At 36.5% G+C, this 72089-nt stretch overlaps 3 protein-coding genes across 10 annotated transcripts in view; all 3 read left to right on the top strand.

The window, feature by feature from the left end:
- LOC149814042 (putative ADP-ribosylation factor GTPase-activating protein AGD14) overlaps positions 1–1919 on the top strand; it is an 11377-nt gene extending 9458 nt beyond the window's left edge. For 6 of the 7 annotated variants that reach the window (XM_089989032.1, XM_089989035.1, XM_089989033.1 and 3 more), the window contains 4 exons: positions 172–258; positions 1032–1158; positions 1238–1280; positions 1573–1919. In XM_089989032.1, the coding sequence (XP_089845158.1) occupies positions 172–258; positions 1032–1158; positions 1238–1280; positions 1573–1627 (312 nt within the window). In that variant the 3' untranslated portion in view covers positions 1628–1919. Of the gene's footprint in view, positions 1–171; positions 507–1031; positions 1159–1237; positions 1281–1572 lie in introns of those variants that run through there. The other variant, XM_089989038.1, reaches the window with a different exon arrangement.
- Positions 1920–14766: 12847 nt separating this feature from the next.
- Positions 14767–25087, top strand: LOC149814041 (uncharacterized). Its single transcript, XM_089989854.1, has 11 exons — positions 14767–15028; positions 17797–17911; positions 18016–18073; positions 18215–18913; positions 19055–19315; positions 19521–19642; positions 19755–19816; positions 22742–22814; positions 23891–23984; positions 24061–24126; positions 24440–25087. Exons 1-11 carry the CDS (start codon positions 14767–14769, stop codon positions 25010–25012), a joined length of 2385 nt encoding a protein of 794 aa, XP_089845980.1. The 3' UTR covers positions 25013–25087.
- Positions 25088–41565: 16478 nt separating this feature from the next.
- Positions 41566–71306, top strand: LOC149814040 (mitochondrial import receptor subunit TOM40-1-like). 2 transcript variants are annotated; one of them, XM_089990386.1, is made up of 12 exons: positions 41566–41968; positions 42404–42485; positions 42606–42705; positions 42786–42881; positions 43057–43107; positions 63420–63485; positions 67739–67840; positions 69333–69401; positions 69487–69570; positions 70669–70764; positions 70869–70960; positions 71177–71306. In XM_089990386.1, the coding sequence occupies exons 1-11, from the start codon at positions 41794–41796 to the stop codon at positions 70926–70928; spliced, it is 981 nt and encodes a 326-aa protein (XP_089846512.1). In that variant the 5' UTR covers positions 41566–41793; the 3' UTR covers positions 70929–70960; positions 71177–71306. The 2 variants fall into 2 exon arrangements, with proteins under 2 accessions (XP_089846512.1, XP_089846511.1); XM_089990385.1 differs by having other exon boundaries at positions 70869–71306.
- The last annotated feature ends 783 nt before the right edge of the window (positions 71307–72089 follow it).

Here is a 72089-nt window from a genome sequence, read left to right as displayed (position 1 = left end):
AAAGATAGAGGTCCTATAAATAGTTTTGCATATAATGTTGTTGCATCGGGGTCATCATTTTCTTCTTCTGTGACTCCCTTTATGGTCTATTCCTTTTTTTTCCCTCAAGAGCTGATCTTTCAGTGTCCTGCCCAGATCATGCATTACCTGAAGCTGTCTTTTCTTGAACAGGGAGCGAAGCTTTCTGATTTTCAAAGCCGGAAATCTACAAATCCTTTTGATTTTCCTGATGATTCTGACGGCAAAAGCAACAACACGGTAGGGCTAACAACTTGTTCTGTTGTAGGAAACAGACTTTTTGGTTAAAAGTTTAAAGTCGGTAATTGGAGGAATTAGAAAAATTAACTCCTGGGTAATTTGACAAGCACACAGGTTCGAGTGTGTTTAATGCTTTTTGTTTCTTTCGTTAATAGCTTATTTTGAGTTGCAAAAGTGAATGCATGCAAAGAAGTCATAAGGGGCACCTGCACTGTTTTTTTCTCTAGTGCCTTCTTAACATGGAAAAATATGTAAATTGTTTGAGCTGAAAATTCTGGCAGTCGCCATTGAAATGGATTGGAACATGAGGGGCTCGAATCAACTCTTGAAACTCTTGTCTACCTATCTGCAATATTAGGTATCAGTCCATGTAGTATGAGTTGATCAGGTTAGAGGTTTGACATGAGGTGGTCTGAAATCTGAATTGAGGTGCTGACTAGGACTTTCTTTTGTATACCTAATCTTGGACTAAGTGGAGATTTGGATATGAATTATATCTGGTTGAACTCAACCAGTTTGGATGGTCCCTAAATCCTAAATTGGGCACCATTCATTTGATCGGTAAGCATTGGTTTCATGCATCCAGGTGGAAGTTAAATTACTTTCCGTAGAAAGTTGTGACAAGAGCTTGTTGTAATCTCCCTTTTGAACTAGTCTTGTCAGATCTTGAACTTGAAGACGTGCTTGTGGTTTGTCAGATGTAACTTGTAAGCTTTTGCTGAAATGTTATAGAGTTATTGCAAGAGATGTACCTCTTTTTCTTTGAATTACAGTTCTTGGATATGGGATCTCTGCAGTCAGCATTGCCAAATCCACAATTGACTAATTTTATGGGTGAGTTGAATCGTTCATGGTTTCCTCCAGGCTCAGTTACTCCTTATATGCCTCCTGCACCCCAAGGTAATTTTCATATTTGAACGAAAATTAGGATTTCCTATGATGCTCGTCACCAATTTAAACTTTTAGCGAAATTCTGCAGGAAGCACAACATACATGGGCGGCCAGGCACCAACCACACTTCTGTAAGTTCTTCACAATAATATTTCAGGGCAGTGTTTGCTGAAACAGGACTGCAATCATTTGTTTATTGTGCCAAAGGGACATGGACCTAATATAATCCATCGGCACTTTGCAGCTAATGACAAGAACTTGGAATGTTTAATTAACCTTGTAAATTTAGAATAGTCCCTTCTGTCTTCTCATGGATGTTAGACCCTGTTTGTGTTTGGTTCTTGTGGATATCCCCTTTATTTTCCTACCTGCTTTTGTGGACTCAACTGCTTCTGATATCCTGATTTGTGGTTGAATTGACAGGAACATGCCTACACAAGGTCCTGTTGCTTCCCTCAGTGGCAATCCATTTGCTTAGGCTGATGAAACAGTCTTGCTTCCATACCGGTGGTCGTAGCCCAACTATGTTGATTCTCAATGTTCTATTTCTTGTTTGATATCAGGCTCGTTGGGTGCATCTATATTTGTACTGTTTTGTGAAAAGACCTTGTTGTACATTAATTTTGCTCCGTCCCAGTTGCCTAGAATTCATTTTTGTAATGTATGATATTCTTTCAGGGAAGCATAGATGAAAACTGGGAACTTAGGCTTATAAATCCGTATGCCTATGTAAAAATGGAAGTGCTCTGGCCATAGGATCATCTATTAAATTCACTAGTTATTGGAATGATTATGTAGACCAGGAGCTTTTTAGGATTGCAGTTTTCTTGTTTTCTTCTGCACCAGACCAATTAATTCATGCCGAGGGCAATATGATGATCCATCTTTCATTAACGTACTGATGCTTGTGGCATTTCTTAATCACTCTCTAGTGCTCCTATTGGAAGCTGGTACTTTCTCAGGAGTTCTGGACTTTGTGAGGCAGTGTTGGGTCAAACTCCTTAGAAAGTGGTTGTTTAGAAAAAGGGTGTTTGTGTAGGCAGTTGATGCGTCGAGGAATTTGTGCATTAGAATGGATTCGGCAAATATAATTCTGACTTTGCAAATATTTAGAATTTAACTCCTTTTATTTCTCCATTGGATAGCCTTCTCCAGCATGTAGGTGTCAAGACGGTTATCCCTGGTGCTCTCGTTCGATTGCCCAGAGCAAGCATGCAAAGATAACTTGGTTTTTGATATCCCAAGTCTAAACGTGGAAGAAACTTTGAAAATACGTAACACCTTATGGTTTGGATAAGTGGACGACGATGGTGGTGGTGGCGATGATCATGGAGTCATTGCAACTGATGAGGCTGTTCCTGTGGGTTAAGATTATCAGATGGTAGGCTGATTTTAGATGATTGAAGCTCGTGTTCCCTCTCCATAAGAGAAACAGCTCCCCCCGTCGCGCTGATTTGAAGAAGCTTATCCTGACAATATGGGCAACTCTGGTTTGGTATATGTTACGAGCTCATATGAGCTTGGGCAATAAAAATTTACCAGGCCCTTCAAGTTTGTTGCCAACGTGTATGAGCGCACGTCCTCCTGGCCTACGGTGATGGAACCTACGAAATGAAATAAGCAAATGAAAAAAAACAAAATGGATTTTATAGTTTTTTTTTTAGTTTTAAATTGTGACCATGCAAATGTGAACTAGGTGCTTTGATTTCTTAGAGATTGGTGTTGGCGCCATTCACAAAAATGAAACCGGAATGCAAAAAATACATACATACTGGTAGACGTTATGCTTGATGTGATGTGTAGGTGCTCAGCGTTGTCCTCAGCCTATCGGTGCCCACGATGAGCTTAGATGAGCAGGACCTTGAACCCAAACAGGAATTTCAAGAACGTGGGCAATAGGCTATCTTTCAAGTTGTTGGCTGCTCTCATCATACAACCTAGCCTTCTCTTTTATAATGAAAGATAGGAGCTGGTTACTGAATGTGAACTTTCACATTCACATAACCTTCAACCCACTAACTCCCATTAAGAGCCAACTAGCTCTATCTATAGTGTCAAACCGGGTCGCCCTATGGGTCGAATCTAAACTTAAAATGTTCAACATTCTCCTACTTGATCCATTAACACTAAAATGGTACTAAATTAAGGTTTATACCGTTATCTTGATTTAATTTTTCATGTGGGTTCATATGTTATCCTGTATCACAAGAATGAATCATATGAGTTATGGAGATAAACATCTCTTTATGAAATGTTAAATTTCCATGTACTACAATACAATTCATTTTTAGTGCTTTAGCATGTTAAGATTACCTTTATGAATAGGTTCATCTCTAATCCATTCTATCGGTCCTTTTAATATTGTTATTTTGTTATTCTCTCTAATCATATGAAAGATTCTTTATACAAAATCAACAATACACAAAGTCATAGAGAATTATTTTATTTTCACAAATGTGATCATAAAATATATTGTAATACATCAGAAAGAATAAAAAAGACTCATCCCATTTACATGTTGAGAATATAATCCCGATGCTAGCTCTTTAGTAAGGGGATCCACAATCATTTTCTTTATACCATATGTATCAATACATATTAGATGATTCTCAGTCATTTCTTTAATAACAAAATCTTTTAACTCCATGTGTCGACATGAGGTTGAGCTCTTGTTGTTACTTGAGAATGACACAACTTCCTCATTATCACAAAAGATCTTTAGTGGTCTCTCAATGGAGTCTGCAATCTCAAGACCCATAATAAAGTTTCTTATCCAAATGGCCTGAGACGAAGTCTCATATAGAGTAATAAATTATGCCTCTATGGTATGAGCAACAGTTGTAGACTACTTTTCATTTCTCCATAAGACGACAACACCTGCTAGTAGGAAGATGTATCTAGTAGTGGACTTTCTACTGTCGAGACATCCAACTAAGTCCGCATTAGAGTATCCAATGACCTCCAGGTGGTCAAATTTTTTATAGGTCAATATGTAGTCCTTCGTTCCTCGTAAATAGTGCATGACCTTCTTAGCTACCTTCCAATGCGCAATGCCTAGATTTGACTTATATCTACAAAGCATTCACACAACAAATGTTATATCAAGTCGTGTGTAGGTATGCGCATATTGCAAACTCTCAACCATTGAAGCATATGCAACAGTTTCCATCTAAGCCTTTTCATTATTGTAACGTTCTGAAATTTTAACCCAAATTTTAAGGATTTTTTTATAAGAGGCAGCGAAAATATTTAATTTAATCAGGCTAAACATTTCAGGCGCATCATAGGAATAATCAAAGCAATTTTCAATAAATGTTTGAACATTAAATCAGAGTTTAAACCAACTAAATAACAACAATAACTATTGACATCCCCGGAACACAATAGATCATACATCATGATCCGCACACCATCCCACAACCGCTCTTGATATTCTACTCTTCACCTGAAAAATGGTAAATTAATTGAAATTAGACTACAACTGTCTAAGTAGGTAATTACTATGATTTTGCAGAAGTACTATGTAACAAGTATGCAATGTGTATGATTAAATATAGGCAATAAAGCATGATATTAAGCATGGCATAAGAAATAAGTAACACAAATTTAACTTATTACATATCACAAATCTAACTCGTAAAAACATAACATGAATTAATATCTAATTAGATAAGTAAACACTGGTTTAAATACTTAATCACATGTTCAATTTTCTAATCACAAGTAAACAAGTTCGAGTATAAAGCTCACAATATTTTGCCTGATCTCACAATTATAAGTCTCTAACTAGCATATGTAAATCATACCAGGATCAAATCAAACTAACAGATATACTGAGATTATTTTATGCTAATTTAAACAATCATATACTAAAAGTAACTATTAACATGTAAAAGTGCAAACCTGCCAACTTCCTGTTCAACTGATGTACACAAGATGTTTTAAGTTAATATTTTTCTTTAATTATCTCGTGGGTAAACGCAGGCCAAGGCAACCATTTCAGAAGAGAACATTCAGGGGTTTATTATGCATTGATGTTTTATTAACTCGAATATTTTAACTAAAACTGTAAATCCTAAGGGAGCGGTCAATGACCAAGAAAACCTCCTAAATGCCCAAAATCAAAACAGGATGCACCCCTAACTTCTGCAGAAGAACATTGAGCTATCACGTAGGACACATTTGGTAGTTCGGGTCCCCCAACTTCGAGGACTGGGGACCAACAAGTCATTTTCGCTCGAAACAATTAAACACATGTGCCCAGAGTTTTGTACCACCTACCCTCTCCAAGGTAAGCCCGAATCTGAGTGAGTCGATCTTTTATTTGTTTAATTTTCTCAAAATTCTAGGGTGTTCTCCTAAAATTAATTTACTACTACCTTAGTAGTAGATCCCCAACCTTCATTATCTTACAAAGGTATACAAGCTAATTTTTGTCTATTTGATTGCACAAACCCACTCAGAGTGCTCCGGTACCTTTAAACCAGTCAAGCACGGATGCCGCGGTACCTTTAAACCAGTCAGATACACAAAATTTAAATTTAAGTTTATCACCGGTGTTATTGTCATTGAGTGCAAGTTCATCAACTCAAGTACATGTATCAGGTACCCAACCCATATTGCCCATTAGGCAAGATTTCCCAAATAGCCACTCAGAGTACTTCAGTACCTTTAAACCGTTAAGCACAAAAGCCCCGGTACCTTTAAACCAGTCATGTTAAATTCTTTATATATATACGTTTCAAATTTTCACATGTATTCCTCTTATGATTTCAAGGCTAGTGTGTGACCCACACATGGTGGATACATCAACAACTTACATGACATGCTTTTCAGATATGGGCAAATTACACATACGTCTATTTTTGTATCAGGTTGCTGATCATTTTATCAATAAAGTTTAAAACACAATGTTTCCCAAATGTGTAGCATCACATATTTCTCACTACAAGTAGAATGCCCATACAAAATTTCATAGTGAATCACCGTTCTTAATGGCAATAAATATTAAAAACACAGTTTTTCATAAATGTGTAACATCACCCATTTTCAGCTATAAGCATAATGCCCATACATAGACAACAAAGGACTGACTTGTGTTGTGCCAGGGTCCACTCTCTGGTCTTCCCAATATGTCGTTAAATGAGCAATTGAGCATCGTCTTAATATGCAACTAACTATGCATTTGAACATAGAGTGAATATGTAGTTAAATACTAAATTGAATCTCAACCTAATATGCAACTAAATAGGCATTGAGCATCAGTTTAATATGCAACTTCAAATGAAAGTTAACATCAACTTAGAATCCAGCTAACTAGTCATTGTTGATCATTCCTCAAACATTTCCATATAACTAGAAAGGAATTACAACAGTGTGACATCGCAATATCTCAAGGTTACCAGGACAGATAATATGCAGCCTATTGAGGAAGAAAACAAGGTCCTACATTCAAGTATATGTAACAAAGAAGAATGAAAGTACAAGGTTAGGTTACTATGTTGATGGTCTTTTGCAATTAGAGGCTTGCATAAATTCAATCCATAGGTGACCCATTCTTTTTTCTTGCATTGATTAGTCTATCTAACTACAAGAGGATTAATCACATGATATTGAGTCTTCACAGACAAAAGCTATACAGTAAAACCATAGAAAACTCGATTGAAGATTAAAAGACCACTATGACACTATGAAGTGATTAGTGTAGAAATATAGGGGATCAAGATGATCAGCCAATTTCGGACTCCAAGACAGATTTTGCAGCACCATTTTTATATTGATAATCAAAAGGACCAACAATATTTACAAATCTAGTATAGCATGGGAAAACAAAGGACCAGTGAATTGATCAACATTTTCATAAAAGGGAATGTTGAACATTATCAACTAGAAGTCGAAGACATGAAACCAAGACCAGGTTGCGAATCAACTCAACAAGAAATTAAATAAGGCAACATAGGTTAGTTAACACATGCACTTGATGCCAAACATAATATGCATACAGGTCATAACTTAGACTATGTAATTTCAGAGATTTCCAGAGACAACCAAACAACAAGAATTCATATGAAAATAAATTTGTTGTTATTATTATTTTATACAGTATGCATCTGTTGTACATAGCTCATTGAGTTGTGTATTGAAACACATAAACGCAAGGACCTATTTGGGTCATGCAGAGGACTCAAGTGTCATTCTGAAATGAAAAGTTTCCATAAACCATGGTAATACAACTGCTCACAGCAACATGTTGGTTTTAATATTGAATATAAGATCTGAATCTTTATACAAAAGGTAAATTTATGAGAGTAAGTCAAATACAAAGACTAATACAGAAATATAACACCACATATCTCTCTCTCTCTCTCTCTCTCTCTCTCTCTCTCTCTCTCTCTCTCTCTCTCTCTCTCTATATATATATATATATATATATATATATATATATATATATGGTGCTTATTTCATCGATCTCAAATCAATTTAACAAACTTATTAGGCATTTTGACTCTTAGTCATAACAGGTATTGTCAAGAACACGCAAATCATGATCGACAAAGAACAATGAACAATTTCCATTTGATCTTCAATGTGAACTTGACAGGACTGATTGAAACAAGATGTTTGAACTCTCATAACAGAAAAGTGTCAACCGCAATCCATCTTTTGATGCTCACTAACACTGTGGCTAAATGAAATGGGTGAAGAATTTAGCAATACGGAGCATCGACATTTTCCAGAGTTAAAATGACACAAAGAATGCCTACAACATGTGTCTATACAAAACAACCAAACCCTTTTATTGTATTTTTTTTCTTTCTTCTGTTTCTTTTACTAATCAGTCATACTAAAACAAAACATTTTTAGTATTGATCGATTATTAAACCGAAATTCTATGTTATTGTTTCTACCTAAATCCCCATTTTTATTTTTGATTTGGGATTACGACAACCCTAAATCCCCAAATGTGTTTCGATTTGGGACTTAGGGCAGACCTAAATCCCCATTGTTTTTTATTTGAGGTATGCATTCCATGCTTGAAAACAATACAATCACAAAACAAAGTAAACTCCTACCTCAAAAATGCAAAATTCCCAATCCTTTTTTTTTTTATTTCCCTAACATGATGTCGACTCCAAGCGATCCCCTTACTACAGTTGATTCGGTGCCATCGTGCGCAACTTCTACCCTTGACGTGCAATATAGAGAGAGAATGAAAGAACACTGAAGGGAGAGGGAGAGAAGAAGATGAGGGAGAAGACAGAGGGCGTGAGAGGGAGGAAGTCAAGGGGAGAGATCGTGGAGGCTTACCTGTGAGGGAGTCGGTGTCGATAGGTAGCCAGCGGCGTCAACTCATTCGTACACAGGGAGGCAAATCTGAGAGAGAAGGAGTGCAGGGGTGAGGGTTTCCCCCTCACCCTTGCGTGCTTTTAAATGCAAGGGAGGGGGTGCACGATTCAGGAAGCCCCAAAGGGATTTCCTATTTTCGCAAGGGGATGGGGGAGCGCAGTTGCGGTGCAGGGAGGAAAAGAAAGGGTTTTAAAAACCTACCCCCTGCGCTGCGGGTATTAACCCAGCGGGTCCAGGTCAGATTTGAATCCGACCCGGGTCTGAATCTGTTTTTTTTTTCATGATTTCCTATTTTAATGCACATACATGTGTGAGTTTGGATAGACCGACCCCTAGATCCACGACCCATATGTCATTTTGGGTCCACGCTTTTGGGTGTATCCGGGTCCATCCGCGGATCCGGATCTTCCTCTTATTTTTAATTTTGAACACACTTACTAACTTTTAAAATTCCAAAGAAGGATCCAACTTGATTTACAATGGATCTACTGACGTTATTCTGAATTTCACGTAACTATTTTGGATCCAGGATCCGCTTTATTCATAATTTCATATAAGAGATCTGAATCTTTGGATCCCAAGTTTTCATCATACTCGGATTTGGAACCATGGGTCCAATTTAATATTCATGAATCCAAGCCAAATATTATTGATTACATGCATTGTATCTCTTATCCAATTAGAGTTTTAATTGGACCCTTACCATATTTAAATCCTCGATGTTCAGGATCCAAATATAATATTGGGGATCCGAACATCACTGTGGCTATACCAATCCCACTAAAGTGTTGAAGGCCCTGTATAAAATTTTCTCCTTAAAAATTCAATTTAAACTTAGTGGATCCGCTCCATTCATCTTGGGTCCAATATCAAATCTGATCATGATATCGAGGATCCAAAACCAGAGGTCTGATCCATTTGACCAAAAACAATAATTAAATATCAAATTTAATGTTCGTGATCCGCTATCTAAAATCCAACTACGAATAAACCAATAAAATGATAGACTTATCTTTGTACTATCTTAGAGACATGAATTTCAAGTTTATTTAAATCGATAAAATTCATGGTTATTACAATTATCATCCTAAGGACATTCCTTTACACTTAATTTATCCCCTTTCACTCTGAGTGACGAACCAGGAGAACAATTATTTATCCCATATCTTTTAAGAACCTTAAGGATATATGACTTCTGAGAGAGGCCAAGGATACCATTAGTTCTATCACGACGGATCTCGATTCTAAGGACATATGTGGCCTCACGAATGTCTTTCATATCAAAATGAGAGAGAAGAAAATCTTTTATCTCATATAGTAGACTCAAATCATTAGTTGCAAGAAGAATATCATCAACATATAAAACCAAAATTATGAACTTACTCCCATTAGTCTTAGTGTAAATACACTAATAAAAAATGTTTTCAGTGAATCCAAAGTTCATAATTACCTAATTGAACTTTTTATACCACTTTCAGGAAGATTATTTAAGTTCATAAATTGACTTCTTCAATTTGCAACCTAAATGATTTGAGTCATCTACACTGAAACTAGGAGGTTGTTATATCTCCTCTTCTAGATCTCCGTTCAGGAAGATAATTTTCACATCCATTTGATGTAGCTATAAATCAAAATGAGCTACGAGGGCCATGATTATCCTCAATGATTCTTTAGTTGAGACAGGAGAAAAAGTTTCATTATAATCAATGCTTTCTATCTGTGTGAAACCTTTTGCAACAAGCCTAACCTTGTACCTCTTCACTTGACCTTTAGAGTCTATCTTAGTCTTAAAGATCCACTTACAACCAACTGGTCTAACTCCATCAAGTCGATATACAAGTTTTCATACTTAGTTCTTTGTCATAGAGACAAGCTCTTCGTTCATGGCATTGATCCAATGTGTTGATCTTTCACTTTCAATAGCTTCTGCAAAGGTAAATGAATCATCATTAATATCTATGAAATTCTTACTCTTATAAATACACCACATAGTCCGGATGAATAACAAATTTTCTGGTCCTTTTAGAGCTCCATACAGGTGCTACAGGTGGTTCAAAATAAACTTTTGTATCATATTGTTGTTGTTTATCCTCAGCAACAACTGGCTATTTGAGATTGATGCTCATTGACTGAACTTTCTGTGACATTATCCAAAGGGATAATGACAATAAAAACTAGGTCTATATCCTTAGCAGGTATAGAACCTAAATTATGTATTTCTTCAAATTCAATAATTTGAGATTAATATATCCCAGTAGAATCATTTTAAAAAAATCTTGCTTTATCTGTTTTCACTATTTGTGGTGTATAAGATGAACAATAAAACCTAAAACCCTTTGACATTTCTAGATAACCAATAAAAAATCCACTAGTCATCCTAAGATCAAAGGCTTTTATATGTAGGTTATACAATTTAGCTTATGCTAGACATCCCCATATGCATATATATGATAAAAGAAGGTTTCCTACGAGTTCATAACTTGTAAGAAGTCTTTTGAATAGCCTTCATAGGAATCTTATTCAAAATATGCATTATTGTCCTAAGATCTTTACCCCACAAGGTCAAGGGAAATTTTTAGTGGTTCAACATCGTTTGAACCATTTCTTTAAGTATACAGTTTCTTCTTTCAGCTACATCATTTTCGTAAGCACTATCATGCATGGTATACTGAGGTACAAAGCTTTTCTCTTTTAGAAATTGCGCTAATGGCCATCCTTTTATCCCATCTCAATGAAGGGACCATAATATTTGTCACCTCTATCAGACCTGATAACCTTAATAACTTTATTGATTTGTTTCTCTATTTCTTTCTTGAAATTCTTAAAAACTTGAAATCTTTCTGCTTTTTTAAATAATAAGTAAAGATCAATATATCATGAGTAATCATTTATAAATGTGACAAAATACTTTTCACTCGTATGACATGGTGAAAAAGGGTCACAAACATCCATATGCACTATCTCTAACTTTCTATTGCTGCGTTTGACATCCTTCTTATACGTGTTAGACTACTTAGCCTTTATGCAGTCAACACATGACTCTATATCCGTGAAATCAAAGGATCGAAGGATTCCTTCTTACACAAGTCTTTGGAGTCTTTCTTTCAAGATGTGTCCTAACCTTCGATGCCAAAGCAATGTGTTTGATCTTCTTTTATACCATGTTTATTGTCAATTATTACGTTCTCAATAAAATGAGATTTCTGAATTTGGAATTCAGTTTTTTAACTTATACAAACTATCACACACATATGTATAACCTACATTAATAAAATTTTTGATAATAACAAGCTTGGAGTTTTTAAATTTAAAACTAAAACCAAAACCAAACTTAGTTTCGAAATTGAAATCAGGTTTCGACTATAAAATATATCAACCAAATAAAAAATGAATCCCAATTCCAACACAACTGTACAGGTCCCAACGTTCTTGACATGCAAACACATCTTATTTCCTGAGAAGATGTTTCTTTCATGTTTTGTTGGTTCTCTTTTGTTCAGAAATTCCTGCAAAGAGTTGGCAATGTGCACCACGACACTAGAATTAATCTACCAACTATGCAATGAAACATGAATCAAATTGTACTGATGACAAGCGAATGACTTATTACCTTTATTTTCAAGTAGTTCTCCTTCTTATGTCGCTTCTTCTTACAGAAGAAACACTTCATAGAAGAGGCTCCTTGTTGGGATTTGTCTTTCGCCTGAGAGTTTGAACTCTCTTAGATGATTTCTTCTTATTCTTCCTTTTGAAAGAACTTTTCTTTAGCCCCAACCTCTATTTTTTCTTATGAGAGACCATATGTGCACTCGACATCCACTCACTCTTCAGTCTCTACTCCTCTTGAACACACTTGGGCAAGAGGTCATTAAAAGACCACTCGTCGTTATGGGTATTGTAGGAGATCTTGAAGGGTCCATATTCAGTAGAAAATAAGGTCAAAATCAAATAGACCAAGAAAGAATAAGAAATAACAAACTTCAAGTCATTCAGCTGAGATACAATGTTCCTTATTTCCAAAATGTGTTGTCAGATATGATTGTCAACAATATATTTCATAGATACCAGTTTGGACATCAATGTACTGGCCCTTGCCTTATTAGAACTGACAAATTAAGCATCAATGGCTCTCAGAAATTCCTTCAATGTCTTGCTGTTAAGAATGATGCCTCAAATATTCCTAGTCACTCGAGAGTGCAAAAACAATAGGCTAAGTCGGTTAGAGTGTTTCCACTTCTCAGAGACAACCTTCTGTTCGACTGTGCACTACTCTCTAAAAGCAAGAGGTTCGTCAGTCTTAAGGGCCAAATCAAGATCCATGTAACTGAGAGTGAACAACACTATTTCTTTTCAATATGAAAAATTAGATCCGTCTAATAGAGAATTATTACTAGAACCATTAATAAGTAAAGAAGTTGATATAACAAGGAACGAAAGAAAAAACCTTATTATTGATCAAACGAGACTCATGATGAAAAGGTAAAAACTGAGACATTTTATTATTCACTTTTTTTGAGACAAGCATAGTTGAGCCATTATCATTCCACTTTGGTGAAAACGATAATACTCATAGTTGCTCTGTCTCTTCAATTCATAAGGAATTGACTTTAGTTGGTGAAACTATCAAATAAAAAAACAGAGGCAATTCAACAGTGTATCTTTGGGTAAAAAATAATTCATTGGCTGAAATACACATCTACTATTACACCCTGTATGAATTTGGAATACAATGACCTACCTTTGGGTAGAATTGTTGTTTCATAAAATTACACATAATCATAATATCAAATCTTAATGTGGTCCAAAGAATCTTAAATTTACGCAACTCAGATCACTTTGGTGATTGCATGAATCGGTCAATTAAGATCGTTTACCGAAATCATATTTGTATTATGAAGCATGCCCATGTGCACATGTTAATGCATGTATATTCATGACAAAATATATATTATATTATCAAAATTAAAGTTTAGGCTTTAACATATATACATAAACTAATTTTTTATCATAACATATAAAAAATATCATGAATTTAGTCATAATCAAGCTTAAAAATATTATGCATAACTTAACCAACATAAAACACATGAATTAGTATGCATAAGTCATGCTTTCTTAATAATAAATACTTAGAAAGCATGAAAAATAATAAAAACATGCTCATATGGGTAAAACCCATGGTCCTCAAGCTAGAACCGGTGTAAAAATACCCTAAATTGGTCTGAAATGGCCTTGAACTGGTCATCTAAGGGTTTGAACCGGTTCTGAACTTAATGAATCAGTATAAAATATGAATAAAAGCTCATAAAACCCTATAATAGAATGAGAAAATACGTATTTTTATATGAATTCATGAAAATTAGATTTCTACATCTTGAAATCGGTGAAAATTTGATAGTAACTGGTAAAAAATAGCTCTGAACCTGTTCCAGAATGTGTTGTATCGGTTAAAAAGCCGGTTCTGGTGAAAATAGTGCCTGGACCCTATTACGGATCTTATCCAATTTTATTCGGATTTAGATCCGGATCATAACTGAAACCCAGATTAGATCTGAGCTATTATCCAAAGACTGGTCCCATGCTAGATCCAGGTCCGTTCCATAACAGGAACCAGGTCAGATCTAGGAAACCAGATTTGGACTAAACCTGGACCCAGTCCGAACAGGATCTGGGGCAGATCCAGTCCAAACAGGACCTGGGGCATACTTGATCTATACAGGACCTGGGTTTGACCTGGTTCAAACAGGATCCGGGTCTGACGGTCCAAATTGGATATGTGTCAAACCTGATCCATACAAGATCCAGACTCTCTGGATCAAACCCAAACCCAGAACTCTAATGGGTCTAGGTCCGATCCTAAGTCAGAACCTACCTGATATACCAACAGACCCGATCCATCCAAAATGGGTCTGGATCGGGCTTGCCACCGGGTCAGAATACTCGGTCCGGGCCTGGTTACCAAAACAAAAGTCCATTAAAAGGGGGCTTTCGGCTTCTGAGAAACTGATTTCTCATAAACCTAAAGGGCAAATGTCATTTCCCCTCTTAAATGGAAAATCGCCGATGAAACGGCGATGCCCGACGACAGAAGTCCCCCATTACCCGGCGACATCCCCGACGATAACTCAACGGATGTAAAAAGAAAGGTAAAAGGTTTTCTCCTTTTTTTTAATACAAATCTGTCGTCGGGGTTGGCTGTCTCCACCAGCGACCAAACAACAAGGTCGCCGGTGACAGGGATCCTATCCCGGCCTGTCTTGCGATGGACTCATGGCGGAAATCCCTATGAAAGAAAACCCATCCAACAAGGGATTTGGGGTTTCGGCCAGGACGACGGTTCGGCGAGGGCTCAAAGCAGCCAACGGCGCCGGCGAGGCAGCCGACTATCTTCGGCCCCTCACCTCCCCCGATGAAATGCCACCGGCAGGAAATGTCAGAGTTTGTCGGTCGCTGACTAAGGCAGCGATGGTCGGTCGATGGCGACGACGATTGCCGTCAACCACCGCCAACCTACCTCCCGACGGAAGAGAAGGTGCCTTTTGGTGTCTAAGAAAGTGGGGTTTTCTCAGAAACCGAAAGCCTGACACTTTCCTTACCGACAGAGGAAAATGGTCGATCAAGTACGGAGCCGCCACCCTCTTAATGTAGAGGACGACTTCGATGAAGCCCATCGGTGATGGTGGCGGCGTTTGGCTTCAGGCTCCCCCTTCCTTCCCCATCGAACGCCGATTTCTACAAAAGGGGAGTTAGAATCGCCCCCGCTATTCAGAAAATTCATAGAAGCAGGGGAGAACATAACGCAAAACGCTGGCCCGCGTCCAACAAGACCGCTGGTCACTGGTAGCAGCTGGACTTTCAAGCATGTCGACCCCGATCCCTACTACCTGCCGTTACTCGCATTGGTGACCATTACCATCAGCGGTGCCGAAACGCGACAACAGGCTTGAGTCTGCGTCAACAACGATAACAGGATACATCAACATCAGCGGGCATAAACCAAATGCTCCTGATACACCCACATGCGCAGCAGAGTGCACAATGCGTGGGCCCATTAACCCAATGTTGTCATATTCGCACAAATGAAACTGGAATGCAAAAAATACACACATATCGGTAGACATCATGTTTGATGCGATGTACGGGTGCTCGACGTTCTCCTCAGCCTATCGATGCCCACCATGAGCTCAGGCCATCAAGTGCCTGAACCCAAACAGGAATTTCAAGAACGTGGGCAACAGGCTATCTTTGAGGCTGTTGGCTGTTCTCATCCTACAGCCTAGCCTGCTAAGCCTTCCCTTCTAGAATGGCTACAAAATGTAAACTTTTCCAATTCACGTAAACCCCCCCCCCCACCCCCACCACACCACTAATTCTCGTTAAGAGCCTACTAACTCTATCTATAGTGTCAAACAGGGTCGCCTTGTGGGTTGGACCCAAACATGAAATGTCCAGCAGGCTCTTGAATCACTTAAGTTCTACACGTGGGTAGGTTTTTATAAGGGTTGAAAAATCAGTTGCCCAACATCTTCGTAAAATTTTGAGGCCCAAACTATCATTTTTCTCATTTTGAAAAACATTATCTAAGTGTCTATTCCTAGCAAATAGATCATGCCAAACACATAGACCGTTCAGAAATGTGAAAAAAGTTCTACAAAACTCATTTCTACCCATTTTCCATGTTTCCTCTATCAGGAACACTTTGGTATGATGTTATGTGGCTTGTTTAGTCAAAAACATGTTTTGGATCAACGGTGTTGAATAAGCAGTTTTTTTTTTTTTTAACTTTAAAATTCAACAGTCCACAATATGTCAAAATAAAAAACTTTAAAATTCAACAGTCCACAATATGTCAAAATTTCATTCAAGTGAAAAATCATGTTTTTATCTTAAAACCATTCGATCAGAAGTAGGGGGTGTCAATGTGTTGGGTTTGACGTACCGAACAGTATAGGGTCAGGGTTTGGTGATAATGAATGAGGTCCGATTAGCATCTGGTCGGACTTAAAAGGATCTGATAAAAATATGGAGCTGGGTATGGTTTGTAGAATTGCAGATCAGACTCTTGCCACACCCGAGCTTCGGTTAGGATATGTGATTTTTCAATGTAAAAAAAGTAAAAAAATAGTATTTTACTGGGTATCTGGTTCATGTAATTCTTATAGGGTTGCAAACGAGTGGGATTCAGGAAGGCACTTTTGCAAATTTTGGCTGTTTTGGATCCGGTCCGATTTGACTACCCAATGTATTTTGTGATCTAATATCTGAACCATTTTCATCCCAAAATTCTTATAGGGTCCAAGTATGGTTTTACATATGATAGACCCGATAAGATCCAGTTCTAGACTGAATACCTGCTCTTTTAGTAAGATCCAGTTTTGAACCCACCTGGGTCCGAGCCAGATCCAACCTGTTGACACCCTCAATCAAACGTGCAAAATGAACCATGTGGAACACAGCTGACATCTGTGTGGTCAAATCGATCAAATAACGCTTGAACCTATGAATTTTAACCAGAGAAAGATGCTGAAATATGATCAAGTGTAAGGACTTCGAACTGACTAGGGCACGGGCTGATCATGTGAAGCGTGAGGGACATTGAAAATGGGATTCAGAAGTGCTGCGGACCCAGGAGCATGTTTATACGGCGCCAAGTAGGGGTGTCAATGGGTCAGGTTTGCCCTGGACCAGACCAGACCAGACCATACCAAACCCAACAAATAAAAAGGTTTGATTAGAATTTGGGTCGGTTCTGATTAGTATATGAATCCGGGTGTGGTTTGTGAAATTGCATACCAGACCTGGCCCAGACCCAAGTTCTGATTAAGATTCGAGATTTTTCAATGCAAAAGAAATAGAAAATATTATTTTATAGGGTATAGGCAGGACCTGGTTCATGTAATTTTTATAGTACCCAGGTATGGTTTTTCTTATGATGGACCCGATCAGACCCAGGTGTGGGCCCAGTACTCGCACCTCAAAGTCAGATTCCGGTTTGAACCCACCTAGGTCAGAACCAGATCCGCCCTATTGACACCCCTAGGCCCTAGCGTCAAGGAATTGTTGATCTGGGTCTGCAAGCTGGTGCACGGATCGGATCCTCCCAGCACAACGTGGATAATGCCTCAAGGCCCTCAGTCTACTTCCTGTCGGTGCCCTCGTAGGACCCTGGACAGCAGGTTCGCTCTTTTAGCCTGGATCCGGGCTATGGATCTAACGCTCATTCACCGGATCTACAAAAACCGGTCCATGAAGACCGGATCCATGATTCGGTTTTGATCGGAACATACGCTTGGTGGATAGGTCGTCTTCCTCGTTTCGCACAGCATGCGCTGCGGCTGCTTCCTGAATCAGCGGCGTCCCTCCCTCTTCGGCTGGAGGACTCTCCTCCTCCCGTACTGTCATATGCTCTGAGAAGGTTTAGTTTCTAGAAACTTCTCGAACCTGCTACTCCCTGGTTTTCTGTTACTCTTCTGCTTCTTCTTATTTTTCTTCCCAGTTAAGCTCTGTGTGTGTGTGTAGGAACAACAAAATGTTCCCGGTTTTACCTCCACCTTTCGGCAATCATGATCAAAACCAGGTATATTTCTTCTTCACCATCTTCTTCTTTCTCGTTTTTTCATCTTCTTGCCTTGCTTTGTTGCGTGTTTTATGCTTTCGTTTGTAGCTTTTCTTCATGATAAAACTTGTGTTTTGATTCCGATTGTTTCATGGCGGGCAGGGAATGATGAACTCTTTTCCTGGTGTAAACCCTCAGCTTGGTGCTCAGAATTTCTCTAATTTGGGCAGCAGTTTCGCCCATCAGCTGCCTCACTACCAGTTTCCTGCATACAACCATCCATTGATTGCCCAAAATGTTCGATCGGTCGCCCCGCAACCGCAAATCCCGGGCAACCAATTCGCGGTGCCGGCAATGGCGTTTGATAGTCGTAATATGAGTATGCAGAGTATGAATCCATTAGGTTTTCAGGCACTGGGTTTTCAATTCAATCCTCAGAACCAACAACAGTGTTTGAATCAATCTCAAGGTACCTTGCGTTGTAATGAACGCGCGAATGTTCCTTCCTTTGCTTCTTCTATGATGCAACCACATATGGTTCATGGTCATTCCTGCTGGCCCAATCAACTAGCTCAGCCATCTGGTCTTCAGAACGCCAGATTCTTCGTTGAGAATCCTCAAATGGGTTGTGGTAATCCTACTGTGCATTCTAATGCTGCAGTTGCATCCAATAGCGCACAAATACAGGAAAACATACAGAATCAATGCAATCTTATTGCCCAATTACTGAATCAAAATATGATGCAACTTTCACCCCTTGTTGCTCATCAAGTACCTGTGGGGAGCTTGCCTCAACATGATCAAGTGCCTTCTGGGATGCATCAGAATCAACCGAGTTGCGCGCTAAACGGTCTTCAACAGGTAAATGTCGTATCCCGGCTTTGGTTTTCCTTTTAAATATCATCTTCGCCTTATTTTCTGCATGAATTACTATTATTATTATTATTATTAATATTATTTATAAAAACTCATCAGAATTCTACACATACAATGCTTCCACAGACATTTCATGGTCAGGCCTGCTGTCCAAATGGACCTGCGGATCCTGCGGCTTTTCAAAATTCCAATTTTGTTGCTAATAATGCTCATATGAGCATTGGAAATCCTCAAACTCCTCTTGTCCCTATGATGAATCAAAATGGTGGTCATTTTCCGCCTGCTGCTGCGCCGAAGTTAAATTGTGGGACGTTACCTCTGCACGATCAAGCTCCACAAGTTATGCAACAGAATAATACAGGGAATCTAGGCTCACAACAGTTAGAGGTGAAACATCATTTTGCTTCTCAAACCTTCTGTTTGATCATATGGATGTACGCGCTGTACTTTTGTGAATTTGAATGTGTAAAGAGAAGCATGTTGCTCCTTAGGCATGGTTTTTTCTAAATTCTAATACTTGAAAAAAAATCTTTCAATGCCCCTGATGTCATATTGGCTTGTCATTTATAGTTTGGAGCTACCATTATTGCAGATTAAAACCAATGAGAGTGACACTATAAATACTTATTCTCAAGTGGTTCAGTCAAAGACCAGCAACATTAGTTCAGGAAGAGGACATCATGGTTCATGGGGAAAAGAATCAAAGAATTCAAGGTACAATGTTCACAAGTTCAGTTTTTTTTTTCTTTGTTAATATATATATATATATATATATATATATATATATATATATGTCTATGTTTTAATTTGTGCTTGCTGTTTCCAGATTTCAGAAGACTTCTTTCAATCACCTGGGACAGAGAAAGGACAAATTCATCAATAATACCGGTAACAGGAGAGAATTTCATGTGGAAAAAATTGTATCCTAATTCTTTCTGGAAACCTAGACGATGAAATACCTTTTTTTCTTTTTTCATCTTGTGACTACAAATTCACTTATTTTATATGTGAAGAGGATCTATCAGATAAATGTTTAAGTATGGACAAGTGGACATGGAGGCATTCTTGAGGCCTCTACTGTAATGAAACACTAGTGCCAAGAACAATGTCACAAAGTGACTACAAAGAATGCACAAGCACATAAACAAGAAGCCACTAATGGGCAAAATACAATAAGCCACAAAGGGTTAGACACCAAACGCACACAATGTGTGTATGTGAGAGAGAGAACTTAAAATATAAAAAACAATATATTGAAATGCTTTGAGATGCATTAAGAATGAGGGAGGCAAAGGTCCCTATTTATACAACTTAATTATGGGACCAAGGGGGGGCGGGGGGTCGTTGGGAGCTCCCCAATGGTCATATTTATTATCATTGGGGAGGGTCCCAACGACTCTAAGGAATGGACCATTTTACCCTTAATCAAATGAAAAAAAGAAAAAGGAAAGAAAGAATAAATAAAAGACAAAAATGTCTCTAGTGTACACGTCTATTTACATAGGAACAACAACAACAACAACTACGCCTTCATCCCAAAAAAATTAGGGTCGGCGATATAAACCAAAAAAGAAAATCATTCTGGGTCTTCCACATGAATCCTTCTCCTCCAATCATTTCAATCCAATGTCATGTCCTCGGTGAGGTTCAAAGCATTCATATCCTTTCCTATTATCTCCATCCATGTCTTCCTAGGCACCTCTTTTAACTAATATATTTTCCCATTTCTCCATCCTTCTAACTGGAGCATCATTAGGCCTTCGCCGAATATGCCCAAACCACCGTAAACGATTCTCTCTCATCTTATTTTCAATGGGTGCAACGCCTACCTTCTTACGTATCTCCTCGTTTCGAATCTTATTTTTTATTGTATTTTCACATATCCATCTAAGTATACGCATATCAGCTACACTCATTTTTTGAATATGATGTCTCTTGGCAGCCAAACATTCCGTACCATACAGTAAAGCGGGCCTAATAGTCATCCTATAAAACTTTCCCTTCAACCGCAATGGCATTCTACGATCGCACAACACTCCAGTTGCACTTTTCCATTTCATCCACCCAACCTTTATCGTATGATTTACATCTCCATCAATTTCTCCATACTTTTGAATGATAGATCCCAAATATTTGAAACAATCATCCACCAGTTTTTCTTGCTCACCAAGCTTCACTACACTCCCATCACTATTTCGTTGCTTACTAAACCGACATTCCATATGTTTTGTCTTACTCTTACTCAACTTAAAACCTCTTGCTTCTAATGTCTGTCTCCATAATTCTAACTTAGCATTAACCCCAGCTCTAGACTCATCAATCAAAACAATATCATCAGCAAATAACATACACCACGGCACATTTTCTTGAATTGATCTCGTAAGCTCATCCATCACTATAGCAAATAGGAAAGGGCTTAAAGCAGATCTTTGATGTAACCCAACCGTTATAGGAAAATTGGTTGTTACCCCTCCACAAGTGCGGACATTGGTTACTACTCCTTCATACATATCTTTAATTATACTAATGTACTTGAGAGAAACATCTTTCTTCATCATTGTCCACCAGAGAACGTCCCTAGGTACTCTATCGTATGCCTTCTCCAAATCAATAAAAACCAAATCAATAAAAACCATTTGCAAATCTTTGTTCCTCTCTCTATTTTTCTCAATAAGTTGTCTAAGAAGATGTATAGCTTCCATAGTTGATCTTTCAGGCATAAAACCAAATTGATTCTCCGATATCATGACAACCTTCCTCAACCTAGACTCAATCACCCTCTCCCAAAGTTTCATAGTATGACTCATGAGTTTTATACCACGATAGTTTGTGCAATCTTGTATATCACCCTTATTCTTATATAGAGGCACCAAAGTACTATTTACATAGGAACAAAAATGCTAAATTGCCCCTAGTGGCAATTACAAAAGACATAAATAAAAATATATATGTATAGATATATATTACAAAAACATTATATATATATATATATATATGATAACCATATATTTTAACATCTACTTGCAAAAAGCCCTACCTAATCTTTATGCCAGGAATGTTGATGGATGCTTTCTTGGCAACAATGACTTGTCATTACCTCCTTTGACTGCTTTTGTACTTGGGTTTTACTGATACTTGAGTTTCTTTTGAAAGATTTCCCTATTCAAGCAAAGCTGTTCACGAGTGTATGAAATGAATACAACACATGGCCATCAGGACCAGTCTTGTCTATTTTGTGAAGGGTTCTTCACAGGAGCTTCTTAAAAAAGTTGATTTTCTTGTGAAAATCTTGGTAAAAATAATGAAAATATAAGCAGAATAATAGGCTCTAGTATTATTTTTCTTGCTAAAATGTAAAGAAAAGTTATATATATATATTTTTTAAATTTCAAAAACTAAGAATGAGAAAGATGGATATTCTAAATATGAAAAATAAGAAGATAAGATTTTCTTGATGCAGGAATATTTTCAAAATATCATGATGATTCCTTTCTTTTCCTTGTTAATATGTAATTTCCTCACTATTTTACGTGTGGAGCCTCTGTCTGCTACTTCTGCATGGTTTGTTGTGTATGAAGTTTCTTATGTGAATAATTTGACCATTTGCATGTTGAACTTACACCAAGAGCAGGTCATCATGCATAAATAGAAAAGACAAAATCTGCATTCCTTTGATTGCTGAAGTTTCGGGTTCTTAGATTAGTGATTAGTGGAGAGTCATGTTTTTTGTTGTTCAGCAGTGGGAGACACATTTTTGTCTCAAATATGTATGTATCTAATTATTTTGTCTGTGCCTTGATTTTCTGGTGTCAGGTCAAAACAAGAAAGGCCCCAGAAACAACACATTTTTAAATTCTAAAGACCAAGAAAATCAAAAGCGTAAAAGGTTGCAATTTTTACTGGTTCATCTTCCTTTTCATCCATTTTAATTGAGTTTGCCTCAGTGGTTGCTGTTCTTATTTGTCCTTCAATATTCCATTATCCTATGTATGTCCCTCCCTGAAGGTCATTGCATATTCTAGTCTAAAAATGAATATATTGTACCAGAGTCTTACTTGATAATGATATCATATTTTGCCAGATTGTTACTTAAGAGTCCAATTCATGGTTATGTTCTTCTTGAAGTTTTCCTTGAACATACAGAGAAATAGGAAAGATGACAATTTTCCAGTCTTCCTGTTGAATTGCAAATTCTTTGCAAATTATCATCCTAGGTGAAATTCTTTGTGGCAAATTCCTTAAAAATTAGGTGGCTTGTTTCCATAATTGCAGCATCTTATCTTTGAATATTGAAAATGTCCTGCATTCTTAAAAGAATATCCAGCATGCATATGCTCTTTCTGCTTCATCTTGAGGCATTTTTTATTGTCATTGAATTTCTAATTAAGGAGCGTATGTCAGAAAACACAGAGAAATGGTGATAATGAAAAAAGAGTGTCGTTTAGAATTATTTGGGCATATTACATGAATACCTGCCACAACACGGATAAAAAAGGTTGATGAGATGAAAGTTGAAGGAACTAAGAAAATAGGGAGACCAATGAAGACTTGGAGGGAGCTGTGAGGAGGCATATGATGAAAGGTGTTGGATGGATTTAAGTCATATTGTTAGATAGGAAGGAATGAAGAAATAAGTCTCATAAAGCTGGCTGCATGTAGTTAAGGTTTCACGATGATGAATCTGTAATGCTTGATGGTGCAATTGCAGGGAGAGACATTGTATAAAAAACCTTTTAACATTTTCAATCTTCAACATTCTGCATATAAGCCAATCTCAATATTGTTGTTAAGGCCAGAAAAAAATATGGGAAACATGCTATGCAGTAGGTCTGATCCATCTTATCTACAAAAAGTTTTCATTTCCATCTGAATATTAGCTAGAAACACTAATGCTGTATGTTTGATCATATTAATTGAGTTCTTTTTCTCATATATTCTTTAATGTTTTTTTTCTTTGTGAAGATCTATCCATTTGACATACACAGAGGAAGAAATTCTTCAATGGCGTGAAGAGCGGAGAAAGAACTATCCAACCAATTTGAAGATTGAGAAAAAGGTCAGGCAGATCTCATTATTAAGTTTTTATTTTTTTTTCATCTGAAAGGTAACCATTCTTACATTTTTCTTAACAGGCAAAGATGTCTGAGATGCAGAAAGGTGGTGAGCTTGATGATGCAAATACCAAGATACGACGCCAGGCACATCACTTTTACTTTTTGTTACAGAATTTGATATGAAGTCTCTTTCTTTGGCACATTGCGTCTTTCTAACGAGCTTTGGTCACCCTTTACACACCAACAGATCGGTATAGATGCACATATTTTCTGTTGGTCGAAAAACTGTAGGATCTCTGTTTTAAAAGCTTTGAAGGTCAGAGAACTTTGCAAAAGTGAAAATGTCCTTCTGACCAACTCTATGTTGGCCTGAATGTGATATATATGTATATAGGTGCATGCATCTCCTTTCTCTCCTGATTTCATGAGTCATTGACACTTCTATTTCTGCTTTCAGCAACTCAAGGAGATCCTAGCCAAACAGGCAGAATTGGGTGTCGAAGTGGCTGAGGTACCTGCGGGATATTTATCTGATTCTCAGAAAAATGGCGCAATGAGGCATAAGCATAAATTTGGTAGAGGTTCATTCAAAGCCAAGTATAGTGGGAATGACAAGTTATGTGGAAATGGCAAACATACTCAAGTTGAAAGGTTCGGGAATAAAGAATCCCCACGGTCAGTTTTGAACAATAGAGAGCCGACGCTTCTGCAAAAGTTATTGAGTGCAGATGTAGAAAGAGACACGTCTCGTTTGTTGCAGGTGTTCAGGTTCATGACAATGAACTCTTTCTTTGAGCAGTGGCCAGAGAAGCCTCTGCGTTTCCCTTTGTCTACTGCAAGAGATTCTATGGACAGCAGCCAGAAGCTTGTTGAGGAGATAGCTTTACCAAATGATGATGATGGTGGTGATCTTGGTGCACAAGATGCTGGAGTGGATGATGGTACTGTGTGTGTAGTGAAGGAAGAAAAGGTTTGTAAGATCCCAGACGAACAAGAATCAGAGGAAGAGGAGGGAGAAATCGTAGACTAGCTCTCTCTATCTCTCTCTGTTTATTTCACACATGCGTAGGATTGGCTTTATACACATGCTCGTCATAACTGCTAAGATATGCCATGCCTTTTCCTCTTTTTTCTTTTTTGATATTTATTGAGGGAAAACCCTGGTTTAAGTGGTGGGATTTGGCTCACGAGGGTTCCGCCCAGCTGGTAGGGACGACTTGTTGACTTGTGAATGCCACCAAGTTGAAGGGATGTCACAAGCTCGAAATCCATGGGTGGCATCCAAAGGTGTACTCTCCGCCTGGCAGGAGAGACCTCAAGGATTTTACCAACAAAATGCCAGCCAATGTGCGATCCGTTTTTCCTTGTACTATTCACAAAAAAAGTGGCGGGATTTGAGAGAGATTGATGATGTATCATTTTACAATGTGCTGCTTTAACCTCAAGGTAAAAAGTGCACACATCGAGTATTGAACTTGTGACATCCTTCAACTTGAATGCTGACCCACTTAACCAGCTATGCAGAGCCCTTAGGGGTATTTGAATCCCCGACCGCAGGCTCCATGAACATCTGTGCACCTATGCAAACGTGGGACAAGCATATGTTATTTTGGTGCATTCTGCGGACGTGAAAATTGGTGGAATTTTTATTGCATGGGACTGGAATTTCAGCGGGATGAAGACTTCGCTGTTACGCTTAAAATCGTCTGGGAGTCTGAACTCTCAATCCTTTTTCTCTGAATGCTCTTAGTGTTACTTTTTGTGAATGTTTGTATTGTTTTTTCATACTCTTTTTTCATTGCATTTATAGACATGAAATGGTTCAAGCTTTGGCACACAACTTTGAGAGAAATCTATTCATCCCTCAAGAGACGTGTCTCTTGTATTGTTACCGTTGGAATGACCTCCAAGAGTCACTTATGGTCATACGACCTTACATCTCCCACTTGGTCATAAGGGACTTCATATGTTTATATGCTTGTTTTCAACTGGAATCTTGCATACACATTTTTCGAGTAATCTTTACTCACCTTGTGTTTATATGCTTATTTTCAATCGAAACCTTGCATACACACTTCTTGAGTAATCTTTACTTAATGTTTTTATATATTTGTTCTCAACTGGAATCTTGATTGCACATTTTTTGAGTAATCTTTACTCTCATTGTGTTTATATGCTTGTTCTCAATTGAAACCTTGTATACACACTTAATGAGTAATCTTTACTCTCATTGTGTTTATATGTTTGTTCTTAACCAAAACCTTGCATACATACTTTCTGAGTAATCTTTATTCATTTACCACTTAGACATATTTGAGTCTCGTTTGACTTATATGTCTAGTGAAAACATCTTCAATGATTGCCTTGGTTAGAAGGTCTGCTACCATGTCACTTGAAAGAACATAGTCCACTGTTATTTTATTTTTCATAAATATATTGACATTTAACTTCAATATGCTTACTTTTAGAGTTATCAACTCTTGTTTTTTTTAATCTTATACCAACTTTATTGTCACAATATAGTTGAACTGGATTTTTTGGAATATCAAATTTCAACTCATTTAAGAAATGATTTATCTACACTCGAAATGTGATTGTCATGTTAAAGGAAATATACTCAGCTTCCTGAGTATGTTGTGCTACTTACTTTTTTTTTTCATGACCATGAAATTGCACCACCTCCTAACATAAATACATAATTAGAGGTGGACTTTGCTTTGTCTCTATCATTAGCAAAGTCAACATCTAAGTAGCCTAAAAGCTTTAAACTATCTGACTGATAGCATAACTTAAGTTCCTTAGTTTTCTTTAGATATCAAAACTCTTCATTGCTTCCCTGTGAGAGAGCTCAGGATTACTTTGATATCTACTTACTAGACTTACAACAAAACTTAAGTCAAGTCTAGTATAAAGCATTGCATACATTAGGCTTTCAATTGCTTGAGCATAGGGAACATTCAACTTTTCTTGATCATCATTTGGACAGTCATTCTTTCTTAGCTTTTGGCATTTTACTACAGGGGTACTTTTTGCCTTGGTACTTTCTATTCTAATTTTTTTTAGAATGTGGTAAATATATTTTTCTTGACTCAGATATAACAATCTCGATTTTTTATCTCTGTGGATTTTAATTTCACGCATATATAAAGCTTCACCTATATCCTTCATTTCAAATCGAGAACTTAACCATGATTTAGTCATATTTATCATGTCTACGTAATTTCTTGTAATTAATATATCATCAACACATAAGAATAACACAGTAAACTTACCCCCACTATTCTTGGCATATACACAATGATCTAAACTATTTGCCTCATAACCCAATTTGGTTATAGCATCATGAAAAGTCAAATATCGCTGTCTTGGTGATGACTTAAGTTCATACAAGGATTTGTTTAACTTATATAATTTATCTTCGTGACCTTTAATTTTAAAACATTCTAGTTGTTGCATGAAAATAATTTTATTTAATTCACCATTTAATAAGAAAATTTTCACATCCATTTGATATAGGTCAATATCAAAATAAGTTATCAATGCCAAAAAAATGTGAATAGATGCCAATTTGGCTATATGAGAGTATGTTTCTTCATAATCAATCACTTCTCGTTGAATATCAATTTTTGCTACTAATCTTGCCTTGAATCTATCAATAAACAGATCTATTTGCCTTGAGTTTTTTCTTGAGAACTCACTTGCTATCAATTGCCCTATATCCATTAGTCAAGGTAGCTAGTTCTCAAACTTTATTCTTTTGTATGGAGTCTAACTCATCTTTCATTGATTCCTTCAAGCGTTCATACTCATTAAAAGCAATTGCATCTTCAAAGCTCAAGTTATCAAGAGTTTCATTCAAATTCAAAGAATAACATATTTCTTCACTCAAGAATGTATAATAATCATTCAAATATGATGGAGGAGTTTTTGTTCTTTTCTATCTAGTTACTTGTTATGAAGTTTGTTCATTATTCACAACTGAATTATTATGCTCTAACTCTTGAATGTATATTCCAGGATCATTTATGATATCCAGAAAGACATCATTATCTTCAGGATTAAAAATGCTTTCTTAAGTTTTCAACAATTCTATCTCTTAACTCTTCATAAATTTTTTTTCAGGATTATATAGTTGATATCCCTTTGATTTCTTTGGGTATCTTAAGAAGTTGCATTTGATAATTTTATTATCTAACTTATCTCTCATTTGACTAGGAATCAACACATGTGCAAGTGACCTTCACTTTTGTAAATGACTCATGCCTGGCTTCCTACCAGTCCATAATTTATGGAGAGTAAGCTCTACAGCCTTAGAAGAAATCTTATTCAGGATATACATGGCAGTGTAAATTTATTCTTCTCAGAATTTTTTGGAAAAATTTGCGTATGCCAACATGGATCTTGTCATATTCATTTGTTCTGTTACATCATTCTGTTGTGGTGTATAAGACATCGTTGTATGATGAGTTATATTATTATCAATGCGGAAGGTCTTAAACTCATTAGAGTTATATTCACTTCATCTATCAGATCTAATAACTTAGATTTTTCTTCCTAGTAATCCTTCAACTTCATGTTTATATACCTTAAATTTTTTTAGAGCTTTTGATTTCTTAAAAATTAGGTATATGTATCCATATCTAGATTAATCATCTATATATGTGATGAAATATGATTTTCTTTCATGTGTTTCTATGGTTAAAGGTCCACAAATATTTGTGTACCAGAACTAACAAATCACATGACCAACTTCTTTTAGAAAAATATTTTCTTGTCATTTTTCTTGATATGCATGGTTTACATTTTTCAAATTTTGCATTTTTAATAGAAGGTACTAATCCCATGCAAATTATTCTTTTCATTTTATTGACATTTACATGACCTAACCTTAAATGTCATAAATATGCATCAACATTAAATTAACAATCAATATCACCAAAAATATTCATTGTATTACTTGTAGAATGAGTTACATTAAGACAAAAAAGGTCATGGTCAATATCATAGCGATCTCTGAGCTTCACTTTTCTATATTTTTCAATAGTAGCCTTGTTACCCCGAAAGCGAATTTTGAAACCCTTTTTAGCAAAATCTCACACTACTAAAAGATTCTTTTTCATAGAAGATACATAAAGTACATTTGTTAGTAAAAGACTGATCCCTTTTACCTAAAGCCTACAAGTCCTTATTCTGACCACATCACTATAGGTGTTATTTCTCATGTACACCTTATGATCTATATGCTTCAACTCCTTTATTTCTGCAATTCCTTCCTTTATCTTAGACACATGTCGCGTCGTCCCTAATCTATTCACCACCTTTGAAGATCATTATCTGCGATCAATGATTCAGATACAGTGCATACTAATTCTCGTTTTTCATTTGCTTGCTTTCCTACAGTTTCTTTCTTAGTTCTATTTGGGCAATTATTTTTGAAGTGCCCAACTTTTTTACAAGAGAAACATGCTCCCTTGATTGCAGTCTTTGAGTTTTTGGTTTGCACTTGACACTTCTTGTTGAATTTATTATTTTTAATTTTTTTGAAGAATGTGCTTTTAGTCTTGAACTTGTGAGAAGTTGTCGGGAATGATTCTTGAGTATTGATAACTTCTTTTTTTTTTGTCTTTTGACATGTGCTCTTACTCAAGAGCTAATTGCAAAGAAAGTTCTGTTAAAGTAAGGTTTTTCTGGTTTAACCTCATGACTATCGACATCATCTTTCACATTAGATGAAAGCTATTTAATATGGTGGGGATTTGCATGCGCTCATGAATATCATTTCCTACTATGGCTAAGTCCTTAGCCATTATCAACATTCGATTCATATAATAGACCACGTTGTCTGACTCTTTCATCCTGCAAGAGTTGTACTGCTTTAAAAAAAGTTGAATGTGGGTTTATGAAGTCATATCATACTTTTTCTTGACTCCTTCTATCATTCTCTTCACAGTATCAAAATCTTTAAATACTCGGATGAGATTATCTTGCATAAATGTTAGAAGAGTTACTCGAGCAAGTTGATCATCTTCAATAAACTTGTTATAAGCTTCATTCACTTCTTCAATCGATTTATCAGTTAGTGAAGATTTCACATTGTTCAATACGTATAAGGTCTTGTCATGTGTCAATAGATATTCTATTTTTCTTCTCAACATTCTAAAATTTGTCCCATTGAGTTTTTTGATTTTGGACAACTTAGTCATGACTATTCGATTTACCATTTTCTTAATTATAAACAAGTATTAGAATTAATAAATTATATTTCAACTAATATTTATAAATATAACTAGTTTTGATCCTTTTAAACTAGTTTATCATACAAATCGATCTTCAAGTATATAAGAAACTAAAAAAAAATGCTAACTTCAAACACTATTTGACAAAAATAAGTAGCAAGTGGTTTTTAAAGAACCAAAATCACTTTTTTGTGATTTCAGATAGTATTAAGAGAGGTTTTGTTAAACAAAATTCACAAAAACTTGTCTTTGCAACTTTTTGAGTTTATAAAAAGAGATTAACCTATTTTCTGCAATTTTCAGAAAGGCAGAAGCCTTTTTAAGCAAAAACAAAAACCTCAAATTTTTGTTTTGAGTTTAAGAGACAGGTTTAACCCTCTTTCTGTAATTTAAGAAAAGATCAGTGACTTTTCAAAATTATAAAAAAATTTGAGTTTAATATAAAAGAAAGAAACCACTTTTCTGTAATTTCAAAAAAGTCAGATATTGTTTTCTGTTTTTCAAGAAAAAGTAACCCCTTTTTTTAATTTGCAATAAATTTTAGATTTTAATATGATTTTTTTTAAAGACTTATATGTTAAAACAAAGATTAAGGTTCCTTTTCGTTAAAAAATGTTCAAGGAAAAAGAGAGAAGGTTGTCGTCGTTGCCCGTCGGAGCAACACTGAATTTTTTGGCAAAGATCCCTTCGGTGACTTCCTCCGGCCTGTCTGGCAACTCCTAGGTATGCAAGAACCCCTTTTCCTTCCTCTTTTTGCTTTTTTTTTAGCGATGACTCGTTGTTGTGGATGTGACTTGCACGGTGATGACCCGATGGAGCAGCCTATACTAGCGTTGGCTTGACGTTCTTCAGTCATCCATGATGTTTTGGGTTTTTTGGCAACGACCCGATGGAGTGGAGGAACCCACTAAACCGATTTGGGCATGCTTAGTTTCAGCGTGGGACAGAGTCGGTCCGACGTTTGATTTTTCCTAGCGAGAGGAGCACTATCTGGCTGGTTTGTTGAAAAAAACCTTTCTAAAGTAAACTGTTGATTCTTTTTTTTTCGAAAACAAAATCTCGAAGAGGGCCGAACCCTCTTTCTGTTTTGTTTTTCGTTTTTTTGTTTTTACGCAAATTAGGAACATGCTTGGATTATCAATTTGTTTGAAATAGAAAAAATAAACAACTAACCTCTCGCTTTGTTTTTTTTTCTTTGTTTATACACTTTTTTTTATGACGAGTCTTTGTCGTTTATCGGTATTCAATTTTTGCGTCAATGTGCCCGCACACACAGGGTTTTTCGACGGCACCGTCAGAGGTTTTTATCGAACCTGCTTTGATACTACTGTTAGAATGTTTACTTTACTGCACGTGACTGAAATTTCAGCGAGATGAAGGCTTTGCTATTATGCTTGAAATCGCAAAGGAGTTCGAACTCTCAACCTAGCTTTTTTTTCTGAATGCTCTTAGTAACCAGAACTGTTACTTTTTGTGAATGTTTGTATTGTTATTTCATATTATTTTTTTTCACTGCATTTTATAAATATGAAAGGGTTCATGCTTTGAGACACAACCATGGACAGCATCGAAGCTTGTTGAGGATATAGCTTTACCAAATGATGATGATGGTGGTGATCTTGTTGCACAAGATGCTGGAGTGGATGTTGGTACTCTGTGTGTAGTGAAGGAAGAAAAGGTTTGTAAGATAACAGACGAGCAAGAATCAGAGAAAGAGGAGGGAGAAATCATAGACTCTCTCTCTCTCTTTATTTCACACATGCGTAAGTTTGGCTTTATAAACATGCTCGTCATAAATGCTAAGATATGCCTTGACTTTTGCTTTTTCTTTTTCTTCTATATTTATTGAGGGAAAACCCTGGTTTAAGTGGTGGGTTTTGGCTCACGAGGGTTCCGCCCAGCTGGTAGGGACGACTTGTTGACTTGTGAATGCCACCAAGTTGAAGGGATGTCACAAGCTCGAAATCCCTCCGCCGGGCAGGAGAGACCTCAAAGATTTTATCAACCAAATGCCAGCCAATGTGGGATCAGTTTTTCCTTGTACTATCCACCAAAAAAAGTGGTGGGATTTGAGAGAGATTGATGATGTATCATTTTACAATGTGCTGCTTTAACCTCAAGGTAAAAAGTGCACACATCGAGTATTGAACTTGTGACATCCTTCAACTTGAATGCTGACCCACTTAACCAGCTATGCAGAGCCCTTTGGGGGCGTTTGAATCCCCGACGGCAGGCTCCATGCACATCCGTGCACCTATGCAAACGTGGGACAAGCATATGTTATTTTGGTGCATCTCGCGGACGCGAAAACAGCATCCGCCACTGTTCTGTGCCCCCCGGGTGGGCAGGGATGTCCCGTGCTGTCCTGACCACCACTGTCTGCGATTCAAACGCCTATTAGCCAAGGTGTGACAAGCCTTACTTCATCATGTTTGAAAAAATCGACGTTTTTTTTGTTATATTTTACGATTGTGACACCTGGGCTGCATTGATAAGCATCCCCACAGTTCAGGCTTGATGATAAAGCTGGGATAACTTGGGATTTGGTATGATGACGTATGAGCTTGGACCTGTTGGAATATCTTATTATCTAACAAATAAACTTGACAATGATGTTACCCTGGGACCAGAGCATGTTATACAGTAACCAAACAACATTCGATTGTTTAGGTACGTTTTTTCTGTGGTCAGATAAGATTCTACGATATTAGCTTGTCATATGCGAGGACCAAAACAGTCTTGGTCCCTCTATTATACATATGCATAATTAGAATCAGATGTGAAGTGGTGGGATTTGTGTTGGATTGAAGCAGTACTGAATCCAACATAATTGGATGCACCTCAACTTGATGGGTCTTAGGAAAGGGCGGACCAGAGCCAAAGGCCCACTGCTGTGTAAGTGTAAGTAACACAGACGTGCACTGACTGCTCCTACCAATCAGGTCAGGATACAAGAGATAGAGGAAAGCTGGATCCTCATCTTTGAGATTACAATGCCAAAAAAATATTGGCAGCATACAAGGAAAGACGATCTGTAGATAGCTGTTTTGGAGGTCCATTGAAGTTGGACTTTCCTTTGATCATTTTGGCAACCCCTTACCATCAAATCTGCACAGACTTCTGGATAGTTCATTGGGTTTGGATGGTCGTTTGGACCTAAATTTGGATAGTGCTCTAACAGTAGTAAGTCATGTCAAGTCATGCCGGGCTCATCCCAGGTTAGCTCTCTTGATGGGCCAAAGAGAAGGCCTGACCTGGTTATTATTTAGTCAAACATGGCCTCCATCTTGTTGTGTTTAGGTGTGCCAACTGGGACCCTTGTATATGGTAACCGCTCTGACAAAGCAGGTTATATGCCCCCCCCCCCCCAAACACGCAGGTGCATGTTCAGGGGTTCGAATGAGCGCCACATATGCACATGGGGCTTGTATCCCGGTGTGTGTCGGCATCACTTAACGTCAGAGTCCGGTGCGATTGCAAAGACTTAAGTATCCTTTCCTATCATTCCCACCATGAAATGACGGTTCGAGAAAATGATAAAAATGTCCTTTATCCAAAAAAGGGAAGATGATTTTAACTCTTCAATGTCCAAACGTTTCATTTTCGCCCTAAGCAGTAAACTCTTATGCTGCCGCCGGATTACCCTTTGATGACGCACCATTTGTTGTAACAGAAGCTCTCTTTGACGATGCATCCTTTATCGTCATCTGTTATCATCGGAACACCCTTTATCGTCATCTGCACTGTGGGAGCATCATTGCCACCATCATCTGCATCTACCTTCTGGGTGTTTCTCCTCCATTGTCGAATTACCAAAACTCTTGTCGTTTCACTGAGTTTCGTGTAAGGTTTCATTATGTAAACAAATCGATTTATAAATCAAAATGCTAAATCTTACAAGTGGTTGTACTATTCATGCTAAATAATACTTATTTTCATACTGAAACAAATCGATTTGTACCTATTCATTTTTTGGGCGTCGAAAAACAGTTAGCACGATTTGTTCTTATGAAGGTCAAACATTACAACGATATATATTTATGAAGGCTAAATTTCTACAATGATTTGTACGTTTGAATGTAACAATGATTTATACATTTAATGCAGTAATGATTTATATGTTTGATGCAACAACAATTTATACGTTTGAAGCAGTAGTGATGTGTATTTATGATTTATGAAGTTACTACGATTTATATAACGATGTTTACTTATGAAGCTCAAATGTTACAACGATATGTACTTAGGAAGGGTGCAATTTCTATAATAATTTATACATTTAAAGCATGAACGATTTATACATTTAAATTAGTATTGATTTCTAGAATGATGACGACATATGTTGTGTAAACTTCGATGATGATGGTCATGTATTGCATCTAAGTCAAACCATTGGTCACGATGTATCTATGAAACATTTGTGGTTGTAAATCCCACAAATGAACTACGATATTTGTTGCAACATCTATATCTCACAACTAGCTTGGATCAATACAAGTTACCTGGATCTGAAAGCACAAGTTGGCATGTTACTTGATGACTTTACAGTATAAGTCAGAAATGATTTGTCATATCGCGATTTACACAATGACTGATAAAAGGCAAAAAAAAAAGAAAGAAGAAATAAATTGAAATGATGTTTATTGGTAAAGTACAAATCGAGGTAACTTGATAAATAAAAATCAACTTATAACCACATCGATTTAAGTTTTATACTATAATAATATTTTAGTAACAAAGGAAAATCGTTGTGGCGGATATAGACGTCATTGCGTAAATCACGATATTTGTTGTAACATCTATATCTCATAACTAGCTTAGATCAATACATGCTACCTAGATCTGAAAGCACAAGTTGGCATGTTACTCGATGACTTTGTAGCAGATCTCCAGGCATAAACTAATCAATTTTCCAATATCAATATATCACCACTAGCTTGGATCAATATATGCTATATGGATCTGAAAGCACAAGTTGGCATGTTATTCGATGACTTTATAGCAGATCTACAAGCATAATTAGATCAATTTCCCAAGATCTATATTAATCAATGAGTTTTTTTAATAAGTGTAACACACAAGTGCCACTGAATAAATTATTGTAATGTTCGACCTTCATAAATAAAAATTGAAGAAGCGTTTAACGTTGTGTACTATAGAAATTATGATTTGCTTTTACGAGCTATTTTTCCTATCACGATTTACACAATGATTGATACAAGGCTGAAACGATTTGTACGTATGAAGACTATATGCTATCGCGATTTGCTTGATACAAATTGGATTGCAACCAGCTATAATTCTTTGTTGTAACGTAACATTATATAATTCTTTCTATAACAGATCACGATTTATTTTTTATAAAGGAAGTATTCTATCATGATTTGTACAGTCACGAACATAAAGCAAAAATAATTTGTCCCATCGCGATTTGCTTTTACGAGCTTTGTCCATGTGAACGATATGTCTTATTGTGACTTACACAATGACTGATTCATAAAAGGCATAAAAGAAAAAAAAAAAACAAATTGATACAATGTTTAGACTTAGTAAAGTACAAATTGAGGTAACTTCAATGATACAAATCGAGGTAACTTCATAAATACAAATTGATTTACAACTTGATACCGATTTAAGTTTTATACTAAAACAATATTTTAGTAACAATTGCAAATCGATATGAGTAAATCACCCTATTACGTATCGATATTGTTTACAAAGAAGTATATTGAAGCAATATACAATGGACAAGAACCTGATTTCGATATTATATGCTCTACACTTAAACATGTTTATTTATCATATATTATTAGGGACTCAATTTTTATATTGGTCTCACATTACTTTTTTGTTGTATGATGATATACTTGGATTCCGCACATAACTATGCAAAAAATTGATGAAGTTTCTAATTGTGGAAGACAAAAAAACTCAGACGACAAGAATACCTAGAAGGTAACGAATGATGCAAGCCCCCGAGGAGTAATATGATGTATAAAGATTTGTAACATATTTTGTAGACTATGTATACAAATTTTGTAAGACTGTGTATACAAATTATGTAAATCTCTCTTGTTTGAAATAAAAATTCAACAATTACTCTAATTTCAAGAGGAATGCTGATAAATATTGATAGATCTGATATCAAGAGGAATGCTGATATATACTTCCATAATGGAAAGATATGTGTTTTCTATCCTTTTATATTGGACACTATTTAAATTGATGTGGTTGTAAATCGTGTCAATGGGCTACATGATAAATCACTTTTACTATACGCGTCAATAAGTTAGACTGTTATTTGTAACAGTTGCAAATTGTTATCTTCGACATAGACGTCATCGTGTAAAATGCTATAGAACATTATATGATATAACAATTTATATAACATATTTGAAGGAAAAAAGTGTTTTAGATTTACAACGATTTGTACATGTGAAGGCTAGATGAGACAATGAGTTTTACTTTTAATATAATTTATTTATAAAATAACTTTTTGCGCAATGATTCACATACAATATATATACAATGATTTGTATATATGAAGGCTAGATGAGATAACGTTTTATATAGCATAGACGTCATTCTTATGCCATTAGTAAATCGTGATTTGTACAACGATTTGTATATGTGAAGGCTAGATGAGACAACTAATGGTATAAAAACTGAACAACGATGATTTCCCAATGGTATCAAAACTGTAGCTCTGTAGGTTAGATGAGACAACGATTTATACATGTGATCAATATATATTACAACGATCGATCTTGAAATAATCATTATTTACAACAATTTTTAAAGTGTGATTTCAATTACACAAGTCAATCATCACGAAGATTTATTAAGTTACATCAAATTACATAATTCATAAATCACACAGGTTTATTATATTGCATCATGTTAATACAATGTTATGTTCCATCATATTAATGCAATCAAATACAATTATATAGCTGAAGAATTCACACACGATTCCTGTGTTCTATTGCTTACTTTTGAATTGAACTGAGACTGTAATGAAAAAGAACAATATAAGACACTACATTAAGTTTAACAAGAATTGCAAACATCCTCCCAACATTAATTACATACCAGCAATTCAATATTTGCTTGCCTCATCCATCTTCGCATTAAATATGACTTAGGTATTTCTTGTATATTCTCTTGATTAAGTGCCTTTAATGTATGATGACATAAAATACCTTTGAATTCATATATTTTGCACGTACATTCAACTGTTCTGTTGTCAATATCTTTCCGGTGTATTAGCTTTAGGAGTGTAAGTGGCCTACAGTTGGTCAGGTTTTGTTCATGTTACATGTGACCTGATCTTCCATTAGGTCTAGACAGTGGATGCAAACCTAAACCTGTTTAGATTGAGCCGATCCAATTTTGGTCCAAAATTCATATTAGACCAGTATAGGCTTTTTGTATGTGGTTCATTTTTGGTTCAGGTCAATGTATATAGCATTTCAGGTGACATGCAGGATGATCAACAATGGTTCTGATCTCAGTTGGGTTGGGTCATGGGAGGCGTTATTACTTGGTAATAACTTCATTTTTTAAAAGTATAATAGCTATGCATGAAGACAGTAATGGTGCATATAGCTATAATATAAGTTTATATAGTTTTTTCAACAATAATATCATACAGTTAGGCTGGGTAAAATTTCAATCAGATAAAACTAGTTAATATATGAATCAGGTACACATTATGCATAAATACTATCCAAGTTTGGGTTTACTAATTGGGTTCATGCCAGTACAGTGTAGTCATCGAGGTTTTTTTGACATCGATGTTGATTGCATAAAGTATTAGAATGAACATAGTTGTTGGCAAGAGTGTAAAGTAATGCAGGTTTCTAAAGAAGATGCTTAGGTTGGACTCTGGGGATTGAGAAAAGGCAGTTGCCTATTTCAAAAAGAAAAAATGCAGGGCCATCTCCAACACTGAAATACTGTGAGTAAAAATATTCATATCCAATTAAATATTTCTAACTAATAAGGATTCAATTTTTAATACATGTTATCTGAAGAAGTAAGTGCGAAGGGCAAGCTTGACCTGAACCACCGAACCGACCAAACTAGATCCGACTATCCAATTAGGTTTGATTAATGGGTCTAGGTCCAAATTTAACATCCATCCATAAAACTGAACATTATTGCAAACCCAAACTTGGACAATATTTATACACAATGTGTACCTGATTCATATGTTAACTAGTTTCATTTGATTGAAAATTTACCCAGCCTAATTGTATGAACTTATTGTTGAAAAAGATACATGAACTTATATTATAGCTATATACACCATTACTATCTTCATGCACAACTATTGTACTTTTCAAAAATGAAGTTATTACCAAGTAATAAGGCCTCCCATGACCCAACCCAATTGAGATTAGAACCATTGTTGACCATCCTGCCTATCACCTGAAATGCTATATACATGGACTTGAGCAAAAAATAAACCGCATACAAAAAGCCTATACTGGTCTAATATAAATTTTGGACTAGAATTGGATCGGCTCAATCCAAGCAGGTTTAGGTTTGCATCCATTGTCTAGACCTAATGCAATATCAAGTCTCATGGAACATGAACAAAACATGACCAGCTGTAGGCCACTTACACTCCTAAAACTAATACACTGAAAAGGACAAGGAGACAATCACATCTTGAATCTGACTTGCTCCTTGTTGGATTTCTACTTGACTTCTTCCAGCCATCCTTAGAACAAACATATGTCTTTCTCACCATGACACCCTGTGCATTTTTTGACCAAGAATACCTTCTAACACTAAAGTCAAGTTTTAAGGCATAATCATTGTAAAATTTATATGCAGCTTCTTCATTATTAAACTGCATTCTTTCTATGTGAATCGAGTCAAGTGTACTATCATGTATATTCTCAGTGCCTACACCTTTATCAAGTGTAATGTCATGATCGTCTATCTCATTATCGATTTGCATTTCTTTTGCTAGAACATTCAAGTCAAGAGTGAATCCAATGCCTGCACCCTTCTTATCATGTGCATAATTAGTTCACATGTTCACTTCTTCAGGTGTGTCATTAGTACAAATATTCACTTTTCCATAACTTTCCAATGATTAAGATACATCATCTTCACTGCAACTAGATGATAAGCTCACCACTGTCATAAGCAAGATATCAATTTGCGTTAGCCAGCACATACGTTTACTACGATTTATTCAAGTTGCTATATAACAACAGATATCGATTAGTTAAGCAAGTCAAAGAAACGATTGAATAAATCACAGTACAAAAGCAACCACGATTTGTTATTTGCTTATACTATGCATCGATTTGTTATTTACCATGAGAATAAAAGAAACGATTTATCGTAGATATGTGTTGACGATAGCATTCATGTATCAGTGATTTTATTATATTTACGACATTGTGAAGCGATTTCAATAGAAATCGTTAAATAAGCAGTGATTTAAATACCCAAATCGCCACTGCAAATATGCAATAATATAAATTTTGCACACACACGTTTTAAAATCATACTATAAATATCTTATAAATCGACACTAGAAAACACATAATATCTTACAAATCGATATAAATATCGCATAATATATTGCAAATCGATACAGAAATTCAACATAATAGCTTACAAATCGATATTAACAAACAAAACAATATCTCACAAATTAGTAGTATGTTACTACAACCGCGATTTGCGTTACATTGCATATACTGAGTGAATGGATGATACTAGATGGGGTAGAAGCCTTTCCTCACATTTGTAACTAAGCATTCTTGTCAACTGGTCCTTGTGTCTTACAAATATCTCCAATTTTCAATCATCGAAAAGCCAACATCGACCTGCAATAACAAAACAATGCCTTAATGACACTCACGACGACATACGTTCTTCAACAATAGCATGATGACATTAAAATGTACTCACAACACCTTAATGACACTTGTTGGAATGTTTGTGCGTCATTGCTTTTTCCTATATTGCCTAACAAAAATGAAGAAGAAGAGAAGACTGTAAAAAAAGATGGCCAACAAATCCTCCTATGATACCCACCAATGATCAAACCAGTCGATCGATTTATACTTATCTCCACGAGGTAGGAACGAAAAGGCGGTAATGTGTTGTAACACAAGCTAAAAACCAAGGTGGAAACTTGGACTCGCAGGAATGTGTAAAGCCATTTACGAGAGGATATTTCTGTCATACACATATCTATCTTACGGGAGAACATTTCCATCAAACACATATCTATCCTTTTTATATGTTGTTTTATTATAAAATCATAATGGGTAATATTGACAAATGAATTATCTTGGATCGCAAGATATTCCTCTGTACACACCCGAACACACAAATTTGTCTTTCGGGGAGAACACACAACCTCCTCTCTCGCTGTGGGCTCAGGCCAGGTCGGTAGCCAATGTCTCGTGTGTGAGTTGCGTATATGATAATGCCGTATATTTGTCTACGCATGGGTGAAAATGGATCGGATTCAGTCCAACATCCGACACTTAGTTCAAGGACATGAATCTCATAATACGATCTGAATGCATATTTGGATCTGATTCGAATATATAACAGTGAACTTTTCTTGGTCTTTCTATTGGATGTGATCTGCCAAATTACTTTGAGAGAAGTGATTTGGCATCCTCACGGTACACAAGGACCAAGCAATGGACGGTGAAGATGTCAAATCACTTTCTTAAGTGATTTGACAGATCACCTGATCTGCTATCCTTTTTTGATGAGCGCCAGTTTGAAATTTGGACCGGGTTCTAATTACTGCACGGGATCTTATTCACATCCGGACTCGAATTCGGATTTAAATATCATGATCCGGCCGGCCCGTATCTCTTACCCGTTTGAACCACTGCTTATACGCTGCATTTACGTAACAAAGGAAGCAATTCTACTTACGAGGAAAAGCCGTGAAAAGATCTTGTGCTATTGCACAAATATTCGTGCATTAAGCACCTGATCACCCTCCATCTTGTGGACAGGGCGTGTCAGGAGTGGGACCCAACACCCTGATGGAGGGTGCTGGGATGCTTAATGCACAAATTTTTGTGCCAATCATATTGCACCCGATTCGGACTCAGGAAAAGCCTGCCCCAAAACTGGAAGGAGAGCAGTTTAATCACAGGGATATTCCAACTTTACTATCATGTCATCTCCTCTTATTTACTATTTTATTGAGAAAATCACTCAAGAGCGGCGAATCATGTCTTCCTTTTTTCGTGTCCCTGTGATGAAAGAGGACAGCCGACCTCCCCACCCCCTGGTTTAAGTGGGCAGACCCAAAGCCTCACATTTCTTCTCTCCCGAGTCTCCCCTCTCGGATAAAAAAACTCGGCCTCTCTCTCTCTCTCTCTCTCCTGTGTGTGTGTGGGAAGGCAGGCTGCGCCACCACCGCGCCCTTCCTTCCCTCGCTCATTTCCTTTCAGGGTAAGGAAAGAAAAACCCTAGCTAAACCCCACTGTCTCTTGAAGCTGCAGCAACCAGAACCTCGCTTCTTCTCGTTGAGGCCGAGCAGCCTCCACCGCTCTCCTGTCCGTACCAATCCATGGGTTCTTCCATCAGCCACGCCGCCGCCGCCGCCGCTCCGACGATGCCGGCCGATCTCGCGCCTCCTCCTCCGTCGTCGCCTCCCCCCGGCACCAAAGAGGGCCAGCAGAAGGTGGACTGGCTCAACCTCCCTTGCCCCGTTCCTTTCGAAGAGATCCAGAGAGAGGTTTTGAGTAAGTATTTTTTTCATATTCTGATCGGTTTGGTGATCATTTTGTTTTGGTTTTTGTTGGTGTATTTTAAGTGTTCTATCTCAGATTGAGAGACTAGAATTTGGAGCGTTATGGAGTCTTTTGATGATGATTTTTGTGTTGATTGTTTTTTTTTCTTTTTTGTTGATCGGTTTGGTGATCAATCCCCTCTGGCTTTAGTTGGCGTATTTTAAGCGTTTTATCTCTGATTGAGAGAATAGAACGTGGAGAGTTGTCAAGTTTTTTACGGCGATTTTGGTGTTGATCGGTTTGAATCAGTACATTATCTTAATTTTTTTTGTCTTGTTTTTGGTAATATTTCTTGGAAGCGATCGATTTGAAGTGTATAAGTAGAAAGTTTCTTCGTGATAGTTTAAAGTTTTCATTAATTCAGATGTTGTTATTTGCATATCGCAGTGTCTTTGAAGCCAGAACTTTTTGAGGGCTTGCGCTTTGATTTTACTAAACCTCTGAATCAGAAATTCTCTCTCAGCCACAGGTCTCTGGACATGCATTGATCAATGCTTCCGAATTCCGATTATGCCTAATGTCTATATCTTCTCTTTTTGCTTTTTTTTTTGCAATGTATTTTATAACTATCCCTGCATTTATTTTCTAGTGTTTTTATGGGTTCTATGGAGGTTCCTTCTCAATCAAAAGAGACCATCAAGGTTCCTACCGCTCAGTATGAGTTTGGGGCTAATTTTCTAGACCCTAAGGTAGGTCTCTTGGTTATATATTTTCCAGTAAATTTACCAAATCATTTGTGATATGGAATCATGGATTCGTAATTCCACAGTTGATGCTTGTTGGGAGGATATTCACTGACGGAAGGCTTAGTGCTCGAGTGAGGTGTGATTTGACAAATAATTTCACGCTCAAAGTCAATGCCCAGGTAAACTATTGTCCCCTTGGGAAAAAAGGACATTAATGTTTGTCAATCGCATCATGCTAAGCTGCTTGTCTTCTCGGGAAATAATTGTGTGAAATAATGTTACCTAATTTGAGAATAGAACTGTTTTTTTGAAATACTCTTATTTACTTTTTTTTTTTGTGGTATTCTTGTGCAGCTGGTAAATGAGCCACATTTCTCTCAGGGCATGTTCAACTTAGACTACAAGGTAAGCCTCTATCAAGTGCTGTGTTGGTATATCTTAAATTCTTATTAATGTATAGCAAGTGGATAATATTTTGGTGTGTTTTCCTTTTCCTTTGGCTTTATGGTAAAAGAAGATAATAGCCAGTGAATGTTTTGATATGTTTAACATGGTAGGGACCGGTCTTTTAAAACCGAGTCACTTGGGAATCAACTCAGCAATGCTTGACTTGTCACTCGGTCGGGTTATGATAATTTTTAAAATGTATAGAATCTATAGATATATAAGTAATTACATATATATACATATATGATATACAATTATATAAATTCATATACATATATATTATGTAAAATATATACATTATGAACTCATACATGCATTATATATATGTATGTATAAATATAATATATATATAAATATAAATATAAATAAATAAATAAATAAATACATACATATATGTATGTATGACTTGGAAAAGTCATAAGTTGACCCAACTGAGTAATGGCCAGGTGATATGAAATCTCGGCTGATTCGACTGGGTCTTGTGGAATACTGGATCATTCACTGGTTTCACCCTGTGAATGGCCGAGTAGAGCCAAGTTGACTTGGAGAGTTTTTGAACACTGGTGCTAACATTAGATATTGAATCCTTGGAAAGTTGCGCATGGATCAACAAGTATTTTGAGTCTGGTTCCAAGCTAATTCATGGCATGTGGTAAGCCTAAAAATTTAGGCTTTATGCTGTCAAAATGGTGGACTTACATATGGTTTGTTAGTCTTACGGACATACCTGTTTCTCCAAGTGTTTGTGATTTTGGCCAAATGGCTAGAAAAGGCATAGCTTCATGATTAAAAATTTGAAACACTTCTCTTAAATTGTCCGAGGCACAAGGTTGATATTGTTTCTCTGCTAATGTGGACCTTAACACCTTTGTTCCCTGAGTGCGTGTTTGATGCCCTGGACAAAAGCCGCTGGACAAGATTTATCCGGGACACAAGAGTTGGATCTCCGATTGTTGGGTTTTGACTCTTGCGTCCCAGAATCTGGTGATAAAACTGCCTAGTGCAGCCTCTTTTGTCCCCAGATCTGCACGGTGGGATGACCCACTGCATGGACTGCTTTGTCCCAGAGCAGATTTTCTCCTGCAGTTTCAAATGCGCCTTGAAGCCGCTCTTGGAACATTGAGTGTATTTCTTTCCTTCTGTCTATTGCATAGCTTTATGAAATGCAACTGACCTTTCTGGGTAATTGGCCAATTGTTCTTAGATGAACAGACTATACTTATCAGCTTTTAACTTTTTTAGTTGCCTTGTGATGTATACTGTGTTAAGAGTTGTATGTACGTGTACATATATATAAATATGTATACTCTAATGCTAAAAGCGTTGAGACATAGCGATGCACTCCACCAAAAATGAAGTGAGGCGTAAAGCGTAAGCCTCAAATATCAACTAAAAGAAATGCTTTATTGATGAAACACAACAACCAATAAGAAATAGAAAATCCCAAGTAAATACCAAAAAATATGAGATTAACATGTAAAAAGTAACATTAATGAAACAACTTGATATATATAAGTATCTAACAAATAAAATATGAGTATTCAATGAAACATTAAGTAACAAAATCTCTAACAATCAAATTCCTCAACATCTTGTTATCATCATATAATGCATATTACCATTAACAACCAAAAGTTAATGTATTTGTCCAAAACTCTCCAAATTGAGAGAGTTACAACATTCGCAAGTGCAAATGAAGGACAAAAAAACATACAAATACCATCATAAAGACTAGCTTCACTGTTTAACGATAGAAACAAACTTTTGAAGTGCAAATCAAGGAACAACCTAAAATTATCTACGCAAAATAATCTAACAAATAAAAAATTCACATTGATCAGCTAGAGTTCTATTCACATATACATGATGGTCAAAGAGAAAATCGTTAAGCAACATATTACATGGCTCCAAACACATTCTAACGTTGCCACCATGAAAACCCAAACACTTAACTAACATAACATTTTATTCATCAATTTTTAGAATTCAAAGGGAACATTCTTTATTCCAAATGGCATAACATTTCATTCATAGTGACCCAAAAATGTAGTAACGGCTGTTCTATGTCAGCCTTGCTATTTTAGAAATATTTGCTAAAATCTAAATTTTAGTTCAAATTTAGAATATATTTTCGATCCTTGAATTCTTTTCGTAAGGTATTGTATGTACATATTGGGTTTCTTAATCCATTTGAGAGCTTTTATCGAAGGTTTATAATTAATAACTAATCATGCAACTCCACTTTCTTTTTAAGTAGCGTTTTCAATGTAAAAATCTATATACATGTATTTTTGAATGAATACATGTATGTATCTATACACATATGTATGTGTGTGGAGTATGGACAAATGTATTTATGAGAGACAAGATAAAGAGAGAGACAAGAGAGAGACAAGAGAGAGAGAGAGTACTTGTTAGACTTAGGCTTCTTCTTTTCAGCAGAGAGAGCCCTAAATCCCCTTAATTTCGGTCAAATCAGGGTCAAAAAACACCTATTTGCCAAATGCTCTGAGGTGTGCCTCGCTATGAGGTGTACACTTCGTGGCTTATGAGGCGTATGCTTCAGGGCTCGTGCGCTATTTTAGCGCCCCTCAAGGCTCATAGCCCCTCTTCTTCAAGCAAGACACATTTTTTGTGACTTGAGGCACACTTTTCACAACTATGGTATACACATATATATGTATTATATATATATATTTATAGATTGTATCTAGGTCAGTTTGTATTTTTTTGTTTTTTTATTTTGTTCATGGGCATTATGGTCTTTTGACTAACTAGCCATGGGCTCTTTTGTTCCTCTCTCTCATGTATATATATGGGACATTAGGTTCCCAATTCTTAATACATTACACTATTTATTTTATATTAATAAAATATATTTTTTTATATTGTGAGTGTGTGTGCCTTTGTGCCTCTTGAGAGTTCTCCCTTTGTGGATTGCGTTATGTTGTTACCTTAGTAGGCATTTTCTTTGATCCGTGGAGTTCTCATTACATTCTATCAGGGCCATTGGCTCTTGTGACCTTGTTCTTGCAATTGTGATTAAGAATCAGTGGCATCTACTTTTTCAAGTAATTGTAGTGCTCGTATGTTCGTGGTGCCACTCTTGTTCGTGCATCCTTCATCTCTCTTCCCCATTTTATTTTTTCATCTCCTTGTTCGAGAAGGAGGTTGTCACAATCTTTTCCATGAAGTTCGATGAGAACTACAATAGAGGGCTACGATGACGAAGAAATTCGTTGTTGGTAAAGAGCTATGGCATACACCGGAACCCCAACTTGTTCTTACCAAGAATATGGAGTGAAGGAAGCTCTAAAAGATGGTGAAAAAGAGAAGGCTATGTCCGATTACTAGAAAGCCTTAAGAGATTGGTAAGTGGGCTATGCTAAGGTCCTTTCATGGTTCATAAATAGCATTGACCAAGATCCATGTGATAGCATCTTGAGCTTTGAAAGTGTCGATGAAGTATGGACATTTCTAATGGAGATGTATACTCAAAAGGATGCTACCTATTTGTGAGAACTTAGGGATAAGATTCATTCATGCAAGCAAGGTGATCAATTCGTGACAAAATAAAATGGCAAATTAAAAAGATTGTGAGACGGGTTGGCTAGACATGATCCCATATGGGATACACCTAATGATGAGAAGCAATGGAAGAAGCGTGTTCAAGAAGAATAATTCTTTCTATTTATGAATGGGTTGAGACCCAAATATGAACAAGTGCGTATTGTCATTATACATAGGCGATAGACTTGTGAGACTCTCTCACTACATGGAATTTTAGCAAAAGTGTGAATGAAGGAAACAAGGCTCAAGTCTTCTATAGAGCCAAAAGAACCCAAGGAAACTATGTTGCTCGTGTCTAGGCTCGATTCCAATTTTAAAGCCTACAAACCTCTACACTTCAACAAATTCCAACAAGATGGTGCTGGAAAGAAAAATATTATTTGCCATTTTTGTAGAGAATTGGGGCACATCAAACCTTATTGCCCCAAGTTGAAGAAGGTGGACGAGAAAATGGTCGCTTCGATTCCTTCCCAAGGACAAAAGAGTGGACTCGATGATGGTTCCAAAACCATTGGATCTCTCTCTTTGTTTCAATTAGTGGAGGCTCTTCAACCGCTACTCAAACCTCCATCCGCCACCACCGATGCTACAGTCTCCATTTCTTCTACTCTTGGTATGCACCCTTGGTTCTTGGATTCAGGCGCATCTTTTCATGACCTTAAACATTGATCTTCTTTCCATTTGTCGCAACAATTTCAATGACTCTTGTCTCTACGGTTGATGAAACTTCTTTACACATAAAAGACATAGGTAACATTGATAAAACTCTTGAAAATTTTAAAAAAGTTATTTGTTTCAAATGTTAGGCATATTCCAAAACTAAGTTTAAACTTTCTTTCCGTTTCTCAAATATCCGACGATGAGTGTGATGTTTTCTTCTCATTGAATGGTTGTTGGGTGTATGATCGCCAGTCAGAGAAGTTGACTGGCCAAGGTCATAGATAAGGAAACCTCTTCTACATAGACTTTATTGAATTATCTAAATTTTTTTGTAATATTCCCAAACATAGTGATTATGAAATTTGGCACAAACGTTTAGGTCATCCTTGTGTATCCAAAGTTCCATATTCTCCTTGTTTTGAAATTTTTTTGTAATGAAGAAAATCTTAATTGCATAGGCTGCATATTTGAAAAAATAAAATCTCTACCTTTTGCTAAACACAATTTCATTTCTTCATGGTCTTTTGAATTGGTGCACTCGGACATTTGGGGTCCGACTCCTATTTTCTCAAATGATGGTTTCTCTTATTATATTCTTTGTGGATGATTTCTCTAGATATACTTGGATTTATTTTCTTAGACACAAGTTAAAAGCTTTTTATCATTTTAAAATATTTCTTGCTATGATAAACAATCAATTTAATTCTATCATATCTATTTTTCTAACTGATTAAGGGGGAGAGTATGTTTGAAATGATATTAAAAATTATCTCTTAATTAAATGATATTTCTCATCAAAGGTCTTGTCTTAATACACCTCAACTAAGTGGTTTAGTAGAAAGGAAACAAAGGAATTATAGAAACTGCTAGAAGCCTAGAACCCTTTTGATTTCAAACAATGTTCCAAAATATTTGTGGTTTTGCAGTGAGGGCAAGTGCTGTTTATCTCATAAACCGATGCCATCATTTTCCTTGAAAAACATTACCCTTGTTGAAGAGTTTTTTGATGTACAACCAAGTTATAGTAGGATGCGAGCTTTTGGTTGTAAATGTTTTGTTTTAAATGAAAAAAGACAAACTCTCACCAAAAACCATTTCTTGTGCTTTTATTGGCTATGCTGAAAATAAAAAAAAGATTTAGATGTTATGATGTTAAAAATAATAAAATGCATGTTTCAAAAAATGTTTATTTTGTTGAAAAGGAAAGTTATTTTGACTCTAGTATGCCTAAGAAAGATAACGAATATTCATTTGTGTTGGACTTATTGCCTAAAGTAAATATTGATTTTGATGTTGATGGTGACGTGCTTCATCAAGAAGAGAATGCTACCAATTTGGAACCTCCAATAGATGCCAATGATGACCATAATGAGAATGACACTTTCGTAATTGAGCCCCATCTTTTCACTTATTCTAGAAGAACCATCGAAAACCAACTTAGTAGTTTAGAACGGTTCTCTCAAGTAGAACAAGATGAATCTTCCAACCTTAGGAGATCTACTAGAAATTAAAGATTCCCTGATTGGTTTGTATCTTATGAGTCTTTCTCTCCTCAACATAGGACATGTTTACCTGGCATATACACCCATTTTGAACCTAAGACTTTCCCCTTATTGGTTTGTATCTTATGAGTATTTCTTGTTAATATATATATATATATATATATATATATATATATATATATATATCACATCATACTCAATAAAGGGTATTTCTGTAATTCTGCCCAATAGGGGCATTTTAGTCTTTTTTTATTTTATTTTATTTTTTTTATTTTTATTTTTCTTATTTTATTGTATATGCATTAAATGCATAATGCATTCGGGGTCCCAACTAAGAGTCGCTGGACCCCCAACAGTCACAAATGTGACCGTTAGGGGCCCAACGACTCCTTGTTGGGCCTCCCAGTGCCCACTCTCTCTTCTCTTTTCCAGTCCCTCTCCTCTCACTCTCTTGCTTATAAATAGAGGGGTAAACCTCTTTGTAATGTGTGGCTTTTACAAGCCCATTTCTTGCTTTATAAGATTTTTCCTTTTAGCAAGCCATTCTAGGCCTTGTGTTTGTCCATTGTGGACTTTTTGCATCTTGCTTGTGAATGTCCATTCTAGGACATTGTGTTCATTTCTGCTTATTTCATTACATATTTTCAGAGCAAGGTTGTGCTCTTGTTATCAAATCTCTTTTTCACTTGAGTTTCCTTGTAAGTTTGCATATCTTTTCTTGCTTCTCCTATCTCTATTTCACCATGGAAGGTGAACAAAAGATTGACCTCACCTTCAAGTTAAATGGTACCAACTACTTGGTATGGGTGTCCGCTATGGAGAACAACTTCAAGGGCAAAAAGCTTTGGGGTTACGTGATGGCCACCATTCCGGAACCTCAACTTCCGGAACCTCAACTTCAACTCACCAAAATGGAAGGACAAGAGAAAGCTTTTGTCGGAGGAGCATGAATTAAAGCCATTGAAAAACACCAATTGTTGATTGAAGATTGGGAAAATAAGCATGCAAAAATACTTGCATGGTTTATGAATAACGTGGAGCTAAAAATTTGTGCAAACATTGCCAAATTTCGCAAAGCTAACGAGGCATGGTTCTTCATGAAAGGTATGTACACTCAAAAAGACCTCGCTAGACAATTTTTCCTCCAAGAAAAGATTTGCACCATTAAAAAAAAACTTTAGCTCTTTTAGTCTTTTATGGGATGAGCTATCCCTCCTAGAACCCAAATGGGTAGATAGTGAGGATGTTGAACTTAGAAGGCAACAAATGAAAAAAAACATTTTTTTTCAATTTTTGCATGGGCTTAGACCGGAGTATGAGCAAGTTAGATCTTCTCTCCTCCATAGATCTAAGCCTCTTCCCTTAAAAGATGCCGTTGCCGAAATATGCCAAGAAGAAACCCGTATTGGCATGGTAAAAGGGGAGATGAAGTCTTAGCCGTTTCCAAACCCGGAAATCATGTTAAGACGTATAAGCCTCCTTATTTTGGAAGACAAAATAACTATAATGGCAATTATAAGAAAGCTATATGTTATCATTGTCAAGAACCAGGGCACATAAGGCCAAATTGTCCAAAGATAAATGAAGCTCCGAAGCCAAGAGTTGCTTTCGTTGAAGAAAGCACACCAAGGAAGATTCTACAAAAGGAAGAAATTTCTTTTCTCTTGCTCAACTATCCGAGGCACTCCAATTGCTACTTAAATCCTTATCTCCATCTACACCGGGTGCCGCCATTGCCTCCTCCTCTTCTCCAGGTATGTCCTCTTGGATCCTTGACTCTGGAACATCCTTTCATATGACACATCATGAGAATGGGTTATCCGACTTATATCCAAATTCAAAAACCTCTTATGTTTCAACCGTCGATGGCACGCTTTTACAAATCAAAAGTTTTGGAACTTTAAGTTTTTCCAAAAATTTTCTTGTGCCAAATGTGAGGGTGGTACCTCAACTCAATTTAAACTTTCTTTCCGTTTCTCAAATATGTGATCATGGGTGTTAAATCTCCTTCTCAACTAAGGGTTGCTCTATACAGGATCTCCGGTCCAGGAAGCAGATTGGGCAAGGCCATAGGAGGGGAGATCTCTATTACATGAGCAACTTGAAACTTCCTACCAACTCTTTTTGTAACTATGTCCAAGATAAAAATATTGAAACTTGGCATTAAAGACTTGTTTGCAAGAATTTAAAGACATCCAAGCTTCTAAAAAATGTATTCTTTTCTTTTTGGAAAGAAATTTTGTAATGAAAAACATTTTATTTGCAAGAATTGTTTTTTTTTTTTGAAAGATGAAATCTATTCCTTTTCCAAATAGAACATATTTGACTAAACGACCATTTGAGTTAGTTCATTCGGATGTTTGGGACCCTTCTCCAGTCATATCGAAAGATGAATACTCCTATTTCATCTCCTTCTCCCGTCATTCGGATGTCTTCGCCTTTTTTAAGAAATTTCATATGATGGTCAAAAATCATTTTTTAAGTAATATCTCTATTCTTAGATCCGACTCGGGTGAAGAGTATCTATCAAATGAATTTCAAAATTATTTAGAAACAAATAGAATTTATCAAAAAAAGTCTTGTCCTAGAACTTCTCAACAAAATGGTTTAACCGAAAGAAAACATTGACACATTGTGGAAACTACTGGGACATTTCTTATTTATAAAGAAATTCCAAAAAGCTATTGGGCCGAAACTGCGTTAACATCAACCTACTTGATAAATAAAATGATATCTTCATCCTTAGAAAATACATCTCCATATGAAAAACTATTTGGAAGAACTCCAGATTTCAATAGTTTGAGAATTTTTGGGTGTAAATGTTTTGTTCTTTCACATAAAAGAGATAAATTATCTCCAAAAGCTATTGAATGCGTATTTTTAGGATATGGAGAAAATAAAAAAGGATTTAGATGCTTTGACCCCAAAAGCAACAATTTGTATGTTTCTTAAGATGTAACCTTTTTAGAAAATCAAAATGGGTTTGAGAAAACTAAAGAGATTGAGGAAAGCGAATATGCTTTCTTGTTTGATCTTCTTCCTCAAGAAGAAGTAGCTCTTCAACAAGAAGTGATTTCTAATGATAATTTGTTGAATGAACAAGAGGACATTCCTATCAATAATGTTGAAAATAAAAACGAAAATGATGTCATTGATAGTAGACCAATTCAAACCTACGTTCGTCGTGGTCAACAAGTTCCTATAAACGCTTTAGAAAAATGCTCCTAAGGGTCCAACATAGACGAAACCTCTTTGAGAAAATCCGGTCGAGTCTCCAATCCTCCTAATAGGTTTGTCTCCTATGAATCTCTAACACCAAAATATAGGTCATGCCTAATTGCGTTACACTCATTCTATGAACCATCTCATTATAATGAAGCAAAAAATATTCCTGAGTGGGTCGAAGCCATGAGCTTGAAACTTAGTACTCTTGAAAAGGCAAAAACTTGAGAAATAACCTCATTGCTCATTGGAAAGAAATCAATCGGATGTAGATGAGTCTATAAAGTCAAAACTAAGAGCGATGGGTCATTAGAACGCTACAAAGCTCGACTAGTAGCAAAACGATACGCTCAAGAATACGATATTGACTATGAGGAAACTTTCGCTCCCGTAGCTGAGTTGGCCAGTGTTAGGGCTCTTATTGTTGTTGCTTCTGTTAAAAAATGACCTATCTATCAATTAGATGTTAAGAATGCATTCTTAAATGGAGAACTAAATGAAGAGGTTTATATGGACCTTCCACCAGGAGTGTGTATTCGTAATGATAAAATTCTTAAACTTAACAAAGCCTTATATGGATTAAAACAAGCTCCAAAGGCTTGACATGATAAATTTAGTAACGTAATGACAAGTTTGAATTTTCGCTCTTGCTATACTGACACTGCTTTGTTTGTGAAAAGTACAGGGTCTTCAGTAGTTATTCTCTTGCTTTATGTTGATGATATGATCATCACTTGAAGTGATGAGCAGAGAATTAATGATATATTGATATTAAGAAAGTTCTAAAAGAAAATTTTGACATGTTTGATCTTGGTTTCTTAAGATATTTTTTAGGTATTGAAGTAACGTACTCTCCACGGGGGTACATTCTCTCTCAGATGAAACTTGCAACTGACATTTGTTTAAAGTCTGACATCACAGATGACAAAAGACGGAAACCCCTGAAGTTATCAATGCAAAGTTGAGGTTGCAAGATGGAACTCTTCTTAAAGATCCCACTCCCTACTGCCAACTAGTTGGGTCTCTGACGTACTTATCCATCACTCGGTCAGACATAGTGTTATCTTTGCAAAATTTTACTTTTGCAAGTCAAACTGACTTTTGAAAAAGATTTTGAAAATAACTCGCCTCCGTTTTAAAATGCGGAAAAATTTCGAAGAATGAGGCTCGCCTGTCGGTACAAGGTTCAATCGTTCTTGGCGCTATAACCAGGGGTAATTGAACCAATGATCAATCCGGTGCTTTGCTTTGCTCAACTTGTCTAAATCGATGTTCTATTCCTAAATGCACAAAAAATCAAGCATCTGCTATGAACTTTGGTCAATGCAGATTGAAAACATGATGTATGCTTCGAAGATTTGAAAATACTTGGAAAAATGATGCTTTGAAAATCGTGAATCACATTTGGTAAAGTATTTTGAAGAAAAGGAGAATCGATTTCTAAAGAAATTCTGAGGTTTTGAGAAAATCGATTTCTGAAGGAAATTCAAATAACTTTGAGAAAATTGATTTCTTTGTATTTGAACTCTCAACTTGGGTAATATTGAAGTTTTAAAAACATTTCTAAAGAAAAGAAAAATTGGAAAATCATGGATTGGACTTAGAAAAGCTTGAAAATTTCTTGAAAAACCAAAGGTTTTGAGAAAATCGATTTTGAGGAAAATCCAGTGTGGCCTTAAGAAAATCGATTTTTCTGAGATAGGATTTTTGAATTGATCAAAAGAATGGCATGTAGCCCTGTAAAAATCTTTTCATAATGCAATCTAACCTAGATGATGCATGAATGCAATTTGAGAAAATATTTTCTGAAGAATTTGAGAAAATCATTGATAAAAGGATTTTGTGCATTATAGAATTTAGATGAAATAAATTCACCACATATCTCTATGACCATTAATATGCATTGAATATATTTCATTTGGTTCTAAAAGGAGAAAATACTTAGAAAATTTTTGAGAGTATGCAATGATTTATGAAGATAACCTAAGAGTGTAGGCCGTTTGTGGCTTAAAATAAGATGATAAATTTGGATATTGTTCGTATTCTGACTATGACCACAAAAACGAACTCAATCGAGTTTATTAACTTCTTAGAAGCGAGTGCACGTGCCATTCGTGTTGACCATTGTGAGCTTGAAATATGCATGAATCATCATCCATCACACATTATTCGTTATTTAAAAAATAAACTATATGCAATGCATCTTTATTCTAAGTATGAAATTAAATTCTTATTCCAAATTTATAATTTACATCAATACAACAACAACAACAACTACGCCTTCATCCCAAAACAATTGGGGTCGGCGATATGAACCAACAAAGAAAATCATTTTGGGTCTTCCACATGAATCCTTCTCCTCCAATCATTTCTATCCAATGCCATGTCCTCGGTGAGGTTCAAAGCATTCATATCCTTTCCTATCATTTCCCTCCAAGTTTTCCTAGGCCTACTCCGACCTCTTTTAACTAATATATTTTCCCATTTCTCCATCCTTCTAACCGGAGCATCATTAGGCCTTCACCGAATATGTCCAAACCACCGTAAACGATTCTCTCTCATCTTATTTTCAATGGGTGCAACGCCTACCTTCTTACGTATCTCCTTGTTCCGAATCTTATCTTTTATTGTATTTCCACACATCCATCTAAGCATACGCATCTCAGCTACACTCATTTTTTGAATATGATGTCTCTTGGCAGCCCAACATTCCGTACCATATAGTAAAGCGGGCCTAATAGTCGTCCTATAAAACTTTTCCTTCAACCGCAATGGCATTCTACGATCGCACAACACTCCAGTTGCACTTTTCCATTTCATCCACCCAACCTTTATCCTATGATTTACATCTCTATCAATTTCTCCATACTTTTGAATGATAGATCCCAAATATTTGAAACAATCATCCACCGATATTTCTTGCTCACCAAGCTTCACTACACTCCCATCACTACTTCGTTGCTTACTAAACAAACATTTCATATATTCTGTCTTACTCTTAATCAACTTAAAACCCCTTGCTTCCAATGTCTGTCTCCATAATTCTCACTTAGCATTAACCCCAGCTCTAGACTCATCAATCAAAACAATATCATCAGCAAACAACATACACTACGACACATTTTCTTGAATTGATCTTGTAAGCTCATCCATCACTATAGCAAATAGGAAAGGGCTTAAAGCATATCCTTGATGTAACCCAACCGTTGTAGGAAAATTGGTTGTCACCCCTCCACAAGTGCGGACATTGGTTACTACTCCTTCATACATATCCTTAATTATACTAATGTACTTGAGAGAAACACCTTTCTTCATCATTGTTCACCAGAGAACGTCCCTAGGTACTCTATCGTATGCCTTCTCCAAATCAATAAAAACCATATGCAAATTTTTGTTCCTCTCTCTATTTTTCTCAATAAGTTGTCTAAGAAGATGTATAGCTTCCATAGTTTATCTTTCAGGCATAAAACCAAATTGATTCTCCGATATCATGACAACCTTCCTCAACCTAGACTCAATCACCCTCTCCCAAAGAAATACACCAATAATAAATTAAAATAAAGAAAAAAATTAACATCAATAATAAATTAAAGTAAAGCAAAAAAATAAAGAAATACAGTCTTGAGTGTCCCTGCAAAATTAACAAACTCGCTAATGGACAAATGTCGGCTTTTCTGGATTTATCCAGCAATATCTGGAATTGAGGGATTTATCTGGATATAAGTCTTTTTCCATGTTTTTATGAAATAAACATAATAAATGATGTTGCAGAATTGAATAAATAATAAAAATGAACAATTTTGAAATTCGGATTTTTGAGAAAAATGATCAAAATACCCTTGAGAATTGACCTTTATTGCAAAATAGGGTTAAAATGAGGGTTTCTTAGAAAATATTTTGGTAATTTATTTAATCCTGGGATAAAAAAATTCAAAACAATGCAAAATCAGTTGGAGGGCACCCTAATATGATTATGAACATTATCAAACCCTAAAAATATAAATCTTTTCCTGAAAAAATTGAAATATTGGAGAAATATCAAATTTTGCCCGTGTTTCAGTTGAATCAGAGGACTCTGTGTGCATCCTGTTTTTATGAAATAACGAAATAATGCATCAAATGAATTTCAAAATCTGTAAAAATTGACATGGACAATTCTAATAACCCTAAAATTAAAATGAAATCAAAAAATAGAATTTTTGACATTATTTAAATATGAAAATAAATAAAAACATAAAAATATACGATTTTTCTCGCAGGCACGTATCTGTCACAGTGTCAGACTTGAATAAGGTATCAAACAATAATGAAAAACTGTAAAATTTCACATGGAGAAACTAGACAGATAAACAAAAATAATCCTTTTTACAGATTGGAAAAATCATTTTCGGTTAGGGAGATATCGTTCCTGCAATATACGCTTGATTCTGGTGAATGCGTAACGGTTACAGAAAAGACAATTTTGATTTCGGTTTAATTAAAAATAGCAGACAAAGTTCAAAAATTACCAAAATTACACTGACAAAACTAGATTTATTGCTGAATCCGTGGTTTCTTACGGATTGGGAAAATGATCTCCGATTAGGGAGATACAATCCGCGTAACTTGACCCAGGGCTTAAACGATGTATAACGTTTTTTGAGAAACATATTCTGATTTTTGATAAAGTAAAAATAGCAAACAACCATAGAAAAATTTGAAAATTTCACATAATATATTAGACATCCTGATGAACATACTGCTTTTTACGGATCATCGATCGGATCTTAGACGAGGGAGATATCACCTCGACAAACCATCCCTGATTTCATATAGCGTTTTCATGGTGCAAGAATCAGAGTTTGGTTTCTGATTTTTTTAGCAGGGTTACATAACCCAAAATAATTTGATTTTTTTATCGAAAGTCACTGACACATGCATGGGTCAACCCTAAAAAAACCAGATTTTATTGACAGAAAAACGCTCATGAAATAACGCCGTTCTCGCGTGGCCAGAATCAAGGTACGCATATTATCGATAAAACGCATGAATACACTAATTTTGCATGAAAAATAAAAAAAAAATTATAAATAACATAACGAATTTTGATTTGATGCTTGAATAAGTAAAACAAACATGTATATGATGAAATAAAAACAAAATCAAGGAAAACACAGTTGGAAACTTGATTTGCCCTTTGAAAGAGGGATTCAATCCATAGAGGGATCAAATCTCATATTTTCTTTGGCATAAACGTAAAGAGCAATGATCTAAGCTATTTCAATGGATCAAAAACGTGGAAATCACTTTAATACAACATTAGATCACTTTCTTAAATTTATTTCATGGTTCTTGAACGAAAATAAAGCAAAAATCAATCATGCAATGGACGACAATAGCTAAAATATCGAATAAAGCATTAAAAACTAATAAAATAATGAAAGAAAACTTACCTTGGGACTGCAACAATGGAGGAGCCTTGGGAGGAGAGAGAGGTTGCTGGAGGAGAGAGAGGAAGCAAGAAGAAGAGGAGAGATTAGGGGGTCGACCCCCTTAGAGCCCCTTTTATAGAAATTTACAACTCTTAATTAAAGAGTTGGAATTTTTTTAAAACTTGGCTTAATTAATTAGGGTGACTCACATGGGGGGGGGGGGTTTGGTGGAATCTTAACCCTAAAAGGCTCTACTTAATTAACCTTAATTAAGCCTAACTAAGACTCCTAATGGTTTAAGAAAAATCTCAAATATGGTGCCACCTATGGGGGCCCACATTTGGTTTTTAAAGCTTTATTTACTAGTTAAAACCAAGGTTTAAAATACTAAGGTGAAAATGGGATTTACAATCGATTTAAACTTTTTTCAAAGTTCTAACCTGAGTAAGACACTGACTAAACCTAAACTGATCTAAACACTTTCAAATGTGGCTCCACCTAGCGTGGGCCCTACTTGTTTTTAAAAAAAAAACGATTTTGAAAATAAAGGTTTTCAACAGAAGTTAAAAATGAAAGATGAGTTTGAAATTGAAAGTTTTAAACCAACTAGAGTCCTAAATGAGTTGAAACTCTCTCAAATGTGGTGTCAATTGTGTGGGTCCCACATTTGAGTTTTTGAAAAGGTTAGAATATAGGTTAAAAAGAGTTTTTAAAACAAATGAAAAATAAAAGCAAAGAATGAATTAGAGAAAATTAGAGTCCTAAACCAACTAAAACTCCTGACTACAGTCCTAAAATTTTGAAATTTTGAAATTTGGGTTTTTGAAAGACAAACGAAGAGGTTTTGAAAGATCTTCTTAGAGATTAGTGAAAATAGGTAGAAAGACGAAATCGGGGCTAGAATCCTAAATCGATTGAAACTCTAAAATAGAGTTCTAATCGAGCTGAAACTCTGAGAATTAGATCCGTTTTCGAAAAAAATAAGTAAAATAGAAGTAAAATTGAAATCAGAGTAGAGTTCTGAACCGATTGAAACTTTGAGGCAAAGTCCTAAAATTTTGAAAATCTAAAATAAAGTCCTAGAATTTTGAAATTTGATTTTTTAAAAGATAAATGAAGAAGTTTTTGAAAGATTTTTAAAAAAATAAAGTCAGGGTTAGAGTCCTAATCCAACTGAAACTCTGGGACAGAGTCCTGATCCGACTAAAACTCTAAAATTTTGATTTCTTTCGAATTTTTTTGAAAGATTTTCTTGAAACAAGTAAAAATAGAAGTGAAAGATAGAGTCCTAATCCAACTGAAACTTCGGGATAGAGTCCTAGTCCAACTGAAACTCTAAAATTATGGCCAAAATGAAAGAAATGGGTAAGGGATAAGGCTACCTCCGATTTAAAACCAAAATAAAATTTTGAAAAGATTTAAAAAGGTGAAAAGACAGAGTCCTAAATCAATTAAAACTCTGAAATAACTAAAATTTGAGAAATGAAAGAAGTGGTCTAGAAGCGACACCACCTAGATGGGTCCGATCCGAGAATTGAGATCAATTAAAAATTAAGTTTTAAATGAATCCAAATCGCTTTCTAAGGAAAATGTTTTGAAATAAATAAATATAAGATCTTGGGGGTTGGCAAATGACAAATATCGATTTAAAACCCAGATTTGATATTTTGAAAAACAAGAGTGCTGGATCTCGAGAATGACATGAAATGCTATGAAATGGTATGAAATGATAGGAAATAATATTAAATGACATGAAATGATAGAAAATAATATTAAATGACATGAAATGATATACAAAATGCAAACCCTGAATGAGGGATTTGAAGTCCCAGACCCTTGGCAGAGAGAAAGAATTGAAAATTCCTGTCCGAGGATGAAAATTGATAATTGGATCCAGATCCAACACTGGATCCGATCCAAATGTGAAATGGATCGAATATATTTAAAATTTTCAAGAAAAGAACTGATCCGAACTTCGATTATTGATTGTACCAGCTGGGGAAATGCTAAAAATGAAGTTTCAGACAAGATAACCGCAAAATGATTTTGCCTCTGCAGGGCATAGAGTGACACCGGAAATGAGGTTTAAACTGGTCTTGACTGGTTTAAACTGAATCCTAAGGTTTCTGAATTCAGGTGAACTAAAATGACACTGACTCAAACAAACCCTTGGATTGAATGATTGAGAAATGGTACAATTCTCAGAGAAATGGTGAGAAATGACCACTGAAATAAAATGGACAACGAGACTGCACTGTGTTTGAGCTGGAATGAAGATCAGTAATACTGAGATAAACTAATTTCAGAACTCAAAGACTAGCTCAACTGACTGACTCAGCTCAATTTCAGCTGAAATGAGCTGAAATGGGCTAAAATAGAATCCTAGATTGTGGAAAATGGGATTGAACTGAAACAGGACAACTTGAACTCTTGGTGAGCCCAGGGTAGACTCAGGGGAATAAGGTTGACTGAGATTAACTGACTCGGGGACAATCAACTACAATTTGAGTTGGAATCGAGCTCATTTCTGAGGAAATGAATCAATTTTAGCCGAAATGGTAAAAAATGAATAGGGTTCACTCATCGTCAGCTCAGGTGAGCTAGAAATGACTGACATTCTAACTGTTTTGAGCTTTAAAATGAGCTTCCTCGACTCTGACTGACAGAGATGTAAGGTGACCTAGGGGTAAAATGGTATTTTTTTTGAAAAAACAGGAGAAATGACAACTAAACTGGACAGACTTAGGGTTAGACTCCTATACTGACCTACATGGGTTGGCATCTGCTAAAAGGGGGTGTCTGAAAATATATGAGGAGAATTTGGGGTGTTTACACGTAGCTTATTCTGTTCACTCGGTCAGTCAGTTTCCTACAACCGTGCATATGAGTGCAGTTTTAAGAATCATCAGATACATTAAAAATACTATAACTAAAGGAGTTTTTCTTTTCTCTTCTTCAACACTTGACTTAATTGCTTATATTGATGCTGATTGAGGAGGAATTTCCAATGATAGAGTCTCAACTACTGTTTTTTGTGTATTCTTAGGTGACTATGATTTCCAGGAGATGCAAGAAGCAACACAAAGTTTCATTGTTCTCAACGGAAGCTGAATATCTTGCAATGACTACTGCAACCATGAAGCTTGTGTGGCTTAGAAGTCTCCTAAGTGATATAGGCATAATCATCTCTATACCTTCGAAGATGTGTTGTGACAATAAAAGCGCAATTTATATTGCAAACAACTACACCTTCCATGAGCGTACTAAACACATTGAGATGGACTGCCACTATGTTCGTGATGAATATCTAAGAGGGACCATAACATTGCTGTACATTACATCCAAGTACCAGTTGTCAAATTTTTTCACCAAAGCTCTTACTGCTCCTCACTTTATGTTTCTTCTCAACAAGCTTTCGGTCATGTCCCCGTGAAGCTTGAGGGAGGGGGTTAAAATATATGTATCTATATATATATATATCACATCATACCCGATAAAGGGTATTTCTATAATTCTGCTCAATAGGGGCATTTTAGTCCTTTTATTTTATTTTTCTTATTTTTATTTTTATTTTTTTTATTGTATATGCATTAAATGCATAATGCATTGGGGGTCCCAACTAAGAGTTGTTGGACCCCCAACGGTCACTGACCGTTGGGGGCCCAACGACTCCTTGTTGGGCCTCCCAATTCCCACTCTCTCTTCTCTTTTCCACTCACTCTCTTGTTTATAAATAGAGGGGTAAACCCCTTTGTAATGTGTGGCTTTTACATGCCCATTTCTTGCTTTATAAGATTTTTCCTTTTAGCAAGCCATTCTAGGCCTTGTGTTTGTCCATTGTGGACTTGCTCTTTGCATCTTGCTTGTGAATGTCCATTCTAGGACATTGTGTTCATTTCCGTCTATTTCATTACATTTCTCTCCTCAACATAGGACATATTTAGCTCGCATATACACTAAAGCGGGTCAAAGCCATGAAAATTGAGCTGGAAACTTTAGAAAGAGCCAAGACTTGGGATATTGTGAGATTACTAAATGAGAAAACATCAATAGGATGTAGATGAGTATATAAAATCAAAACCAAAAGTGATGGGACATTAGAAAAATAAAAAGCTAGATTAGTTGCCAATGGATATGCTCAAGAATACGAAATAGACTACGAGGAAACCTTTGCTCCTGTAGCAAGAATCATCACTGTTAAGACTCTCATAGCCCTATTTTCCATTAGAGGTTGGCCTCTATATCAAATGGATGCGAAAATAGTTTTTTTTTGAATAAAGATTTGAAAGAAGAAATCTACATGGATCTGCTCCTAGGTCTTGAGGTTCCACCTGAATACATTCTCTATTTAAAGAAAGTTTTATATGGTTTGAAGCAGGCTTCTAAGTCCTGAAGTGATAGATTCACTATTGTTATGTTAAATTTTGGATATAGATTATGTTATATTGACACTGCTTTATTTGTTAAGGCATCTTATGCATGTATCGTCATTCTATTGTTGTATATAGATGACATGATTATCACTGGTGGAGACAAACGTTAGTCATATTAAGAATGTTTTTAAAAATAATTTTGAAATGACTGATCTTGAATTTCTTACATATTTTCTTGGTATAGAAGTTGCATACTCACCTCGCAGGTATTTATTAACCCAAACTAAATTTGCAACTGAGATTCTTGACGGGTCTAGAATTACTGACAAGAAGAGGGTCGATACTCCAAAAGTGATTAATGCAAAAATGAAAATTGATGATGGAGTGCCTCTGGAGGATCTCACATCGTACCATCAAATGATTGGATCTTTCACATACTTATTTATCAGCTGGCCTGATATCGCTCATGCAGTTCACACTGTGTCTCACTCGTGTCCAGAAGTGCAAAAAAACAACAAAAAGTCTCTTTCATCAATGGAAGCAGCCATGACTGCCACTACATCTGAAGTTGTTTAGTTGAGACGACCCCTTGAAGATATAGGGGTACATCTAATGATGCCCTCAAAGCTTTGCTGTGACAATAAGAGCATCATTTACATTGTTGGCAACCATACATTTGATGAGAGGACTAAGCACATTAAGATGAATTACCACTATGTTCATGAAGAGTATTTAAAGAGGATCATATCATTGCCTTATGTCACCTTTAAATATCAATTGATCAATTTCTTCGCCAAGGTGCTTTCTTTTAGATTTCATTTTTTTCTTGACAAACTTTCGGTGATCTCACTGAAAGTAAGTTTGAGGAGGAGTGTTAAGAGTTGTATGTACATGTGTACATATATATAAATATGTATGTGCATATGAATACAAATACATGTAATATATAGATTGTATCTAGGTTATTTTGTATATTTTTTGTTTTTGTATTTTGGTCATGGACATTATGGTATTTTGACCAACTAGCCGTTGGGAGCTCCCCAATGGCTAGTAGGCCTCTCTTGTTCATCTCTCTCATTATATGTATGGGACATTAGGGTCCCAATTCTTAATGCATTATGCTATGCATTTTATATTGTGTGTGCCTTTGTGCCTCTTAAGAGTTCTCCCTTTGTGGATTGTGTTGTGTTATTGCCCTAGTAGTCATCTTCTTTGATCCATGGAGATCTCATTAGTCATTACATACTGGATACCAAAGGGTCATACCATCAGACATTCTGTTTCAATAATCTTTTATTTCCCACCACCCTAACCCTATCCCCCTCTTATTTTTAGTTCTGTAATTCTACTACAGCTTCCTTTGGATGCACAAAAAACAATGAATCATGCCATTTTTGTGCTCTTTAAATATATTATATATATACTTGTCGATAGTGATGCTGCATTAAAACTTATATAATCACTTGTATATTCAAATGATTTCTAGCTGGTCTGGATCCTGAGTGTAAGTCATTTCCTTTATCTCCTTGCAGGGTAAAGATTTCAGGACTCAGTTTCAGTTTGGAAACAATGCCTTCTATGGTGTCAACTATATCCAGGTAATTAATTTTGATTTTTTTCCACTGTTGATCTTGCCTTCCTAATGAAAATGAGATTCAAAAGATGCCTTTTTGTACTCACCTGACACGGTCATGATAAAATAAGTCAAGACTACTGCATATGGTGGCAATGCAGTATATCCATGTGTACTGGGTATCTGGGGCATGCTTTTTTCCTTGCTTCACCTTTGTTGGAAATTACATTTTGATCATGGATACTTGCTTGTTCTGGATTTATTCACTGTGTGTTGTTAGGTGTTTCCTCCAATATGGTTGGTTTGTTCCAACAAAAGTAGGGATACCAGCCGTCATGCAGTTCACAATTTTGGCATGCCATGTTGGACTTTGTTCTGATTCTATCTCTATTTGCTACTATTGTTTGTTTGGAAATGTGCCCTACCTGCATGTGACAGGTGCATTCTCTCTTTGACATTTTCTTGGCACAAACATAGGGATGGTAGTGGACCGGGGCGGAGGTGGGGGAAAAGGTCTCCACCCCCTCCCATCTCAAAATTCCGCCCTCCATCTCCGTCTTCATCCCCGCACGGGTTTTGATTTTAACCTCCATCTTCGCTTCAATCCCCGTTTCATGTTCTCCATCCCCGGTCCAAACGGGGAGAGGCGGGCCGGGGTCCCATTTCTCCCTGGTCCACTGCCATCCCTAAAGGTATTTTAGTTATTTTACTAACGGGGATCTGGGATGGGCTGGGGCGGGGCGGGCGTGGGAAAGCATAAGTCCATCCCCGCCTCCATCCCTGCACAGGTTTTGATTCTAACCTTCATCCCCGTTTCATGTCCTCCATCCTCGGTCCAAACGGGGCGAGGCGGGGCCCTGTTTTCCCCCGGTCCACTGCCATCCCTACACAAACATGAAGGAAACACCTAACATTTCAAACATGAACCTAAAGTCAGAATTTGAGCCATTCTGAGTTGCAGATTGGATTTTTTTTAATGTACAACTGGCCAATCATTCTTTTGTTTTATTTATTTTTTTGTTTATATATTTAAGGTATGTGCAATAGTGAAGCTTCGTGACCCTTTTGTTCAGATTTTGTGTTTCCATGCTGCCCAGCTATCTTGTCTGCCCAGATAGTTATGCCACGGACCATGCCACACTTTTATATATTGATTCTTTTTTTTGGGGAAAGCATATATTGGACATCCATCCATGATTTATTTTAGTTATGCTTGATAGTTTCCCTACCCAGTGAGGTCTATCATCAGAGTGCAGACTATCATAGAATATGTCCAATGAGATCGACAAATTTTATCTATGGTCTATAGTTAAACTATGCTTTTGCCATCACATCCTTGGAGCTCAGATCCAAGGATCTGAGCTGGGGGCTTGCCGTTCTGGCATGGGCCCCCACACCAAGATCCAAGCTTATTCAAACATCAGATCTAATATCAGGGAGAAAGGGAGAGATCCATTCCAGGGATTCAAACACACCCATATTGTTCTTATGTTTAGGAAACTAGGGTCTTGTATAATGAATCCTTTTATGGTGCTAAGAATTGTTTAATGCATGATATTGCATGTATGATGGTGTGAAGGGTGATTTGTTGGTGGACAATGTTAATCTCTTCTTGGTGTCATGAACCGTTAGAATTTGTTGCTTATCCAGTTGTTGCAAACTGAGAGCATACTATCCATTTTTATCAGTTTTTTGATGTTTTGTCTATGAAGTTATCTAACATGACATCATTTTAAATGTGCATATTGGGTCCCATCGTAGAAGTGCATCGTTTTATTAGATAAAGAAGGAAGAAACCCAGTTCATCATTTACATTAGTCTCAAGTTCTGAATAAAGCATCATATTTTCTCATTTCATGTTCTTATTTCTTGTTTTACCATGCGTTGTTGAAACTATGGTGGACCCTTATGCATAGATAGATTTCATGCATGTGTGCATATAGAGATACACACATGCACACTCTCCCTGAAACATATCATGTGAAAGATTTGAGCATGTATCATACCTCAATGGAATTGAAGTAGACAGTCTTGAATTCTCCACAGGATATAGATTTGCTGGAAGACACAATAATGTAAACTGTTTTGCAACAAAGCAGGCCATTGTTGCTGACAAAATGACTCATCATAACTGCTGGCATTTTCTTGGAATATCCTGGTCAGTCACTTTATTTGTTGGCATAATATCAGAAAGCAGTATCTGGGGATAAATAAAAAAGTAGTTTTTCCTACACGCCATTGTTGCTGACAAAGCACGCCATTGTTGCTGACAAAGTACTTTATTTCTTGAGTAAAGAAAGTCATTTAGTGAAAGCTTCTGAAATTATGAGACATTTTCTCCTTCAAAGTAGTTTGTGAATCAAAGGGGAGTTTGGTGGTTCACAGGAAAACTCTCATTCGACCAAAAACTTGTTCTTTTTCCATGGAAAAATGATTCATGCATTTTCAAAATCTATTAAACACTTTTGCTGGTAAAAATTGTCTATTCTGTCATGTAAGGCTCTGCTTGGGTGTCAGTGTTTAGCCTGGATATGCCAAATCCTGGACTTGGCAAATCCAGGATTTGAGAGCCGTGGGATTTGCCAAATCCGATGACTGTTTGGGAGTCAGTTGTAGGAGTTGTCCTTTCCTTGCCATTTACCAGCTCCCAATTAGCCCATAGCACAAATATTTGGCAAATAGCTCGTATGAAACCCATTTTCAACTTTATTTCCTTTGTTGTTTCTTCGTTTTACTATCCCAACAGCATTACAAAACACCACAATCATCATCATCATTATGTATGTCAATAGCCTTACCATCATCATCGTTTGATCACCACAATCATCATCATGCATGTTAACAACTTTACCAAAAACATTGCTGTCATACATCACAATCAGCAGCCCCTGCCCCCAGTACCACGTACCAACACCACCATCTCCGTCGTCTCCTCTTGTTTTGTACACAACCACCATCATAGATGGCATTATCACTGCTTCTCATTTTCTAGTGATTCCATGGGGAAGTTGGTTAGGCAAAAGGAAGAACAATCAGATGAGAGAGGGAGAAGGGTTACTGGCCATGGTACAAGGGAAAAATCTCAAGTGCTGACTGTTTTCCAGCAACCCTAATTCTGGAAAATGCTCATAAAGAACAGAGGGGAAGAAAACATGATTTTTCCTGCTATGGTGGCTGGAAAACGGAATGAGCCATCACCAGTTCAAAGAAGTCAAGCTCATCCACCTTGTGAGGTTGGGTGGTTAGGGAATCGTGAAAAGCTGTGGAACGGTGTTCAAGGGGGCGATGATGGATTTTGCAACAACATCCTCCTGTGGATGTAGTTGAGATCCAGGGATGAGAGGGTCCCATCTCGCCGTATTTTACAACTATGGCATCCCAAGCAGTGGATATCAGAGCAGGATTCTCTCAAATCCTGCCCCCAAACATAGCCTAAATGTTTCATAGTTTGTAAAACATTAATAAGAGCCTAAACAATGACATAGTTGCGTCGCCAAAATAAGCATTCTTGATAGAAACATTGATGAAGCATGCCACTGGATGTTAGCAAATTTTACAGTTTGGGGTCCACTATCCTGAGGGATGCTGCTTTATCTGTTTTCTTTGGTGCATGTTTCTCTAGAAACTGAGCTCTCTGTACCATTACAGCTCTTTCCAAAGTCTAGTCACTTCTTCAGTGGTGGTTATTCATCTCCAATCCTTGTATCTTTTCATGTTTTGCCAACAGTGGTTATCTCTGAGATTTTATGATTGAATCAAATTCCCTAGTGATTGCGATAACAATCTCTTGTTTGGTGTCAGTTGTTTAGTATTTTCATGCTGCAGAAAGCTGTGAACATTGTAATCAAGCAGGTTGCTTGTTTTTTTTTATGAATTATGATTGTCAAGCCATGGTCTGCTCCATGATAAACATGGTCTCTGTAAAGAGTGCACATTTCACTGTCAAAATGCTCAAAAGGAATTCTTTTTCCTATGGCTCTGGGTATCTCTTTGTCAATTCTTTATGTTCTGTGCTGAGAACAGCAATCAGATATTACTTTCATCGGTGTCTTTGTTGCTTATACTTTCTTCATGTGATGTCGTGTCTTTAATGTCTTGTGTTAGTCCTTTTAAGCCTTACTATGACTGGTATCTGGTTCAATCAATGCCCAGTAAAAAAGTATACCTTTTGCTTCCTCGGTGTGGTATTGTGAATAGCAGGAGTGCTTTCCGTTTTTTTTTGTTTTTTAACTTTATTTTCTAATTTTATTCTTATTAATCATTAAATTTTTGTGTCAGAGTGTTTCACCACATTTGGCTCTTGGTGGAGAAGTTTTTTGGCTTGGTCATCAAAGGAAATCCGGTATTGGTTTTGCTGCTCGGTACAACTCAGATAAAATGGTATTACAGTTTTCTTGTTCCCTTTCTTGAGTTATTCTACTCGTGTTCTTATGTATGTGACATTTAGAAATTTTGTTTCCTTTGTGGCTTGTAAATTATTGTTGAAGCTTGTACAGTTTTAAACTTAAATGCTGAGTAGGCTTCAATAGATAACTGTTAAAGAAACCTGGCGAGTTACGGTTTGATTCTGATCGGGTCGCCTGATGCCTGAGTTGACTCACCAATCTTAATACTGTCTTTTTCATCTGATGAGAAGAGCAAGCGTTACAGTTGTTCAAAGAACACACAGTTAGGATAAGTTTGCTTGGCCACATGTGACTCCAAAAAATTGTTTTGGAGCCATAGGAATCAGAATCACAAGAGGCCCCTTGTGATTTAGATTCTTACGTAAATGAGAAGACTCATTTGCCTTTGCAAATGAGAGTTGATTTTTCACCACTCATTTTCTGATGTTTGGTTAGCCAATGCCAATGAGATTCATTCTCTCATTTGCATGAGTCTGAATCTCATGAGACGTTACCAAACATGCCCTTAAATTATGATATATATATATATATATATATATATATATATATATATATATATATATATCCCAAAATTGGCTTCTGAGTGCTGACTGAACCACTGGCAACCAATCCTACCTGTACTTTTGTACTGGATCAATGAAATGCTTAGTGGATGATTTCAGCCTCTTTATGCAGAAACAAGTTTTGACAGTTTGAAAATGCACTTTTAAAAGTTGAATGCCATTTACCAAAAAAAGAAAAAGAGGATGTTCAGTTATTTATTTTGTAAGGGTGAACACTGAACAGTTAAGGATTTTACAGTTCTTGACAGATGTATGACGAGGAAACATAACATCTGCTCACTTGACTGACTAGGCGGACAAATTGTGGTAAGATCAGAAACATGAGATGTTTGAGGCCGATGTAAGTGATGGGAAAAATTATCATGACAAATGTTATTTATCTACTAAATGCATGGGGAATCAAACACACTTGGAATTGAAACTTCAGAAATTAACACAGGCTACAAATTTAGCCAATGGAGTAGAGACAATAAGATACTGGAACTAGAAGCTTGCAAAAGCAGCAAACTCAGCTTTCACTTGTTCTGTGCTGTGGAACATTTGGTTTTCTTAGGGTTTCTTGAGTTAACACGGCCCAGCCCAGCTACTTGCAACAGTTAAAAGGGTATGGTGGATCTAATTGTGATGATATTGTTGCAGAAACAACTATCACCAAGGAGAAAAAGAACAAAAACAATGAAGAAACATGCCAATCTCTGCTCTTGAAACCAAATATTTAAACATAAGCTGCTATTACCTTGATATACATAAAATGGAAAGTCAGAAATGTTTGCTTTAGGTTACAGCTGCCTAATTTGCAAGTATTTGGATAACGTTCTTTGATGTGTGCATGCACGTGGTAGCAATAGAATTTAGCAATGAAAAATTAAATTAGTATGTGTATAAACATGGTGCGCTTTGCAGGTTGCAACTGGGCAAGTTGCAAGTACTGGGATAGTTGCTCTTAGCTATGTGCAGAAGGTGTCAGAAAAGGTAATATGATTGTTATATTAATTGTTTTCTGCTTTGCGTTTTGTCGACGTCTCGCCTCTGTGTCTTATAGCTTATCACTGTGTAGGTCTCTCTAGCTTCAGATTTCATGTACAATCACATGTCAAGGGATGTGACTACCAGTGTTGGCTACGATTACTTACTTAGGCAGGTAGTTTCTCTCTCTCTCTCTCTCTCATACACATGCATGCACAAAGATGGCCGATGTCTTGTGGTAGGTTGCTTCGGTCAAAGATTCATATCTTGGTGGCCTTGAGCTTGCTAGGTTATTTTGGTCTTTTTCATTTCGATGAATAGTTCTTGGGAAAAGTTCCCTTCCCCTTTTTATCATAAAAACTAAACGAGTATACACAAAATCAAAACACTATGAACAGAAAACCAGGGGATGCTTCCAAACCACATCCTGAGGGTGGATCTCCCCATCAATTGCTGTGGGTTCCCGCCTCCCCACAGATCTCCACGAGATCGCATGTCAAGAGGTAAGGGTAGCTCTTAGGTAAGGTACAAAATTGGAGCCACTGCAGAATCTGCTCAAGAGGGGAGGGTGGGTCCTGTGCCTGTCCTTAGCTGCCTTGAGGAAGGTAATCCAAAATTTGTTGTTGGTGACAACTGACATCAGTCCCGGGTCTTGGAGCTCTGTCAAAATGTGGGGCTAGACACGATTCTCTGCCATGATGAAATCAGTGGACCTGCTAACCCGTCGGGATACCCGAACCTCCCCACTAGCTCCATGCAATAGGAACCTGACTTTGGTTGACGAGCTAGATCTAACAGAGACCACTTACAATGCCCATTCCTGGGTCTCCGAGTGAGGCCAATTGCCTGGAGGGAAGCTAGATGTGTGTGTGTGTGTGTGTGTGTGTGTGTGTGTGTGTGTGTGTGTGTGTGTGTGTGTGTTCAGCCGTGTTTATTGAGAAACCAAGAACTGCAACTTCACTGGAATTCAATCCATTTGAACAATGTGCGAGGAGCCCTTTATCTGACCAAAATTAACCAGGCTAATTGAACAAGTTCAACATTGCACCCAGTTGGTGGAGTTTTGCTAACTGTTCAGGCTGTTAGGTCCTGAGCATTTCTTGTAAGATACATGTGGGTGGCATAAGCACCTCATTTATAATCATCAAAATATACACGCCTAGTATTTTATTGTCAGCCCATTTAAAGTCTTCACTCTGACATGGCAGAAGCCTTCATTTTATTAATTACCATCTCGATAATGTGGAATATGCGCTCCTTGTGTATGCGACAGTGTCGTTTGAGGGGGAAGCTTGATTCCAATGGCTGTGTTGCTGCCTTCCTAGAAGAGAGGTTGAGCATGGGTGTTAATTTTATTCTCTCTGCAGAGGTGAGTGTTAACAATTACAGTGATTGTCATGCTATAATCCTAATTTTTCTGCAACTGCAATTATGGAATTGAAGCAGCTAATTCCGTTTATCCACACATTTCAGATTGATCATTGGAAAAAGGATTACAAATTTGGATTTGGAATGACAGTGGGTGAAATCTGAAGAGCAGAGAAGAAGCATCCTATGAATCAAAAGTATGATATTGTAGCGATCTTCTTGGATTGCTATTTTAATTGTTTCTTGTCTCCATTTCCCAAGGCTGTTCCTGTTTCCTTCTCTGGTTTCTTGTGCCTACTGTCACATGCAACTTGTTGGGTTTCCTGGACAGCTATTCTTTTCTCTTGGGAGGGGCACAATTTTATTGTTTTATGGTTTATTTCATTTCATAGAAATGCCTTTTTGGTAGTTAGGAATGAAGAAGAGCAGCAGGGATCTTACCGATCTTTAGGGTAAATCCATATTTGCCATGGAGAGGGTCTTTTGTTGCACAAGCTGATGTAGCAATCTGTCAAAAATAATGGGCATATTTTTGTTTTTCCACTTGTATTTTCAAAATTTGTCATGCTCAAAGTGGCTGCCCATGTGGATTCTAGTGGTTCAGCTGCGAACTGCATGGTTGTGATGCTTATGTCCATTGTTGGTGGCTATTTAGCCTTCAGAACCACCGATGTTCGTTCTCAGTCAAAAGTTGCACCCTGTTGTATTTGCAACGGTGTCGTGCTAAAAGTGGGTGTTCTTAAGCCATCAAAACCAAGTAGATTCTTGCAACGTTTTGTTTTGAGAGAAATATTAAACTATTTTGGTATATTCAAGTCTTTTTTAAAATTTATTACACGGAGAAACCCTGGTCAGAGTGTTTCCTTCAGACATAATTTTGTAAATCCTTTTGCTGTATATAGTGTATTAATGGAAGGGGGCCTAACCTCCAGCATAGGAAATTGTAAAAACATAAAAACCCTGATAATCGCATGACATTGAAAAGGGGTGATATTTTGAACTTAGCATGATTTTCTTTTTTTGCATTTGTTGATGTTATGGCAATAAAATTGTGATGAATACAATGTCTCTGACAGGATCCTATTTTGATGTAGGATTTGTGTTTTTATAGGTCGTCAGACAGCTCTGCTAGAGCAACATTGGTTGCTTTTAGTAAGCTTGTTGGATTTTCAATTAATGCAGATTCGTGCGTATTCCATCTTACCCTCGAAAAAATGTTGGTGGTTTCGTCTCTGTTAATAAAAACACGATGTTAATTTCGTTACAAAATCTAGAAAAGTTAAAAAATTCCATTGTAACAACAATAGGAATTTACTATCCTCAGAA

Source organism: Nuphar pumila, chromosome 15 (genome assembly GCF_984573655.1).
Source record: "Nuphar pumila chromosome 15, dmNupPumi1.hap1.1, whole genome shotgun sequence".
In the NCBI taxonomy this organism is placed as follows: domain Eukaryota; kingdom Viridiplantae; phylum Streptophyta; class Magnoliopsida; order Nymphaeales; family Nymphaeaceae; genus Nuphar; species Nuphar pumila.
The sequence above is the reverse complement of the archived record's forward strand: the minus strand, read 5'-3'. Positions and strand labels throughout refer to the sequence as shown.

Bases quoted from the DNA above. Each gene is read 5' to 3' on its own strand.
- LOC149814040 (XM_089990386.1), top strand. From the start codon at position 41,794: ATGGGTTCTTCCATCAGCCACGCCGCCGCCGCCGCCGCTCCGACGATG. The intron at 67,841-69,332 runs GTATTACAGTTT...TGCGCTTTGCAG, and splicing joins GGTACAACTCAGATAAAATG to GTTGCAACTGGGCAAGTTGC. The intron at 69,402-69,486 runs GTAATATGATTG...ATCACTGTGTAG, and splicing joins TGCAGAAGGTGTCAGAAAAG to GTCTCTCTAGCTTCAGATTT.
- LOC149814041 (XM_089989854.1), top strand. From the start codon at position 14,767: ATGGCGGAAATCCCTATGAAAGAAAACCCATCCAACAAGGGATTTGGG. The intron at 19,817-22,741 runs GTAACAGGAGAG...TTCTGGTGTCAG, and splicing joins CAAATTCATCAATAATACCG to GTCAAAACAAGAAAGGCCCC. The intron at 24,127-24,439 runs GCACATCACTTT...TTCTGCTTTCAG, and splicing joins ATACCAAGATACGACGCCAG to CAACTCAAGGAGATCCTAGC.